Source organism: Musca vetustissima, unplaced genomic scaffold, assembly GCF_032173495.1.
Source record: "Musca vetustissima isolate MV318-11 ecotype Yass unplaced genomic scaffold, APGP_CSIRO_Mvet_v1 utg35934, whole genome shotgun sequence".
NCBI classification, from domain to species: Eukaryota; Metazoa; Arthropoda; class Insecta; order Diptera; family Muscidae; genus Musca; species Musca vetustissima.
This window is the reverse complement of record NW_026875938.1, coordinates 63,669-121,422: the sequence shown is the minus strand read 5'-3', so window position 1 is coordinate 121,422 and position 57,754 is coordinate 63,669. Positions and strand designations below refer to the sequence as shown.

The 57,754-nt window shown below is 35.2% G+C and overlaps 7 protein-coding genes and 1 long non-coding RNA gene across 8 annotated transcripts; 6 read left to right on the top strand and 2 right to left on the bottom strand.

Moving 5' to 3' along the window:
* Positions 1–1,022: 1,022 nt before the first annotated feature.
* On the bottom strand, positions 1,023–5,380 carry LOC133338466 (ATP-dependent RNA helicase p62-like). The gene is made up of 3 exons (XM_061546638.1): positions 5,101–5,380; positions 4,259–5,037; positions 1,023–1,859 (listed from the first exon to the last, which is right to left on the bottom strand). Exons 1-3 carry the CDS (start codon positions 5,378–5,380, stop codon positions 1,023–1,025), a joined length of 1,896 nt encoding a protein of 631 aa, XP_061402622.1.
* A 1,307-nt stretch (positions 5,381–6,687) lies between these two features.
* Positions 6,688–7,365, top strand: LOC133338469 (EEF1A lysine methyltransferase 2). Its single transcript, XM_061546641.1, has one exon. The coding sequence runs from the start codon at positions 6,691–6,693 to the stop codon at positions 7,342–7,344; it is 654 nt and encodes a 217-aa protein (XP_061402625.1). The 5' UTR covers positions 6,688–6,690; the 3' UTR covers positions 7,345–7,365.
* Positions 7,366–11,935: 4,570 nt separating this feature from the next.
* LOC133338471 (uncharacterized) lies at positions 11,936–12,169 on the top strand. The gene is made up of 2 exons (XR_009754631.1): positions 11,936–12,026; positions 12,088–12,169. It is a non-coding gene; the product is annotated as an uncharacterized LOC133338471 (long non-coding RNA).
* Positions 12,170–12,266: 97 nt separating this feature from the next.
* On the top strand, positions 12,267–21,965 carry LOC133338468 (staphylococcal nuclease domain-containing protein 1). The gene is made up of 4 exons (XM_061546640.1): positions 12,267–12,401; positions 17,983–18,832; positions 19,526–20,955; positions 21,414–21,965. The coding sequence occupies exons 1-4, from the start codon at positions 12,321–12,323 to the stop codon at positions 21,825–21,827; spliced, it is 2,775 nt and encodes a 924-aa protein (XP_061402624.1). The 5' UTR covers positions 12,267–12,320; the 3' UTR covers positions 21,828–21,965.
* A 2,122-nt stretch (positions 21,966–24,087) lies between these two features.
* LOC133338465 (augmin complex subunit wac) lies at positions 24,088–25,131 on the bottom strand. Its single transcript, XM_061546636.1, has 5 exons — positions 25,128–25,131; positions 25,019–25,063; positions 24,413–24,680; positions 24,245–24,344; positions 24,088–24,177 (listed from the first exon to the last, which is right to left on the bottom strand). Exons 1-5 carry the CDS (start codon positions 25,129–25,131, stop codon positions 24,088–24,090), a joined length of 507 nt encoding a protein of 168 aa, XP_061402620.1.
* Positions 25,132–27,342: 2,211 nt separating this feature from the next.
* LOC133338470 (iron-sulfur cluster co-chaperone protein HscB) lies at positions 27,343–27,914 on the top strand. Its single transcript, XM_061546642.1, has 2 exons — positions 27,343–27,462; positions 27,524–27,914. The coding sequence occupies exons 1-2, from the start codon at positions 27,365–27,367 to the stop codon at positions 27,909–27,911; spliced, it is 486 nt and encodes a 161-aa protein (XP_061402626.1). The 5' UTR covers positions 27,343–27,364; the 3' UTR covers positions 27,912–27,914.
* Positions 27,915–35,236: 7,322 nt separating this feature from the next.
* LOC133338464 (gamma-glutamyl hydrolase) lies at positions 35,237–40,710 on the top strand. Its single transcript, XM_061546635.1, has 6 exons — positions 35,237–35,541; positions 38,374–38,424; positions 39,449–39,678; positions 39,741–39,847; positions 40,112–40,209; positions 40,350–40,710. Exons 1-6 carry the CDS (start codon positions 35,237–35,239, stop codon positions 40,708–40,710), a joined length of 1,152 nt encoding a protein of 383 aa, XP_061402619.1.
* A 4,704-nt stretch (positions 40,711–45,414) lies between these two features.
* On the top strand, positions 45,415–51,881 carry LOC133338472 (gamma-glutamyl hydrolase B-like). The gene is made up of 5 exons (XM_061546643.1): positions 45,415–45,584; positions 48,437–48,487; positions 48,549–48,793; positions 51,311–51,515; positions 51,581–51,881. The coding sequence occupies exons 1-5, from the start codon at positions 45,415–45,417 to the stop codon at positions 51,879–51,881; spliced, it is 972 nt and encodes a 323-aa protein (XP_061402627.1).
* Positions 51,882–57,754: the final 5,873 nt, after the last annotated feature.

Genomic DNA, 57,754 nt, shown 5'->3' with positions numbered 1-57,754 from the left:
GTACGTTGATAACTTGTATTTATTCCGCCCTGATGCGAAACTTGCATATGCGAATTAAATTCAAATTTGCCAAAGTTCGAGATTTGTCTTCATTCTAGGAACAGTCCTTTTCAAAGAAAAAAAAGCATATTTCAGAGCTCTTTCTTGAAAAAACTACACTCCTATTGTTTCACATTTCCATGATAAAACCAGTGAGCGGAGCAGTATAGTGGATGGGGCCGACCATATGAAACCCCACACAACATACACGAACATCTAACTTTCTGCGGTGTAGTTCTGAGCTTGGGCAATATTTCGCGATATTTGCACCCTCTTGACCGACTAGAGGTCAACAAATATTCCTAATGTCGAGGCAGCTCTTCTCATTACTTGTCCAGATTCCCTTCACCGTGGGTTGTGTTGTGATTTTCGGCTTTCAAAGGTGGCCTATAGATCGACTCGCAAAACACAACAAATTAAGTTTTCGCTCCACTTCATACCAATATTATTATCTGATCATCATTGAAAATTATAGGCGTTGTCCTTGACCATACCTGGATCCTTATGGAAAATTTCAAAGCGATCAGCGTTATATTTCCGCTAGTGTGGTAATGGGTTACTAATTCATATGTGAATACGTAAGCACCTGCAAATATTCACATGTAACTCCCACATCTGAGTATATACGACCATATTTTTAGTTTTATTTCCAAACTGATTTTTTAACCACACCACATTTTCTCTTTAAACAAAAAACGCAAACATGTATTTATATACCTGCAATATGTTTGGATTTTTTATTTATTTTTGTTGTTTTTTTATTTAGGAAAAGAAATAACAAAAGGATTTAAAATTAATGGAATTAGGTATATTTTCATTTTTTTGGATTTCAAAAATACCGAAAATAAATAAAGAAATAATAATTATAAACATTCATCATTGTGTATGAAGTGGAATCAATCTTGTTTTCTTTTTGATAATTGGTTACGATAATAACTACAAAACTATGAGATAATTTTTTCTGTTTGTTTTTTTAAATAATTTTAATGTCTATTATTGGAAAAATTTCCACGAGATCCAACACGATTGGCACCACCACCGCCTCGGTTATTGCCAAAATTATTTTTATTGTTATTATTGTTGTTGTGGTTAAAATTTTGGCCAGGTCGTCCAGCACCACCGCGATTGCCACCGCCACCACCACGATTTCCCATACCTCCGCCACGACCACCTCTGCCACCACCCATGCCTCCTCCATGACCACAACCTCCTTGTTTATGACCACCACCACCAAATCCGCCTGTTTTTCTCATCAGCTTATCCTTATTGATAATATCATCGGCATTATTTGCCATATACTGCAGATCAGGATTTATATTTTGATTGGCTTCACGTAGAATATCCACCAATGCCTTGGCACAGCGGGCATTTTTGCGTGTGAAAAATGCATACGAAGTACCAGTGGAATGTTTGCGACCAGTACGACCAATACGATGTATATAATCTTCCGATGATTGTGGGAAATCGAAATTAATAACATATTTAATACCATCAACGTCCAGACCACGAGCAGCCACATCAGTGGCCACCAAAATATTTGTTCGGCCCACACGAAAATCAGTTAAAACATTATCACGATCTGTTTGCGACTTATCACCGTGTATCGAACCGACTCGTACACCAAATCCATTGATGAAACGTGACAATTCGTCGACTTTCTTCTTTGTTGCCACAAAAATGATAATTTTGCCAGGTTGTGGTTGGTCGTAGATCTGTGAGAGTAATCCTTTCAAGCGAGTACCCTTTTCCGTTTCATTGCAAACATCGACATATTGGCGAATATTATGATTCGCAGCCAATTCCAATGATCCTATATTAATCTGCATAAATAATGCAAAAAAATACGAAGGATTATAGTGGTTGCGATGGTTTATAGTTCTTGTATACAGTACATTACATATCCTACCAAATTCTATGCTAAAACCAGAAGATCCAAATCAAATAGTCCTTTGACTATTAATGGAAACATTTATATAAGAGCTATAACAAGACTAATCTTAAATAATCCACGCCTTAGATAGTCCTTGAAAAATATTCTTAAATAATAAAATCCTCAGCTAGTTATAAAAAAACAGTAAGAAAAGTAGTAAAGTCGGACGGGGCCGACTATATGATGCCATTTACCACTTTGGCTATATTCAAGAGATGCCTCCTAACAGACCTGGCATTTTTGAAGGACCATTGATATGAAAGTCGACTACTTTAAAAATATGATCTGTATCTATATGTGAACCGACTTAACCGATCGATTAATAACCGGGTACATTTGTAAATTTATATTATGTTTTTTTGTTGTTTATAATTCATCGAAATAATCACTTCCAACCCTATAAAATACATCTTTTGATCAGCGTAAAATTCTATGACCTTTAAACCATGTTAGTCTGTATGTTGTCTAGCCTCTAAACGACAACATAGAGTTGTCTTTTGTCTGAAGATAGGCCAAGTTCAAAGATGAGCTATATCGGTCCACACATAGGCATATAAGGTTACCCCCAACTTTGCGTTCTTAAATTTGGTACAATAGGTTCTTATTGGGTATCGAAGGGGGTTATTGAGAGTGCTTTTCAAGCAAATTCGGTGAAAATTGGTACAAATCTTTGGTACATCAATCCACACACATGTTCTCGGGAAGCGATGCCAAAGTACATATAATTAGGGCAGATTTCGAATCGTTTAGAAAATTATGTAAATCGATTTAAATCAAAATATTCATGCTGCTACAACACAGATTGCTGTTGAAGATATAATCTCCAGTTCATCCACAATCATCAGTTCATTATTTAGTGCACCCTTTAATTCTTTGGAGCACAATTTGCTAAAAATCAGACGAACATATACATGGGACATATATCTAAAGCTGAACCGATTTCAAAAATTTGTGCAAAATGTTGTGCCAATCGAACTAAATTTGACTCTTTGGTGCACCATTTGCTAAAAACCGGATGAAAATATATATGGGAGATATATCTAAATCTAAACCGATTTTTCCCAATTTCAATAGGGTTCGTCCCTAGGCCAAATAAATGAACTGTAGCACAGTGTGGCGAGGCGAATATTTAAGCCATTAAATAAACATTTGGTCACTTTAGGTTTTGGTTGATTTGACCGTATGCAATATGTGATATAATAATGGGCTCTAAAGCGACTAGAAAATCTGACAAAAAAAAATAAAGTTTTCTGTTTATTGCATCCCTTAAATATTATTTCATCATCATTGAAAATTATAGGCGTCGTCCTTGACCATAAACGGAACTTCATGTAAAATTTCAAAGCGATCAGCGCGACAATTCCGCTCTCTAGTAGGGTTATAGTTATACTAAATAATATCATAACACATAGACTCAATTAAATATTTACCTATAACTCCAACATCCGAGTACATACAACAATATAACTGGTATAAATTTAAAGATTTACCACTCCTCTTGGATATACTATCAACTTCTCGGGTCTATGTCCTTCAGGAGTCAGGGTCCATTTGACCCGCTAAATATTGACCGAAGGCATGCTTATTCTTTGAACCTATCCCCTTCTCCATGTTCGGGCCATAATTGCGGCCTCCTGAGCGACCACAAAACCCGACAACAATTAAGTATTTGGTCCATTTCATCCCTTAAATATTAATCGATCTTTACCAAAAACAATAGGGGTCTTTATTGGCCAGAGCACATCCTGCCTGCAAAATTTCGTGAACTTCCATAACTGTGGCCTGTATCGTGTTTACGAACTATAATGTACAGCCGGACGGACACGCATGTCTATATCGCCTCAACTAGACCGTATATTGGTATACTTAAAGGTGGATCTAGAACCAATATTTCGCGGCGTTACAAACTCTTTGAGCTGCACAAAACTATAATACCCTGACAAAATATTTGTGTAGGGTATACAAATATAATCTTTAAACAATCGTTGAAATCATCATATCAAAATACACAGCTATTTCAGTGTTCATCTACAACAACAATCCTAGAACAACAATACAACAACAGTCCTAGAAAATACACAGCTATTTCAGTGTTCATCTACAACAACAATCCTAAAACCCCACGAATAATTACTGCGCTAATCCTTAAAAAGTCTAAAAAGTCTAATTCTGGCATTTCTTTTGAAAAATCTTCAAAATTAGCAAAATTAGCCTATTTCCAGTTTTAGCACAGAATTATGTAGGATATATAAAATATCCTTCCCCCTCGTTCTCATCCCCGCCACCTACTTGTATATAATTATTTCCTAAGAAATCTTCTGCTAACTGTCGCACTTCCTTGGGCCATGTTGCACTCCACATAAGTATCTGACGATCGGGCCGAATTTGTCCCATTATTTTACGTATTTGTGGTTCGAAACCCATATCCAACATACGATCCGCCTCATCCAATACCAAATATGTGCAACGTCTCATGTTTGTGGTACCGGTCGATAAGAAATCCAACAGCCGTCCCGGTGTGGCAATAACCATTTCGACACCATTTTGCAAATCTTGCATTTGTCTCGTTTTCGATGATCCACCATAAACACAGGTATTGCGGACATGAACGCTTGAGCCGAAATCATTTGCCACCGTTTGTATTTGTTGAGCCAGCTCTCGTGTGGGGGCCAATACCAATGCTATGGGACCATCACCACGCTGTATCGGGGGCTGATGATTTATATGGACAATGGCGGGCAATATAAATGCCAATGTTTTGCCAGAACCAGTCATGGCAATGCCCACAAGATTTTTGCCGCTCATTGCAATGGGCCATGATTGTGCCTGTATGGGAGTTGGTTGGGTATAACGCTGCCGGCGAATTTCATTCATGCAATAATCTGGAAAACAAGCTTCATCGAAATATATGATGGGGTTCGGAGCCGGTCCACGCACTGTAATTTCATTTTCCGCCCTATAACGTTGAACTTCCTGCTGGGAGCGTCCTCTAGTTATGGGATGTTCCTTATAGAAATCCTTTTGAAAAGGAGGCAAATTAAATTGACCCCAATTGATGTCGGTTAGACCTATTTAGGGAAATTGCATTAGGCAAATCATTTGCAGAGTTGGTTGAAGACGTGTCAACTTACTGGCAAAATCCCCTTCGTATTTACCACTACCACCAACGCCGCCACCACCATTGCCAAATCGTCCGCCTCGACCTCCTCCTTGTGGTCCGCCACCACCAGGTCCATTGCGTCCTCTACGCTCAACTCTTCCGGTACGTATATTTCTGCCAGCTCCACCAGCATTTCCTTGTTGTCCACGTCCAAATCTATTGCCACCTCCACCGCCACTGCCACCACCCCGATTACCACCGCTTCCACCACCCGCTGGACCCCTTGAATTGTGGTTTCTTGGTGGTGTCATTTTTTAGTTTAAATGCAATTCCCTTTAATTGCCGACAATCTATGTTTGTTGTTTTTTATCTTCAATGCTTTTGCGGAATTGTGTAAATCGGTTGAAGGAATATATTTTGTTGTTAATTTTTTGTTTGTTAAAAATGGCAGCTTAAGAACACAAACAAATTAAAAGTATCCACAATAAAATATTTGCAAAATATATAGCCAAAAAACGAAGCAGTTGAAAATAGGGAGAAGTAAATCGATTTTCGACTAATCGATTAATCGACTTTTTGTATTGATGAGTATAAAAGTCGAATTCGGCTTTTGATCTTTGAAGAAATCAAAAAGTCAACTTTTCAAGTCCAGCTTTCGTTTTTCTTCATAAATACTTGGTTAATTATTTGCCTGTTCCCGTACTGGAAGAATCTAGTGTGAATGTTTTTCAGAGACTTTATCAACGACTAAAGAAAAGATGGAAAAATGTTCCACCTGCTAACGGATGGAACGAGAAGACGAAATGGCCGATAAAGAAGAAAATTTACGTATGAGGTGGGATGGAGACTAAATGTGAACAGAATTGTTTACGTATTATGTGGGAGTGAAATGATAAATTTTAGTCACATGTAGATGGCACTCGTGTGAAAAAAAAATTAAATTTATTGAAAATATGTAGCCTATTTTTAGGGATTAAATACTCTGAAAAGGAAAAATCGAAATTGACCTTCACCAAAACTTTGTATACTAAAATTTCACTAGACGGAGGATAAATGAATTTTGCCACTTTGTTTTTGATATCTCGAAATGTCCTTCCTATCATTTTATTGGTTATGCCAACATATGCATTCTGGTGTATGCACCATTTTGGATGCGCCACAAATCCCAACTCTCATATTGTCCCCCTTCCTAGCATACATACATTAAAAATTATCATCGAAGAAATTTGTTACAAGATCAAGATCACGGAATGCAGCAAGTATTCCAATCAGAAATATATGACTTTTACGGCAAATTTTTCAACCTTATTGAGAACATATTCACTTTTCATTATCCCTGTCCACACTAAAGTAATTTTATGAAATAATTTACATGATCATTTTAAAACAATCTTCAACTGAGGTACTCGATTTAAGAACTCAAAATTTCCTGTAATTTTTTCATGAAATCACTTTAGTGTTGCCTTCGTCATATTGGCATTTAAACTGTTTTTCCTAAATGTATAGAAGACAATTTATTCAAAAGCTAATCTCTGTGAAAACCTAAAGCACATTGGCGTCTTACGTTCAATCCTAAGGAACACTTGTAAACAACAAACAGCTGTGTAGTCAGAAAGACAACATGTCTGTGGAAGAGCTGAATGGCAGTGAATTGGGAACCAAGGATTATTGGGAAAAGGCGTACGAACGTGAAATAAGCAATTATAAAAATCATGGCGATGTTGGAGAAATTTGGTTCGATGAAGACTCCCAATTACGTGTCATCAATTGGATTATGAAACAGGATGATATTCCGGATAATGTTCGTGTCATTGATTTGGGATGCGGCAATGGAATGCTGCTGATCGAATTGGCACGTGAAGGATATACAAATCTGATGGGAGTTGACTACTCACCAAAGGCGGTGGAGTTGGCCGAAAATATAGCCAGAGATCAAGAATTGGCAATCGAGTATAAAGTTGCCGATTTAATGAATGTGGAATCGTGTAAAACGCTGGGAATATTTGGTATTGTCCATGACAAGGGAACATATGATGCCATTAGTTTGTGTCCCGACAATCCCAAAGAGAAACGAGAACTATATATGCAGTCCGTACAGAATATGATGGATGAAAATAGTTTATTTATAATTACCTCGTGTAATTGGACAGAGGAGGAGTTGATTGCAAGCTTTAGTGGAAAATTTCTGAAGAAATGTACAATACCAACACCGTCTTTTAAATTTGGCGGTAAAGTGGGGAGTGTTGTTACTTCGGTGGTGTTTAAGAAAGTTTGAGCATTTATAGCATTTTTGTAATTTTTTTTAATAATAAAAATTTGTAAAAAAATATGGTTGTTTCATATATTGTTTAGTAACGGGGAGCAATATTAAAAAGCAGAAACAATTATTATGAAATTCCACTGGTCTTTATAAAGACCAATTGACTAGTGTAGATTCTACAGGTTCTTTATAAAGAGCAGTTGGTCTGTATAGAAACCACAGAGTCTTTGTATAGACCAATCGGCCTGTATAGAATAATATGTCTTTATTGGGATATGTATAGACTGCATGTCTTTATTGAAACCAATTGGTCTATAGTCCACATATTCTACAGGTCTTTATTAAGACCAATTGGTCGGTATGGATACTATATGTCTTTAACAACCCTATATGTTCTGCATAGATACCATATGCTGTTATAAAGACCAATTGGTCTGTATACACGGTGTTTTTATAAATATCAATTGGTCTGAATATAGTGACAACAGATCTTTGTACCTGTCACATGTCATTACGATACTATATACCACCCAAAATTCAAGTTGTTTTTAACTTACCATATATTTTTTTATAGTAATCAAGGTGTAGTAATATTGGTTGCCATGTCAGAATGTATTTTCTTCGAAAAACACAAGATATATTTTTTTATTTTCCAATTTTTCACTTAGATGCTTGAATTTTGCGCGGTTGAAAATATTGCCACATCTGCCGGAAGGGGGTCAATAATAAAATCCTGCATTCACTAATAGGCACTGCAATTATTTTTTTATTTATTTCAATTACAAATTTTCACCGTTTTTTTAATATTTTCTAGAGGATTGTATAAAAGAAAAGCGGGTTAGAAATTCACAAGACACGAGCGGAGAAAAAACACAAATCGACATGAATGTTAACCCGAAGGAATAATTACGAACTAATTTCACACAGACACAAACTTCGTAATAAAATTATTAAAATTTCGTTTTATAAGGTTTTAGGACCCGAGGATTCGCGAAACATTTTCAACGTCAACTTGTTATACTCGCTATTCGCAACGACTTCGTACCGAAATTAATTAACAGACTCGAGCAAAATATATGAAATTGTTCGACAATTATATATGACACTTTTTTGAAACACACAGATATATAATAAAATTATATTTTAAACAAATTTTTACTTAAAATGAACACGATCTCAAATTTATTAAATATAACTTGTTGCACTTTCTCGCCGCAAGAAATGGCTTCCTCTTGTTAGAAACCGTTACTCGAAACATAGTTGTGAAAAAAGGCACTAAATGCTATGAAAATGTTGCTATCGTGAGCAACTCTGCAATACAGGGATTATATTTCCTTTAAGGTCACCTCTCAGAAAAATCTGAAATTTTCACCATTCACTTAGTATCCTGATCACTATAACATATTTCTTTTTTTGGGGAAATGTATACTTCCCAGAATATGGGGCTCCAAAATTGGAAAATCAACCTATTTTGGGCTTAACTCTAATTTAGTACAAACGATAAGATTTTTTTACAGAGGTAGGTATTTTTACCCTTATTATAGTGATATATGTTTTCTTGTGGAAGTTCGGGTACGGTCACCCGGTTATATCCGGAACCGATTAATACAAAATGGGTATCATTTTAAAGCTTATGAAAATGTCTTTCCATTGAGTGGTGATATGATATATTAAACCGTTTGGGAGATACAGTACAAAAAATGGGGTTTGGTCCCCGATTTTTTTTTTTGGAAAATCTTACCAATCCCGACTCAACTTTATATACTACATTTTGCACTTTCCAAAATGGTGCGATATGTTGCTTTATCTGTTATGAATAAAAATATATGGGTCTTAGAACCCTACAAAAACAAGGAAATTCTTTGACGTAGCCAAGTTGGTATCTGTCCATATGAGGAAGTCTTAAATCCCCGGCCAAAAAAACTGCTACCAAAAAAACTCTTCTATTTAAAGGGAGATTCTGCCGCGTAGTCGATGTTGGTATCTGTGCATAGGAGAAATACTTAAATCCGCGGCCGAAGTCGGCCACCTTAAAAACTATTATATTTAAAAGGAGATTCTGTCGCGTAGCGTATCTGAAAGTCATAAATCCCCGCCCAAATGCCGTCTACCCGTTAACAATGTGAAATAAAAAGGTACTCAACACGTAAAAGCTGATCAAAAAATGCAACATTTTTAATAAAAAATTTTTAAAACTTTGGAACCTCATATCTCGGGAAGTAAACATTTCCCCCAAAAAAAATTATGTTGTTGTAATCTGGAAATAAAAGGCTATCTAATAGTACGTTTACATTTAACTGGATTTCGTTAACCCAGTGGGTATCAATAGTCAATTCCTTTGTATATATGCCAAATAAATCCTCATAAAGTAGGTTAACCCGGTAAAAAGTTCTAATGTATATGCCGTTATATGCATAGGAGAAATACTTAAATCCGCGGCCGAAGTCGGCCACCTTAAAAACTATTCTATTTTAAAGGAGATTCTGTCGCGTAGCGTATCTGAAAGTCATAAATCCCCGCCCAAATGCCGTCTACCCGTTAACAATGTGAGATAAAAAGATACTCAACACGTAAAAGCTGATCACAAAATTCAACATTTTTAATAAAAGATAGTCAAAATTGAGCCATTTTTAAAACTTTGGAACCTCATATCTCGGGAAATAAACATTTCCCCCGAAAAAAATTATGTTGTTGTAATCTGGAAACAAAAGGCTATCTAATAGTACGTTTACATTTAGCCGGATTTCGTTAAGCCAGTGGGTATCAATTGTCAATTCCTTTGTATATATAGGTTCGTTCGTTTACTTTCCCAGTAATATTTACTCAGTAAGAATTTGCAGAGAGTAAATACGAATTATTCCTTTTCAAGAGAGAAAACTGCAAAAAGTAAACGAACAACATCCAGTAAAAAGATTGTTTCGACACAGCTGATTAAAACAACAAACAAATTGGTTCAAACTAAAAAACAGCATTTTTATTAGAAAAATGGATAACAAGCGGAAAATTGATGTTGTTTGTTCCCCACAACCATTTAAAAGTTTGTGACCTGCTATTCCTGTATCTGCAATTGATATTGGGGTGGACATAACCGATGGTGTTCCAGACATGTTAGGGATGCACACTTTTTTTGGATTTGGAACCTAAAAAATCGTTCGCCAATTACTCTTGTATTACCTTATTTTTAAATACTTGCGTTTTCTTCATCCATTTTGGTATTTAATGATACAAAATCAAAATAAAATTCACAAAACAATCAATTTTCTTGAGAACAATTTTTTGTTTGTTTACAAAACATAACAAAACAGCTGATTAAATATCAGCTGATGGTACAAGAAAATTCTTACTGAGTAAATTTTCCTTGTAAGAATTTGCAAATACTCAGTAACACAACTGTCAAATCTGCTCTCTCAATTCACTCTCTTTTACTGGACTTTTGGGTAAACGAACAACATTTTGTAATAATTTGTACAAATTCGTACAAATTATTGAGTAAACGAACGAACCTTATGCCAAATAAATCCTCATAAAGTAGGTTAACCCGGTAAAAAGTTCTAATGTATATGCCGTTAAGGTAAAATTTCACATTTTCCTGAGATGTGAAATATGTTCCAGAAATATAAATTTCGGCTATCCGGTACATGATAATTTCTTTTTATATCCTAACAAGATACCCACGATCAATCGTATATTCCATCATTCGATATAGCCCATATGACACCTCAATTTTATATATTTTGCTGACTGTATGCAAAATACAAAAGCAATTTGCAATAACACGACCACTCCTGTGATGCAATTGTGGTCCCAAAATCCTCATATATTCGAATACAATCATTTCTTCGTACTCGTTTAATGTAAAACTTGTAAAATGAGTAGATGCCTGAAAGTTCTGGAGCAAGTATAAAATCGTGTTAGGATTTACGAAATCCAATCGATCTTAAACGTCAAATATAATCCACTGGCTTTGTGACCTTGATTAAGGTGAAGTATACACCAAGGTAGATATACAAGGTAGCCGCATCGGCGAATTTCTACAACATACATCGGTTGTTGTATTTTGATATGTCAAAAATATTTTGCCAAAACAAACATATTGACAAGATTTTTTTACACAAATTCTTGTAGAAAATGTTAATAAAAGTATTGCCAAAAAAGCTCTTCGAAATTCGGAGATTTTCATTTTAATTTTTTGGTTCAACATTACAACAACATTTTTGACATTAATTTGCACCAACAGCTGGGCCGATGCGGCTATTTGAGATCGAGTGGATTTAGTAGTCTAAGTCTAAATAGCTATAATTTAGCGCTTCAGTTTACAAATCGAGTTGATTTAAAAGACATTGTTAAACGCGATACAACATGCATGAACCTTGCTTTAGAAAAAATAAACTACGATTTTGTTGGGCAAATAAATATCTATTAATTTACTTCTAAAAAAGTTTTTAATTATTTTTTTTTTAAAATATTTATACAATTGTCCCATTGTATCATCCCAAAACAAAAAACTACATATCATCTCTGTTTTATGCTGCTCTATGCAATACTGTCGTCTCACTCTCTTTTTATGTTGAACGTCATAGCCATCAGCTTTTGCATATGACAACACAAACGTCACATACGTTTTCCACGAATGTCGATGTCGTGTTTGCGTCAAACCGAAATTAAACTTCTTGTCGGGCGGAACACAAGTTTGACTGGTAGGATAGTTAAAGAAATTTTTCATTTCTTTTATAAAAACGGGTTTCTTTTTTTAATTAGTTTTTTTGAAAGAAAGACACAACGAGGTCTAGTGTTTATTTGTTTGCTCAAAGCAATAAATAACACAAAACAAATTCCATATCGACGCAAGGCATTAAAACCGTGTTTCTGTCACAAGAAAAGTAGTGAAGTGCACCCCGCCTCTTGTCATCGTTTGATTCACCAGCAGCAGAAGCAGAATATATTCATTGTCACCTACTAACTAACTGAAAAAGACAAAAAAAGAAACGAAAATGAGTACAACAAATACAGCAGCTGCTCCAGCCACAGTAACCACTGCTCCTGCCCTGAAACTGAAGGGTATTGTTAAACAGGTAAGTTGTTCTTGCGAAAACATGGGGAAAATGATGCAGTCATACATATGAACGGGCGACTACGTGTTAGGAAATTAAGCCTACAAAATTTGCAAATTGACAGAAAGCTAAACGAAAGAAAGAAAAAAACTTAAATTCCAACACACCAGTCTGTCAAATTTAGTCAGTCACAAAAAAAGTACAAGAAGGCTGGCAGACAATGAAAGGCCGGACGACGAGACATGCACACGCACACACATACGTCAGCAGAGATATGGCCAGGAGAAGTCGGCTGCTGCGCAAAGAAAAGAATAAGCACTATACTGGGGCATGGGCGAGTAACACGCTAGACCATATATCAATTGAATGAAAGTTCGTTTCATACAGTGCCAACCTGGCAGATTTTGTTGAGAAAAACGAATGTTGACTTTGCAGTCGCCGCCGCCAGCGATTCGAATAGTGTCGTTTGCCGGGCTGCCTGCGTATTGTAGTTATTAACCTCACTTTTTGTCTTGTTCGTTTTATGCTTATTAATGTGTTTATGTGTGTGTGCAAGTGTTTGTTTTATTTCTCCCAAGAGGCAATCTCTTGGTTGCTCTCTCCAAAGAAAAAAATTAAATTGTCATTCTTTTTGAGGCAAAAACAAAAAAAATCTGTGGAGAAGAAGAAAATGAACTGTTTTTGCGGCATTATGAAATTAATATTTTTTTCTTGGTGGAATTTCAAAGGACATTAAAATTATGGAGGAGGATATTTTCTATGATTTCTATGGTATATATTTTGAAATTCCATCATAAACTTTCACTTTTTCATGTCAATGATTTATTGTTTATGTGCCCGCCCGTCCAGTGAGAGAAAAAGCAAAGCGCAACCAATTTCCATCCACATATATATGTCGATACGTGTGTTTGTAGGCAGTTTTGTTGGATCATGCTATCTTTTTTATCAGTTACGACTGCTTGCCTTTGCTTATTGTTTTAATAACATAACTCGTGGCACTTTGTGTATTTCCAATCATCCAACAACTAAGTAAGCAAAAAAATATATTAATGTTATTTAATATCCGCAGATATGACAACTTGCAAGTGGCCATAACATATGTTTCTAATACCTTTGGATTTGCCATCTAATTATTATGCACTCAATAAGATGAATTATATAGACAAGCTAGGTCATTTCTAAATGGTGTACTTCGAACTTGCCGGAATTTCATCACAAATTTTTAGTGCCAAAAACAACTAGTTATCTTCAAAAATAAAAAAAAAAAAAAAAAAAATCATCTGCAGACATAAAGGGTTTTTAGAATTACTTGTGTGTTTCACCATGTTAATACCCTCCTCCAAAAGGTGTATATTAAATACATTCGAAATTGTTTATAACGATGATCAAGGCACCGGCGATATTGGCCGCTATAAGCGATATGTCGTTATAAACGATAAAAATAAAGGACAGAACTGTTCTCGGACCTTTTGGGAACATTCTTTTTAAGCGATATGTTGTTATAAACAGAGGCGTTACAAACAATTTCGGCTGTAGGTCATAGGCAAAACCTTCAGATATTTGACAGAGACAACACCATTTATATATATTTGGTGTAGCACTCATATAATTTACTCTATAATTTTCGATATTTTAAGTACTTTGTCAAACAAATTGGCTTGGTTCGGTTCAATGCCTATATAATGTCGGCCAGTAAGCGAATTATGTATAGGTTTCAAAATATGATTTGACAGCAAACTTAATACTCTGCTTTCCTTACTGCCCGACCTTAAATAGGCCTTCGTTTGGTTTTTGTTTTCAATTTCTTTCTATTATTTTGAATATGTATTATCGGCTTCGTATTCTCCCTTTATACATTTTAAGGATGCTTTTGCTATTTTACATTGGATATTCTGTACATTATCAGTCTATCCACCAGACTTTAGGTCATAGATACTACCTCATCCAATAAATTTATATATAAAATGTATAACAGGTTGATTAGTGTTGAAATTAGCCCTTTGCTTAAAAGTAAAACCATTTTTTTCGCGATAGTCCGTCCCTGTATTGTTCTTTGCCAAACTCTGAAATAATTGTTTTCAGAAGTTTATTACCTTTGTAGCTTAGGGCCGGATCTACCTAAGGTATAACATTTTAAATTCCCGCAAAATCTAACTTCTCACAAATGACATTTGTAGCTTAGGGCCGGATCTACCTATGTTATAACATTTTAAATTCCCGCAAAATCTAACTTCTCACAAATGTATATTTTATTTATTTATTTCGTTTTGCTACTGATTTTTGGATGGGGTTTCAAAAATGAAACTGAAATGTACTAATTTCGTAGTGCATAGGAACTTTTGTCGAATAGACAAATTTCCACGAAAGGTGCTTAAAAATTGAATCAAATCAGTATCCTAAATTCTTCTATGCCGACCAAAGAAAATCGTTTAAAAAATATTGTATTTTATATAGTGTTTTTGACTATTAAAAGCGAACAAAAAATCGAACTCTGAATAAAACCGCATCCTTCATTTTGAACTTATTTGTCTAGAATCATAATCTGTGTTCTTAAAATAAATCCATATGCATAAAATATCTGGTTGCATTTTAAGAATTTTGTGTGTGTTCGAATTCTTAAGTGGAATAGCAGGCTCTAAGACCGACTTTTTTCATACGCTTATATATTGCCTTTCGAAGTGATTAATACTTTAACCTTACATTTTTAGAATCCCAATTTCTATTTGATGATAGAACGGATTTTTTATACATATTTTTTTTTTAAATAAGATACTGTGCCCCGACTCTTCCCTACATGCTGGCCTACAAAAAATTTCCATTTTAAAATTAGCCCTTATATTCTCTACATGCCGACAACGAAACTCACATAAATTAAAACAATTCTTTATAAATTGTTAATATTTTTCAATAGCCGATAATACCAAATTGCCAGATCATCAATTTTGTTTCACTATGCACCATGCAATCAAAAACAACAATTCAACAAAAAAGATGGACGTATACACTTTTTTGTTTGTTTAATTTTATTTCTTCTCCCTTTCCAAATCATATTGACTGACTGGTGCTGCTGATAGCTCTTATCATGCATGCACATGTACAATACAATTCAGCCACCTATCTACTATCTTAGCTACCTAGCTGGGCTATGCCAACATGTCGTATTTTCTTTGGTGAGTTGGTGGTAGGTATAAGGTACTAAAGACCGAACGACCGCACCATCACAGCATGATAGAAAAGTTGTTTGACTGGTTATTTTAACATTTACTTTGATTTTCTTTAGGTTTGTTGGTATTTTTACAGGTTTACTGACTGTATTCATTGATTCATTCCATCCACTTGTTGATTGTAACAAACTACCTAACAACCGGTAACAAGTGATAACAACAACAACAAATGCAGGGCATATTTTTATAAACAGATTTCCAATTTTATTTAAACCGAAATGTGTGTTAATTTTTATTTATTTTTTTATCTTTAACTCACACACACATACATTGTTTATCTTTTATAAAATGCATGCATGTACATGTGTTTTTTATTAAACGATTCTACAAATGTCAATGACTTGTGGTCGGCCACTCTACGTGATGTCTCATAATGGTTGGCCTAGACAAATTTAATACTCTGTGTTGTTTTCTCTATATACAGTTATAAAAGTACGTCATCGTGTTTTCAATATATCCATAGGAAGTATTTAATTTTCGTATTTAAATGCATTTGCCACTTCCTACTACTTCTTTTATTATCAGAATAAAAAGGTTTGTGTTTTATAAAAGCTAATACAAGACCATTACCTAGTTTTTGTATTTTTAAAGAATTAACCAGTTCTCCTTATCTGACCAAATAATTTCATGGCAACATACATAACAAACCATTTGATAATTTCTTTCTTTATTCCCTTTGGCTTAAAGACTCTGTAGGCCACATTTTTTATTTGGTATCGCAACCCACAACCACTTGTTTTGAATGAATATTGAAATAAGGCCTGTTAAGTTTGTTTGCTGATTGTATAATACGACAAGAGGGTAACCTACTTTTGTGGCTTTAGAAAAGCAACAATAATGAAATGATGAAGTAAAAGTTCGGTTGGTGGCGAAATGATTACACCCTTAACATTTTAAGTAGATGTAAGAAGTGTAGCTACACACAATACAAAGTAACAAATTATTTTAGACCCAAAGACCCAATTTGGTGTAAAAGGTACCTACTAGGGATAAGTAAATCGTCTTTCGACTAATTGATTAATCAACTTTTTGTATTGAAAAGTCTAAAAGTCGACGTCGAAATCGCAAAGACGACTTTTCAAGATCGACTTTCGATTTTCTTCATAAACACTAGATTCACAGGATCTCAAGAGTTCTTGAGATGTTCACTTGAAATTTAAAAAAAAAAAAAATTGAAATTTTAAAAAATAAAAATTTGACACCGAGAATGGGGGGTGGAAAGCAAAAACAGTCAGAATTAGCATCAAATTTATGAATAAGTTTAGATTTCTTCGAATTGGTCACCTTTGGCCTTCAAAAGGCCAATGAAACCGTCACACTCTTCCCGAATGTTGCTCTGCAGTATTTTGTCCCATTACCGGCGAAGCGCTTGCTTGAGGTGATCGACACTTTGGTATTTTTTTAGTGCCAACCTTGCTTTTCAAAATACTCCAGACACAATAGTCCAACGGATTGGTATCCGGAGATGTTTGGTGGCCATTGTGGGATCGAAATGAAGCGAGGAACCTCATATTGTAACCATTATTGGGTGGCACGTGATGAGTGCTCTGCGGCCAAAATGTTTGCGTGCCCAAGGCTTTAATACACCCTCCAGAATATTTTCGTGATAATATTCGGCATTTATTCTGATCCAACGGTCGACTAATGCGACTGTTATGGCGGCCCACACCATCACCATGGCCGACGCTTGAATATCAAAATTATTATTCATGGATGGAATGGAATTTTTCATAGTTATTGTCTATTCCCAAAGAAGTCTTGTGTAAATTCTATAAGCCCTTGTAACTTATTATATGGCCTTTAGGTCGTTTTTAAGAAAGATCTCCGATAATAAAACGTTCCAAAAAAAATATTTTGGTCTTCTTGATATTCTATATGTATATTTTTTTTTTTTAATTTATAAAAAATAATTTTTAATCTTTTTTCATAACAATAATTTTAGTCTTCTATGAAAATACCAATTGTCATTCTACGGGGAGTACTTTTGGTCTTCCATAAGAATGCCTATTTGCCATGCTTTTTTTCATAATACAAATCAAATTTCAAACATTTAACGTCTTTCGTCTCGTCAGCTGTTCTCTACAAGAGAGCAGATACTACAATACAAAATCAACTCTGTGTGTAATTGATTTCCCCTTTCGAGAAATGCAACCAACTTCATTCTAATCTATTTTAAAAGGCAACCCTGTAACATATGGCACACAATTAGGTTCTTTTTCCGATAAACCATTGTACCGTGAACACGTGTTTCTCTCCTCCGTTCGTTCTACTCAATTAATCATATAACTGATGTAGGTTTAATTTTCTTCACTTTCATTTTATAATTGACAAAAATTGTTTAAATTATTAATTAAATTTATTTATTCGTTTACTTACAGGTTCTTTCCGGCGATACAGTTGTCATTCGTGCCCTTAAAGGCACACCACCACCAGAGAAACAAATCACCTTCTCTTATGTTCTTGCTCCCAAGCTAGCCCGCCGTCCCGGTGCCGGTGGTGATGAAACCAAGGATGAACCTTGGGCATGGGATTCCCGCGAATTTTTGCGCCAAAAATTGATTGGCAAGGAGGTAACCTTCTCCTTTGAAAAGCCACCAAATTCCAATCGCGAATATGGTTTCGTGTGGTTGGGTGATGAGAGCGGCGAAAATGTTGTCCAAACTATGGTTAAGGAAGGTCTAGTGACCGTGCGCCGTGACAGCCGTCCACCAGAACCCCAAAAACAAGAAGATTTACAAAAACTGATTGAATTGGAAGATCAAGCCAAACATGCTGGTCGTGGTAAATGGGCACCAAATGCCAACCCCAATGATCATGTCCGTCAAATCAAGTGGACCCAAGACAATCCATCGCAAATCGTTGAACTGTTCGGTGGAAAGCCCGTGAAAGCCATTATTGAGCATGTACGTGATGGTTCGACAGTACGTGCCTTCTTGTTGCCTGATTTCTATTATGTTACCTTGATGATTTCGGGTATCCGTTGTCCCGGTGTCAAATTGGACGCCGATGGTAAACCCGATTTGAAGGTTAAGGTTGCTTTTGCCGATCAGGCACGTTTCTTTGTGGAAACCCGACTTTTGCAGCGTGAAGTGCAAATTGTGTTGGAGTCGGTGAACAATGCCAATTTCATTGGTACCATCCTGCATCCTAAGGGCAATATTGCTGAATCTTTGCTGCGTGAAGGTTTGGCCAAGTGTGTTGACTGGTCAATGGCCCTAATGAAGGGAGGTAAGTGATCTGAAAATATGAGTTAATAGAATTTACAATTTGGTACTGACCACCAGATCATTTGATAGTGTCAAATGTCTTACGTATGTGATAGGCGATCCTTAAGTAATTTAAAGTCCCCATTTCCATTTTTTTCTTTCTTACAATGGCGTCTTGATCTCGAGTATAAGATAGATCCCATTTTTATATTCGGAAACCATGATGCCAGATTAAATGTGTAGACAATATCAAGGTGTTTTTGCGGTACCTTTATCCATAGCTTAAACATTAGTCAATTTGTCTACATTTTAAATTAAATGGTTTATTGTTATACATATTGTTTGCATTATTTGTTGCTACATAGAGTATTTTGAGTCATATACTTATAAAAACTTTATATTAGCAGCAAATTATGCTAGATAAAACTTTGACGGACTCCAAGATTTTTAGATCTTATCACAATGATCTTTAAATCATTTCACCCCGGCTACAAATATACACTGTAAGTTGAATAAAGGCGCTACATTCAGATCTAAGTATGATTTCCGCATTTACGGAAATAATGAAGAACTCCCCCTATCTATCAAATTTCAGACGGATCTGAACCCAGTCCATGTATTCAACCTAATGCTGCTTTGTATATACATTTATATTGGGAATTTTTCTTTTACTTATTAAATTGAAATAATTTAATTGTTCTGTTTTTGTTCACAGGTGCCGATAAACTTCGTGCTGCCGAACGCATCGCCAAGGAAAAACGTCTGTGCCTGTGGCAAGACTACAAATCCAATGCCCCAACATTCAATACCAAGGAAAAAGATTTCACCGGTGTTGTTGTTGAGGTATTCAACGGTGATGCCATCAATGTCAAACTGCCCAATGGCCAAATTAAGAAGGTGTTCTTCTCTTCGATTCGTCCACCACGTGATACCCGCGCCGTGGTCAATGCTGAGGGTGAAGAAATTAAGGCTCCACCACGTCCCAAGAATTTCAGACCACTGTACGAAATTCCCTTCATGTTCGATGCCCGTGAATTTTTGCGTAAGAAGTTGATCAACAAGAAGGTTCAGTGTGTTTTGGACTACATTTCACCTGCCCGTGATAATTTCCCCGAAAAATACTGCTACACTGTGTTGATCAGTGGCCAAAACGTTGCCGAAGCCATGGTTGCCAAGGGTTTGGCTTCCGTTGTCCGTTATCGCCAGGATGATGACCAACGCTCTTCGTGCTACGATCAATTGTTCGCTGCCGAAAATCAAGCCATCAAGGGCCAGAAGGGTATGCACGGCAAGAAGGACGCTGCCACAATGCGTGTTAACGATTTGACTGTTGACCATTCCCGCATCAAGATTCAATATTTGCCATCATGGCAACGTGCCCTTAGAACAGAGGGTATTGTTGAATTCGTCGCCAGCGGTTCCCGCATCCGTTTGTACATCCCCAAGGACAGTTGTTTGGTTACATTCTTGTTGGCTGGTATCTCCTGCCCACGTTCTTCACGCCCCGCTTTGAATGGTGTTCCCGCCCAAGAAGGTGAACCCTTCGGTGATGAAGCTTTGGCATTTACCCGCGACCGCATTTTGCAACGTGACGTTTCTGTGCACATCGATACCACCGACAAGAACGGCACCTCCGTCATTGGTTGGCTTTGGACCGACAATAACACCAACTTGTCTGTGGCTTTGGTGGAAGAAGGTTTGGCTGAAGTTCACTTCAGCGCTGAGAAATCCGAATACTACCGCCAATTGAAGAGCGCCGAGGATCGTGCCAAGGCTGCCAAGAAGAACATCTGGGCCAACTATGTTGAACAAGTTGTGGAAGAGACTCCCGTCGTTGAAGAGAAGGAAGAAAAGGGACCCGTCGAACGCAAGGTCAACTTGGAAGATGTCATTGTAACTGAAATCACCGAAACTCTGACCTTCTACGCTCAATCGTGTGCCAGTGGTTCCAAATTGGATGCCCTGATGGCCAAGTTGCATGCTGATTTCCAATCGAATCCTCCAATTGCTGGTGCCTATACACCCAAACGTGGCGATTTGTGTGCCGCTCAATTCTCTGCCGACAATCAATGGTATCGTGCCAAGGTCGAGCGTGTCCAAGACAACAAGGCCCATGTTTTGTACATTGATTATGGTAACAAGGAGGTAAGTTTCATAATGAGTCTCCTTATATACAAATTAATATATGGCACGCTCCTTAGATCCGTTTCCGTCTCAAAGAGAAACGCATGAGTCATAAGCTTGCTAGATCAAGTTATGGCAAAATATCCTAGTGTAAACACGACGCATCCTGATGCTTGACTAAAATTTGTAATGAATTTAAACTTGATTGTCGCCATAGTTGCTAGTAGGGGCATTATAAATGTCTCACCATGTGGTTGGTGGAAGATTAAACTCTAATATTTTTTTAGAGTTACACAATTGGAAACTGCTGCTATGTTTGACATTTCGCCTTAAACGCAATTGGCAATCAGGGGTCATCGTAGTCACGATGCAAAGGATATTTTGTCACAATACCAACTCTCACCTCACAAGGAATTGTTGTGTGCTTCTTAAATGTTGTGACTTCCTGAAATCTAATACATTTCTTCTTTTCTCCTCAGGTTGTTCCCTTCACCCGCTTGGCTTCACTGCCATCTGGTTTCACCAGCGAAAAACCATTTGCTACTGAATACGCCTTAGCTTTGGTTCAACTGCCTCAGGACAACGAAGACAAAGAGGAAGCATTGCGTGCCTTCGCCGAAGATGTACTCAATCGTAAAGTACAGATCAATGTTGAATTGAAACCATCTTCCGGTCCTGCCCTTGCTACCATCCACGATCCCACTACCAACATTGACATTGGTAAACAATTGGTATCCGACGGCTTGGTCATGGTGGAGAAACGTGGCGAACGCAAGTTGCGCGAATTGATTGACCAATACAAAGCTGCCCAACAAGCTGCCTTGAATGCTCATTTGGCCATCTGGAAATACGGCGACATTACCCAGGATGATGCGCCCGAATTCAGCCGCTAAACATGCAACCGCCAGTCCGCAGCTCTAGTGCTACTGCTGGTGAGCATTTAGCAAAAGTTGAATGTTTGTCTGCCACATACCCGCCCTTTAAAACAACAACAACAACAGTACACGAAAATAAACAATATAAAACTTCAGTTATATATTCATATTCAAAAACAACATCCCGTTCAAACTCAGACGAAGCAAAATATTTGAAAAATAAATAAAAGATATATGGTAGAGGTCTATACAAAAAAACAACAAAAACAATATTATTATAACGGCAAGCTAATATATTTAATCGTGTTTAAATAAAATAAATAACAAGCTTCCAATACAATAAGAAAATCTAACAAAAACAACAACAACAAACATGAACACCAACAAGAATGTAAACTCAGCAATCAATCAACAACAACAACAAGAAAAACAACATTTAAACGATAAATTCCTTTTTTATACATAAAAAATATTAAACAAAAAAACATATTCTAATAATGGTAGATCTATTACAAGGAACTAAACATTTTTTCAATTTAATAAAAACAAAACAAAATATATTAATAATATATACCGCTTTCTCAAGTTAACTATTATTAAAATATAATGAAAAAATAACAACAACAACAAAAATGAAAATGAAAAACAGAACGACTTATTTTTCAGCTTCAAATTTTACTTTTGAGCCTCTTTTTGTGAAATACTTGTTATGTATTTTTCATTCACCACGCACTTCCCCCTCAAAAAACAAAAAAAAACTGTTTTTTTAGAAATCGCCTTGCGTTTTTTAATTTTTTTTTCTATTTTTAGAGGATTATGATGATGTTTGATAAACATTTTTTTATTAAGAAGAATTATAAATATTTCATATTATATATTTTGTCATTTTTTAAAAAAACAAATTATTTCAAGGAAAAAATACACGATGTAATTAAAATAATGAAAAGAAAAAATTGTGTCTCGGATTTTTATTTCTATGTGTGGTGTAGGGAAGAATTAATGTAGGTAATTGTGAGTCAATATGGAGTCGATTTACAAATGTCCGTCTGCTGCGCACTCTCTCGAGGGGAGTAACCGATTTCATCCTTTGCACATCGTAATATTTCTTCCAAACTCAAATCAAGTTCGAATGCGGGGAACTATCGGTCCACTACTTCTGGTACCTGCCACACAAAAAGGGTAAAGATATTGCTGAAAATTAATTTTGTTATATCATGCGAACAGAATATCTGATTCGAATCAAACGTTGCGCAACCTAATATTTTTTCCTAGCCTGTATATTATTGGAGGTTGGGACTTATCGGTGCATTCCTTCTAGTACCTCCCTCCCCTCAGCATTTTCAATTTTTATAATCCAAAATTAAGCGTATGGAGTGTCCAATTTGATACAAACATTGTAATATTTTTACCCATCAGGTCCTCAGATGGGACTCATAGGGGAAGCTTTCCCAGGTGGTATCAAAATTTTTATAAATTTAATATTAAGCGACTGGATTTGACCCAAACTCTGGACATCATCGTATTTTTATCAACACTAAATCAAGTTCGTTCCAATTCATCTGGCACACCTCTCAGGAAGCGTCAGAATTGCTAAAATCTGTTTATCCAATAACAATCGCATGGAACGTTCAATTTAATATAAAATACGCGCATCGTAAAATTCCTTTGACACTGAAATCAAGTTCGAAGATGGGAACCATTGGTCCACTCCTGGAACCTTCTACCTAAAATGGTCATTGCTAAAAATTAATGTTATATCATGCGAAAAGTCTATCCGATTTGAATCAAACAAACCCTGCACAACCTAATACTTCAACCATGCCTTGTAATGTTGTAAGATGGGAATTATCGGTCTACTCTCTCTAGTACATACACTCGGTCCACTCTCTCTAGTACATCCCACCCCCCCAAATCAAGCCATCAAGGGCCAGAAGGGTGTGCACGGCAAGAAGGATGCTGCCACAATGCGTGTTAACGATTTGACTGTTGACCATTCCCGCATCAAGATTCAATATTTGCCATCATGACAACGTGCCCTTAGAACAGAGGTTATATGTTTACATTACTTAGATCAAATTCAAAGGTTGGACTTTTCTGTCCCCTATTTCTTGTACCCCTATTTATTTACTCTCCATGTACCTTTAAAATACCTAAAAAATTTATGGTTATGACAAAGTACACGTATATATTAAAAATTTTAAAACAATAATTATACATTAATTTATTTTATATAGATCTGACAATTGATTTTGTGAATGTGCGTATTTTTTCTTCATTTTCATTTTTCCTTAGTCTTATCCTTTCGCAACAAATTAACTTTTTTGATTAATTCATCAATATTGAAATCTTCTGGTATGGCCAATGCATCCTGAAATGTCAAAACAACAATTAGAAACGCAATCTTATTTCTTCGTGCGTCTTTAAAAAACACTTACCAAACGATCTTGAAGACTTTGCATATTTGCCTCAATATCCATTTTAGCTGTTTGCATTTGTGCCTCTGACACCAAGCGTTTATTAATCGAGGTGGTAAATCTAAGGAAATTTTTTTCAAAAATTAATTTCCTCAACTTTACACAATATTCTAATAGGGACTACTGTACTTTTCCAAAAGATTACATTCCGCCTGTTCCTTTTCCAGTTCTTCTTGCTGTTTTCGGATTTCGTTTTTCAATTTTGCAATTATTACATCGTTTTCAATGTGTTCCTTTTTCTTTTTATAGTAAAAGGACTTCAGATTCAATAGCGTCAAATCTTGTATATTGGTAACGCGTTGCAACTCCACACAATCATCCAGCAATAAATGTAGGTTATCGTCGAGGTCACACATTTCCAGACCCGCTAATTTCAATTGATATTCATAGTGTTCACCTGTGCGAGGGATTTTTTTAGTAGCGGTAAAAAAAAATTACGGCTTTAGTCTAGTATAGAGCCCCCGCGGATCGTTTTGACATTTTTACCACATGTAATCCTTGGAGTGCTGATTATAGCGGTATATATTTCTTTTTATTGTGGAAATCAGTATATCCGGATACGTCCTTTTTAGGCTCCATTGGGACCATTGTATTTTCTTATGATTTTTAAAATTTACCACGGCAATATGGACAATATGGGTTTAAATTTAAATCTTTACCGAATTACACAAACACTATTCTAATTAAAAGGATCTGCGAGGGGGCCAGAATTGGGCTTGTTCCAAAATTACTTACGCAACTTCTTCAATTGATTAATTTCTTCCGAAAGTAGTAACGAATCTTAAATGAAAACAAAATTAGGGTAATTTAAAAGATAATAATCTACAAATTATATAAATATTACCCATTTTATTACAAAATTATTGAAATTATTGTTTGTTTAAATTTCGTTTATTTGCATTTCATAAAAGGCGGGTCTAAATTAGGGATTTGTAAGTCGATTTTGGATTGCCATCACAGCTGTCAAATCGGATGCTTACAATTAGTAAAGATCTACAGTAGTCTCGTAAACAAGAATATATTTGGTCTGTTCCAGTACTTTTTTAATAGTAAAGCTAGTATAAGGGAAACATTTCAATAACGCTCTCAGAGTACAGAACAATTTGAAAAGTTCAGGAACGGAAATCTAGTAAATATGTCAAAATTAGATGGTAATACTTCCAAATCAACATAACAGTCAATCAGAGGAAGGCATTCCTGTTTACCATTTTTACTCGGCCAAATTTCTCGAGTAAAAAGTTTACAAAGAGAACGTCATTTTGTTTTGTGCTCTCTTAAATTTGATTCAATGTTTTACCAGTTTTGTGGGTTAAGGAACGGTTTTCGAGTAAAAAGTGGCAAAATTTTTAAAATATGTAGATTCTTTTAGGTTCTGGAACGGAACTATTATGGATGTGAACGAAAAAAAAAAAACAAATAAGCCCTACCTAAATTTCGACTAGCTCTTCCGATAGGAATGTTACCTAAATACGTCGACGTACGAATTTTCAAAGTTGAGAAAATTTAACTATGACAGAAAATTGCTACTCTTTTTTGAAAATAGGAACAAAACATAGAAAAAATACAAATTTTTAAATAAACACGTGAAATATTTGAACACATTTTATAACATTCTATTTTGTTTAGTTCACTAAAGGGGGAAAAGCATGTTAAGTTGACTTATTTTATTGTAAAAGAATAAAGGATAACGGCGTCCGATGGAAAGATCAAGTAGAAGACAACATCTCGAAATATGGTCTTTGAAATTGGATGGGAGATATTTTTTAAGCCAGCTAATGGTGTTTCTACACGATATGTATTTTACATATGTGCTGTCACTTTTTTACATATGGAAATTGAACTCGTCATGTGAAACATACGGAAATTTCAATGTGTCAAAACGATATGCAATTACATATGTATTTTTTTCCGAATAGGACGCGCTCTATTTTCGTATGTGAAACATAAGGAAATCAGCTGTTCGAATGAAACACATTGTTGGAAGAAAATATTTCAATTGAAATTCAAAAAAAAGGATGAAAAGGCAACAATTACAAATTATTATTTCGTTAGTAGGTGTTTAATATGTTGAGTTAATAAAAAATAAAAGTGTTTTTTGTTTATAGGTTATGTCATATGTAAAATACATATGCCGATTTGAACACAAAAATAAATGTTTTGTGTACACTGCTAATTTTGACACACATAAGGAATTACATATGGATGAAATAAGTGACAGCACATATGTAAAATACATATCGTGTAAAAACACCATAAGTAAGAAAGTTCCGGCGTCGACAAAATACACAAATACATGTATGTGCACGCTTTTCCTGTCATAATAGTGACATTACACCATGGATTGCGTATTTTGAAGACTTGCCGGGATAGAAAAAACCCAAGTTGACGGGATAGAAAACACCCAAGTCATAATTATTTTGATGTATGCGCTATGGAACTGGCACCTTGTTTGGTTTCAGACTTTTTCTATCAAAAATAACACAATTATAATAGGTCACACTTATAAATTAGATTGTTCTTCTTCTTCACTTTAATCAGTGTCATCACTTCACTTGAACTTAAAATCAGCTGTTCATGTTTTTATTATTATCTTTGTTGTTGTTGGTTTCATTAGATAACAAAGCCAATCGCATCCACGATAACAAACAGAATTTTAAGAATTTCTTCCTACTACCAACCAAGTGATAACAATAAAAATTTTGCACAAAGATGAGAAGAGTAGCAAGGATTTGTTTTACACAAGTGAAAAAGTCGAATGATGTCGGCTTTACATCATGTCGTGGATTTGTTACTACGGCCGCCCTAAGAGCAACATTACCAAAACATCAATTGGAATGGGAGACAAGTACAGTCTATCTATCAAATCAGCAAAAACGTGGATATGTGCCAGATACTTTGCCATCGGCTGGTAAATGTTGGAACTGCCTAAAAGAGTCCTCCGACAAAATGTTGTGTAAACATTGTAATCATTTGCAGGATGTCAATGCAGAAGTGGTAATAAAGATAATATATTCAATGTTAATACAGAATTTATTTTATGAAATTAATTGTTTTTGCGTTTTTTAGAATTATTTTGAATTAATGGATTTCCCACAAACATTTGCCCTGGAAGCTTCAATGTTGACCAAACGTTTCCGCCAACTTCAATCATTGGTTCATCCCGATAAGTTTACCAACAAGTGAGATAATGTTATTTTAAATTGTAAAAATACCTAATCAAATTTATATTTTTGTCTATAGAACATCACGTGAACAATCGAATTCAGCGGATTGGAGTTCCTTGATAAATAAGGCCTATAAAACTCTACTAGTTCCCATTGAACGTGGCCAATATCTGTTAAAATTGAATGGTCGTGAAATACCTCAAGATAATAGCGCTTTAAATAAAGAATTCCTTATGGAAATGATGGAACGTAACGAAGAAGTTGATGAGGCAACAACAAAACAAGAACTGGAAGCCATTCATGAAAGTTTAACACAAGAACTGGACGAGAAAGTCAAATTCCTGAGTAAACATTTTGCGGATAATAATTTGGATGAAGCAACCGGTGTAATGGTAGAAATGAAATATCTACTGAGCATACAAAAAACAATTAAAAATAAATTGCAATCGTTAATGGGCAGTTGAGTTTTGAAAAAGTATTCAATTTTACTAAAATGATCTTATTGTACAATATCTAATTTAATATGTAAAATGAACAAAATCCTATATATTAAAAATATAAAATTGTATAAAAATACTTTATACATAAAAAGAAACGTTGTACTCTTTGTTGCCTAGTAGAAAGTGTCTTGCAAACAACATTAACGAATCGTGTAAGACAATGGCAATTCCTTGAAGGCACTTTGCAGACAATAATGTGAAATCGTTGACGAAATTTTCACACAAGTGTCGCAGTATTCATGCACGACAACTTGGGCGACAGGGTAAGCGATATTGTCGTTGACGACAGCTTCGGCGACTAAACCCCCTACTTTTCGTTAACGGAGAATCACTTACCCTGTCGTTTGTACAGACTGTATACCTATTGTCATCAATCCTACCCCATTATATACATATTTTTCGTTTATATTTTTTATACCATGAAATTTATTATATTACAAAAACATACCTTATATTTACATAATATCATATAATATAAATAAGGACACTGCCTGATAAGTTGGCGTAATGATTATCTGCATTTTAATATCATTTGTAAAGAAACAACAAAATTAAAATACATTGAAATATGAAACATATTTCAGATATTACTTACAATATTTCATCAATTACCATTTATTTGCCGAATCCTAAGAGTAAAACAATAAATTTACATAATTATATATTCAGTTAAACTTACCTATTTTAAACAAGAAAACAAGTTTCGTTTATCCTAAATTTCTTATAAATATTTTCAGAAAGAAATTTATATTTGTTTCTGTCAATATTTCATTGTACACTCGATTTAGACTATTTTTGTTTTCATATTTCGAGAAGAAGGACATTTTCGACGACATATCATGTGTTTAGTCATGAATGACAATTCCATAAATTTCGTCAACGAAATTGTCACGCAAGATAGTATTTTCTACTGGGGTATTGAGGCATTTGATTCGTATTTGAAAAAATTAAGAGTGTAAGTTTGTAATTACATTTGTAATACCTTAAGTTAATTTTTGTTCAGAGAAAAATTCCTTTGGATGTTTACATAACATGTTGGTACTGAAATTAGGACATATCGCTGTAGGTTTTGGTACAGCGTCTATATAATGGCTTACGACATCCTCCCATTTGTTCCATGTTTTGACATGTCCCCATTTCAGGTATTTTGAAGGTCCTAGGTGCATTTTCCAACCTGAGTTTCAGTAATTTGTTTTCCCGATTAAAAAATAAAATTATCCTAGCAGAACATGTTTTAATACAGTGCCCAGCCCATATTCTGTATTTCGAAAGCTTTAACATTTCAGGTTTTAAGAAAAAATAGGAAACGCTTAGCGACAATTTTTAATACAGGGCAATGTTTTGCTATCCCTCCATATAAAATACTCATTCCATTTTAGGTATATGCATATGTGATATGCATTTATCAATTACAGGCTTTCAATGAGCTGACTCCATAAATCTAACTTGCTCGGAATAAGAAATGACTGGAGCTTTTTTCCCGTTTCTAAGTATTAATATCATATCTCCGAACGATGATCATAACAATATAAAAACACAATAATCCATACATTCCAAATCCTAATACTCTTACCAAACCTGGATTAAGTTCGAAGATAGGAATCATCGGTGCACTCCGTTCTTATGGTACTGAGGTAGGATCAACATTTGAAAAACTTGTTTAATTAACTTGAAGGTAATAGAATGTCAACACTTCTTGAGATATGGGGCTCTAAAATTCCAAAAATACCCCCATATTTTATTAAATATCTTTAAGAACACCACACCGAAACATTAGAATTTGTTACTGCAGATAGTGCTTTTAATACTGATAACAACCACATATTTTTTCAAAATTTTCGAAGAGGAGTCCATAAAGTACCTTTTGGTCAACCTAAACATCTCAAATTATACAATTTAAATCTTTAAAATGTTTTTATTTATCAACATATGTTTGTGTTAGGCCACCAACAACCAACTGCATGACTTGCCTTGCTGATAAGAGAGAAATCAGCTGTTCTGTAGTATGTCAAAGGCAAATTGAATCGTTTGCTCTCTTACTCTTTTTTCCCGCTATAATTTGTTGTTGTTTGTATTTGTATGTCAAATATTTGCATTGTACTTGTTTTCGGCTGCAAAGTATCTGTTTGATTTTGTTGCGATTTTAATCGGGCAGTGTGTTTTCTATCTATATCAGGAAAAAGAAACAACGAAACTATTTTCACGTGTATAAAAATTTGTTCTATTCAAAAATAACACCCCGTTTGCCAGGAATTTTTTTAGGATAAACAATTCCGTTACAATAACAATTGTATGATTATTTGTTTGCCAAGTTGATAGGTAAGTACGTCTGTTGTTGCTTTTGCCATTGCACTCTGTTTGTATGTGTGACGTTTGATAACAAAAACAAATTGGAGGAGGGAGTTTTATGAAGGTGTATGTGAGAAGTGTAATCAAATTAAATGCTTTGTTACAATAACAAAAAGGGATTCCCATATATAGTCGGTGACATTAATAAATATTAAAAATTAGAAAAAAATCTTTATGCAAATGTAAAACCGTTACGAATTTGAGTGGAATGGGAATTCAAATTCAGTGTTTGGATTTACTTTGGGGACAAGTGTTTATTCGAAAATTTGTAATCCAATTTTGTACCAATAGATGGACGAAATAGATCCCATAATCATTCATAGCTTTCCAAAATATAACCTGGCTATGTTCTTATCTTTTCTTAAATCTTGGTAAAAATACTTTTGAAATTTTTGGTATTTTTATAAAATGCAAATTAATATTTATTATTTTTTTCTTCGACATTTTTCTGTTTTTATAAAACATAATCTCTTTTATATATCGAGTTTAGTTAATAATTCTAAATAGTAATATAATAATATGTGTATTAGGTCTTCGATTTCTTTAGTAAAAAAAATTGTTAATACTGTCACAACGAAAAATAACGGGGTAGAATCATTGCATTAAAATCAAATAAGCCATCTTAGGCATGAGGAGATTTTAGACGTTGTGTTATATAGGTGAAACTTTTCGATAGCGGTATGCCGATAGCATCACTGCCATGATCTCCCAGACGAATGGCTTCTAATTGTGGCAGAGTAGTTAATAAAGATGGTGGTGGTATGACAACGGTGTAGTGGGTATCTGGTGTATCAACGGTATAATAGGTTGTATCAATATTTGCCGTATTGGGTAGTGTCAATGGTTCATCTAAGGTCAGAGAGTGTAGAATGCCATTATCTAGAGCATTGTTTAGACCAATATTACCATTTAGAATTGAATGTCCATTAGTGTTAATGTTCAAGCCGGAGGCGTGGCCATTGCCATTTGATTTGCCGTTTCCATTACCATTGGCGTTGAGATTTCCATTGCCATTGGCGTTGCCATTTAGTTTTCCATTTAAGGTATTGCCATTGGATTTACCATTTCCATTGCCATTTAATTTGCCATTACCATTAGTTTGTCCATTGCCGTTGACTTTTCCATTGCCATTATTGTGACCATTTCCATTGCTGTGACCATTTCCATTGCTACTAACACGACCATTTCCATTGCTACTACCACGACCATTTCCCTTGCCATTTTCTTTTCCATTACCATTACGACCAATTCCATTTCCATCATTACCACTCAAATCACCAGCATTTCTCAATTCACCACTAGCAGCTCCCGATCCCAGGGCATGAGCCTCAGCTTTGGCAGTTAGAATATATGTTGTTATCAGTTGTTGCTGTTGTTGATGGCCAATTTCCTGTCCAACTCTTTCCAATTCAGAAGAGGAGGAAGATCTTCTGGGTGCCGACAATTGTTTTCTTGATTTCTGTTTGTTAATCAACAATTCCCGGGTATTCTGTTGCAACTCATCCAATGGTAGCGAATTTGATAGTTCATTTTCCGATGAACCATTTCCATTGGTCTCATCAGTATCCGGTGCCAAGGCAGCCATCAGGGCTGCTTCACGATATGCCTCAAAATGTGCCTGTCTGGCCTGTTCAACTTCGGGTGTATCGGTGACTGGTTCGGGTGCCCGATTCAAATCAATAACACTTTCCATGGTGCTGCTCTCCATTTGTTCTCCATTGTCATTGTTGCTGTTGTCCGCAAGCGATTGTTCTTGTTGTTGTTTCTGTAATCCATTTGCAATTTCATCGCCATTCAATTGTGGTTCCATTTCTGCGGACGCTGCTGTTGGTGTACTATCAGCAGCATTATGTATAATTGTATAAAATCCATTTAGATGCTGATCAAGTCCAAGTCCTGACTGAGGGATATCCGCATTCAAAGTAATCAAATGTGATGGGAAATGATTACGTGATGCTGTCACTATCGTAATGATGACACAAACAATTATGATTTTCATGATTTCCGTTTTTAGCTTATGATCCTTGGGTTCGGTTTTTGTGTTTCGTCAGATGCTGCTGTAGCTTTATCGAGAGTTGGATGGTTTATGATATGGCATAGATCTGCGACGTTGCAATTTATAGTCATACGCATTTGTTTTCAAATAAAACTAAATCATATTTTTTTTCTAATTTGCGAATGACCCAGTTGTGACTCTCAAGTATGGCCAGTGACCATTTTATCTTGTTGTTGTTTTCATAGCATATCGCCATAGCCAAAAAAGAGACTTCTTGCTTGACCTCGAGACTGGCGCCTGCCCTTCTGTATTACTGTCAAAATGTAATTGATATGCAAAGCCTAGCTGCCTACCAGTCAAGTCAGCCATCCAGCCAATAGTTGGATGGATGGTGTCAGTAATGTACTTCATGGTCTATGTGTCAGCGTAATGAAGGTGAGAAAATCTTCTATAGACGTACATCCACTAAATATTTGCTTACATCTTGTTGGCGATTTTAAAGTGTGTCAAAAAAAAAAAAAAAGTATTAATAATGAGACATTTGCGTCTTTGAGTAAACTACTGGTTATTCTAGATCATACATCTAATTTCTTGAATTATATTTTTAGAGAGACCCAGCTTCTTATCGAAAGACAAACCTATTTACGAAGAAATTAAAACATCAAATCAAATAAACGATGACCGGCAAAAAATGTCAAATGAAATTTCCTTGAATTATATTTTTGCTAGAAATTCTGTTATCCAATACGAAATTCTAACCAAGAAAAATTTAAGAGGATAAAAGTCATAACAAGTTGAGATCCTTGTTCAGAATTATTGCAAACATCCAATAAGTATTGACTGAAGAAATTTCCAAGCTCCTAATCGGGGTTAAAACACCTAACACCTTCGTTGTTGTTGTAGCAGCCCTACTGATTTTACACAATCTACTGAGGTGACAGACGTTGGCCGAGTGATAGTCGGGTTGTTTCAGATCGGAGACCCCTCTGACGTGGAAACAGGTATTCGGTTGTTTGTGCTGTAGCAGTTTTTTGCTTTTAAATCAATATTCACAAAACGAATCGATCTGTTCAAGATGAGACCATAATGAAGATGGAGTTCGCACCACCCAGAGACCATCATACGTAGCCGATTTTTTAAAGATAACGTAATACAAGTCATTGGTCCTAAAAAAACTGGACTTGGGAAGATAGAAGAAAAAGAAAAAATAGCAAACATTGCAAGTTTTCACACAGAGACTAACAAAGAATAGAAGATACCATTAAAGTCTCTTTAGAGGTTTTTAAGAAATTTCAGATCCTTTAATAGGTCCTTGATAGAGCCATATTTAAAGATATTTATACCCTTCACCGCACTGTGGTACAGGGTATTATGTCTTTGTGCATATGTTTGTAACTGGCAAAAGGAATCGAGATAGACCCATTAAAATTGGACTTGAATGAAATTTGGCACAAGTCACTTATTTGGCCCAAGGACGTCCGATTTTAAATAAATGGTGCACCAAAATCCCTGGAAATTATTCAATTTGCACTAATTTTGGCACAGCCTACAGAATTAACTCCAGAATGATGTGTGCTAAGATTCGTGAAAATCGGTTCAGATTTAGATATAGCTCCCATATATATTTTCGTCCGATTTTATGTAAATGGTGCACAAAAGTCCCTGGAAATTATTCAATTTGCACGAATTTTGGCACAGCGTACTGAATTAAGTCTAGAATGGTGTGTGCTAAGTTTCGTGAAAATCGGTTCAGTTTAGATATAGCTCCCATATATAGTTTCGTCCGATTTTATGTAAATTATGTACCAAAGTTCCTATATATCTTTCGATTTGAGCGAAATTTGGCATATCGTACTGAAAATCGGTTCGGATTTAGATATAGCTCCCATTTGTATTTTCGTTGGATTTTAGATAGGTTAGGTTAGGTCGACACGAAACGTATCAAATTGAGACTAGAATGACGTTATAGCTTTTTTTAAATTGGTGGAGATGCAGACACAGCTTCCATATATATTACAAACGGATATCTGATTGCGATTTAATTTATGTATGTATATAAAATCGATTTACATAAATTTGTCCAATTGTATGCAAACGACTCTAAACTTTTCAGAATGAAATGAAATTTAGCATAGGTTCCAGATCACATATTCAAATTTGTTAAATTTCATGTCAAAGTTCTGTCGAAAACGCGGAGTCTGTTAGGAGACATAGGACCCTGCTAGGCTCTTTTCGTTTCGTAGGGCACTATTTTGGGATAGTTGCAAATTTCTTTTCTGTGTGCCTGTAAGGAAGGAAGTCCGGAGTGCACAGCGTGTCTTTGCCCCTCTAGCTGCTAGCCGGAGGTATTCTTTTCTAGGTTTGACCATCTGTTTGTTGTATTTGGGGTGCGAGGAAAAGTGAAGGTGTTATACGCCTCATTATTTATTTAAAAATAAATAAATAAATTTGGAATTCATATGTATGATAATTTAGCTAATGTGCCTGGTACTTCACCAGACAAAAATGACAACAACAGCAAACAAGAGTGCAATGTGCTATTTAACAGACGCACAACGTTTAGTTAGTTAAAAAACAAGTATAAATGCAAAGCAATTTAAATATTACACACACACATTCACAGAGCCATTCATGCAAACATATTTTTACAACTTTAGTTTTGATTTTAATGAAAACAAACAATTCGATTTATAGAACAGAAGAGTGCTTTTGCTAGCAGTAATTTAAGAAATTTAAAAGCTCCTCATTGATTTGCCGACCCGGCTGGTTATTCGCATAATATTTTGTATCTGTTATCTGTTTTTTTTCGTTATTTCGATTTTTTGTTGTTGTTGTGTTTTTTTGTTAAGAGTACCTCTATTGGAGTGTTGTGTAAAATTTTGTCGTGTTTTAGTAGTTGTTTAGTTTGCCACCTGATCACACAATTTTCCGTTCACCGACAGCAATGGACACGCGCGGTAGCAAAACCCTTATGTCTACGTGCCGCTATTGGGGACTTTTCTTTGTCTGCATATCGCTGCTGCCGACCTTGATCACCGGCCGTTTAATTAAATACACAAATCGGGATATTAATGACAGTCCATTGGTAAATTTGGACAATGAGAATGCGACACCGATTGTGGGGATTTTGTCACAGGAAGTGTCACAATTTGTTTTACGCAATTATCCGAATAGTACATTTTCCAGTTATATTGCGGCGTCATATGTGAAATTTGTTGAAGGTGCTGGTGGCCGAGTGGTGCCTATATGGTAAGTATTAGAAAATTTCTTATCAAATATTGTAAATATGGATCCCTTGTTAGGTCCCATATAAAGGTCTAGTCCCTCTATGGGTATTTTGATATTTTAGCATTATGAAGTAGCTGTAATTTGACTCTCCGGGATATTTATACCCTACACAATTATGTTGTCAGGGTATTATAGCTTTGTGTAGCCCCAAAAGTTTGTAACGCCGCGAAATATTGGTCCTAGGCCCACCTTTAAGTATACCGATCGTCATATCTCGACTAGCTGAGTCGATCTAGACATGTGTGTCCGTCCGTCCATTATAATTTGTAAACACGATACAGGTCACAGTTATGGACCAATTTTCACGAAATTTTGCATGTAGGATGGGTCCTGGCCAATGAAGACCCCTATTGTTTTTGGGAAAGATCGGTTAATATATAGGGGATGACATAGACCAAATACTATTTTTTTTTCGTTTTTTCTGGTCGCTCCAAAGGCCGCAATATTGGCCCGAACATCGTGACAGTTTGCACGGAGAAGGAGATCGGGCTAAAGAATAAGCATGCCTGTTTTGATAACGATCGGTCAATATTTAGCGGGTCAAATTGACCCTGACTTTTGTGTGAAAAATTACAAAAATTGTATTCTATAGCATATATATTTACCACTGAAGGACACAGACCCGAGAAGTTGATATTATATCCAAGAGTAGTGGTTGACCTTTAAATTAAGACCAATTATATTGTTGTATGTGCTCGGATGTGGGAGTTACACCTAAATATTTACAGGTATCTCCGTATTCGTATATTATTTAGTAAACCATTATCACTCTAGAGAGGGGAACTATAGCGCTGATCGCTTTGAAATGTTCCAAGAGGTTCAAGGTATGGTCAAGGACAAAGCCTATACTTTTCGGTGATGATCAGATAATAATTTTGGAATGAAGTGGACCGAAAACTTAATTTTTTGTGTTATTTTCGAGTCGATCTATAGACCACAAATGAAAGCCGAACATCACAACACAACCCACGGTGAAGGGAATTTGGACAATAGCTGTACTGAATACTCGTAATATTCGGAAAATATGTCAGTGTGAGGAAGAGGTGCTGTTTACCTCTAATCAGGCACGAGGGTGCAAATATCACGAAATATTGCCCAGGCTCGGAATAAACATCCGCAGAAAATTTGAGTTCCCTGGTAGTTGTGTAGGGTATCATATGGTCGGCCCCGACTATACTGCTCCGCTCACTGGTTTTATTATAAAAAGTCTTTCATTTGATTTTTCATTTTTAAGTGAATTTGTATAAATGTATAGAAATTACAAAATTATTAAGCCCACTTCCTCAAGTCTTATGTTTATAAGAAACAGAATGACTTTCAGTTTACACGAAAATAACACTGTGCGACACGAACAATTTTTAGGGGTTCTAATGTACATATTCTGTTTGGTTGGAGTCCCTGGACCACGAAAATACCTTTTGTTTTTCTGGGTCACTTCGAAAATTAGTTTTATAACGGTAAATGTAGAGAAAACCGTGGTTTCATAGATTTTCACTTTGAAACGCGTATGTCTTTATTTCTTTCTGAGTTACAGTGGTCGAAAAGTGAAAAAATACCCATAAAATGACAAAATTTATTTTTCTTCGGACCGTACGAATAAATTATGATATCAAGCCGTATAAGTTTTATTATATTACGGGGAAGACAATTAAATAAACTTTCGAAAATGAGAAAAATCAAAAAAATTGGTTAAAAAATGGACGACTTATACCCATTTTTGCGATTTCCATCGCAAATATATAAATTGCCACTTATTACGTTTTGATAATGCATTCTAATTACGGAATAGATTTTGCTATTTTATTTTGTAACGGAATAAGTGTATTTTGTGAAACCAAAAATTCCATTACGTATAGAATATAATTGTGTTTGTATTATTTAATAATACCGTTAAAATGTTTGTTCAATTTTAAATCGAATGAAATTATAAAAATACAACACTATGCAACACAATTTTTTTCCTAGGATTTTTATCGGATTTCGAAATATTCGTATATGGGGGAATTATATATCTAGATGTCTGCATTGCAAACATTGCATAGTATATGCAGAGATATTTAAATATAATTAATTATTAATTTCTTTTTTTTAAATTGTATCCTAGTGTAATATAAAAAAAATCTGTAATTATAAAATTTGCGGTACAACTTTATTTAAAAAGATTAATTTGTTTTAATTTCCTGACGTTAAGTTATCTCAGTTAAAAATAGAAATATTTTCCCAGACAGGCCGAATACTTATCATCAATAACAGTTAGTACTGGCGGAGGTCGTTGTCGCTTGGCAAACATAAATTATTTAATAATCATTTTCAAAAATATACGTCATCACAATGTCACGTACATATGTTATGATTTGAGTTAAGAGTAGACTTGACAATATATTTTCGAAATGTCATAAATAAATATCATCGAAAATCCCGATTAATATAATGGAGATAATTGGCACAAAATACTTTTCATCAATAACTGTTCGTACTGGCGGAGATCGATGTCGCTTGGCAAACATAAATTATCTAATAATAAAATTTTTAAAAACATATGTTATCACAATATGATTTGTTATGATTTGAGTTAATAGTAGACATTCACACAACTTGACAATATATTATCAAAATGTCATAAAAAATATCATCGAAAATCCCGATTAATATAATGGAGATAGTTGACATTTGTGTGTTCTTTTAACGCGACTACTTAAGATAACTAAATACAATTTGTGATTTTTTAAATAACCCAGCAAACTTTTTTGTTAAAAAAAATAATTCATATTTTTCTTGTTTTCTTCATTCTAGGATTGGTAAACCGCGAGAATACTATGAAGATATTTTAACAAAAATTAATGGGTAAGTTTTGAGTATTAAAACATTATATATATATAATCAATATATATTTTATATAGACAGCTGACGGGAATATAGACGAGCTGAAGGGAGTCTTTATAGACGAGCTGAAGGGAGTCTTTATAGACGAGCTGAAGGGAGTCTTTATAGACCAGCTGAAGGGAGTCTTTATAGACGAGCTGAAGGGAGTCTTTATAGACGAGCTGAAGGGAGTCTTTATAGACGAGCTGAAGGGAGTCTTTATAGAAGCTGTAGTCTTTATAGACGAGCTGAAGGGAGTCTTTATAGACGAGCTGAAGGGAGTCTTTATAGACGAGCTGAAGGGAGTCTTTATAGACGAGCTGAAGGGAGTCTTTATAGACGAGCTGAATATATATATATATATATATATATAATATAGACGAGCTGAAGGGAGTCTTTATAGACGAGCTGAAGGGAGTCTTTATAGACGAGCTGAAGGGAGTCTTTATAGACGAGCTGAAGGGAGTCTTTATAGACGAGCTGAAGGGAGTCTTTATAGACGAGCTGAAGGGAGTCTTTATAGACGAGCTGAAGGGAGTCTTTATAGACGAGCTGAAGGGAGTCTTTATAGACGAGCTGAAGGGAGTCTTTATAGACGAGCTGAAGGGAGGCTTTATAGACGAGCTGAAGGGAGGCTTTATAGACGAGCTGAAGGGAGGCTTTATAGACGAGCTGAAGGGAGGCTTTATAGACGAGCTGAAGGGAGGCTTTATAGACGAGCTGAAGGGAGGCTTTATAGACAAAGTGAAGAAAGCATATATTGACGATATAAAAACTGAATGAAGTCTTTTTAGGAGGGAATAATGTCTGGGAGTATTTTAAGACGCTTACTAAATCTTAGTGAAGTAAGGATGTGAAGATCTGGGGATTTCTAGATGAAGCTCAGGGTGTATTTTAACATAAAGTATTAAATAATTTTTCTTTTTGGAAAGACCACATTGTTTAATTCTATATTATTTCGCATTTTTGTTTTTTTTTAATATAAAATTTCCTTTTTTTAATTCAGAGTCCTTCTACCTGGTGGCGCTACATATTTCAATCAATCTAATGGCTATGCCGATGCTGGTCGTCACATTTATGAAATTGCTATGGAAATCAATGATAATGGTACCTATTTTCCCGTATGGGGTACATGTTTGGGCTATGAGTTGTTGGTATATTTATCGGCAAATGGAACTGAGCCACGAACATATTGTTCATCGTCTGCCCAACCATTGCCATTGGAATTTAAAGAAGGTTTGTAAATTTACGATACGATATGTATTTTTTTATACATTTATGTTTGTTGTACTTTTCAGATTTCCAGCAATCAAGAATGTTTCGCAATGCAAGTCCTGAAGTTATAGATATTTTAAAGAATTATCCGGTCACGGCGAATTTCCATATGTATTGTTTTACAGAAGAGGTGAGTGCAAGATAAAAAAAATCAAATCACGAGAAATCACAACATTGCCTTAGGCAACATCTTTGGGTTATTTATTTATAAAATCCATTAGACTGGTGTGTTACCAAAATACTTATGCATGTGTTTTCTCGCTTTCTTTATGCATTCCATGCCATACCATTACACACCTAATACATTTTTAATATAAATTACATTATTTCTCCATTAATAATCAATTCACTGGTTGCTGTGCTTGTTTTTTTCGTTTCTTGGTTTTCTTTTCAGACTTTTGCCACTATGAAATTGGATACACTGTGGAGGGTGATGAGCCTCAATCACGATTGGGATGGCAGTGAATTTATATCCAGCATTGAACATAAAAAGTAAGTTCGCCTAAAAGTATGCTAATAAATTATTAACGCAATTACATGGTGCTTCGTTTCTTGCATACATAACATTTTTTTTTTTGCTTTTGGTAATCACCATGTTTTCTCTCATGACTTGTTTTTCTCTTCTCCAACAGGTATCCTTTTTATGGTGTACAATTTCATCCAGAAAAAAATCTCTACGAGTTTGTACAGAATCGCAATATAACCCACACCACCCTTGCCATTAAGGCTTCACAATATTTTGCCGATTTCTTTGTGGGTGAAACACGCCGCAATCGTCAATTTTTCAAAAATCAAACCGAAGAAACGGAAGCGTTAATTTATAATTATGCCCCCAAATATACTGGCGCTATTGGCTCTTCATTTATGCAGCAATATTTATTCGATGAGCAGCCCATAGATCGCGTTGGCGGCGGTAATGGTGCCGAAAAGTTCGGTGCATCTATTCTGCTGACATTGTTTAGCGTGTTTGTAATACATCGCATTTGGTTATGATTTAAAAGAAATGTGTTTAACATTAACCGATAATCAGGGCTATAGATGCGAGATAAATCGATTTAGCTGATTGATATCTAATTATTGAGATTATTTGCATTTTATTGTTATTTTTTTTATATACATAAGTAACTGAACAAAATAAACGTAATGACAATGTGTATGTATATATACATAAAGATATTATGGATACTCTTATGAATCAATATAAAGATACATACTCTGTGAGAAAAATCAATTCGAAATGGTCGTCTGAAGGAAGTCTTTATAGATGAGCTGAAGATTGTTTTTATACGGGAACCAATGGGAATTTTATAGGAGCCTTGGAGGTGTATTCCAAATGGAATCCTAATAAGCTTTGGAAATATTTATGCTCTGGAAGTACTTATAGACAAGCTAAAGTGATTTTTTGTTGGCGAGCTATAGGGCGAGAAGAAAATAATCTTTATAGGAGAGTTGAAAGGAGTGTTGAAGGATGACTTTTTGGCGACCATAAGGGAGTCTTATTGACGAGCTGAAAGTAATCTTTATAAACGAGCTGAAGGGAGATATTATATGTGAGCTGAATGAAGTCTTTATAGGCTAGCTGAAGAAAGTCTTTATAGGCAAGCTGAAGGGCGTCTTTATAGACGATTTGAAGGGAGTCTTTATAGGCGAGCTGTATGGAATCTTTATGGACGAGCTATATGAAGTATTTATGGACGAGCTGAAGAGTGGTTTTATAGACGAGCTGAATGCATTCTTTATAGGTGAGCTCAAGGAATTCTTTATAAGCTAGCTGAAGGAATTCTTTATAGGCGAGCTTAAGGGAGACTTTATAGGCGAGTTTAATGCTGTATTTATATATGAATGGGAAGTATGCAGTTTTTATACCTTTCACCACACTGTGGTACAAGGTATTATGTCTTTGTACATATATTTTTAACAAGCAAAAATAATCGAGATAAGACCCATGGTTCCTTTTGAGAATATGCATAGAATTTCTGAGTCATTTATGCGTGTCCGTCCGTCTGTCCATGTTAAATTGTAAACAAAGTACAGGTCACATTTATGATCCGAATTGGATGAAATTTGGCACAGTTCATTTGTTTGGCCCAAGGACGAACCCTATTGAAATTGGGACAAATCGGTTCAGATTTAGATATAGCTCCCATATATATTTTCGTCCGATTTAAGGTAAATGGTGCACCAAAGTCCCTATATATCTTTCGATTTGCATGAAATTTGGCACAGCGTAATGAATAAAGTCTAGAATGATGTCTGCCAAGTTCCGTGAAAATCGTTTCAGATTTAGATATAACTCTCATATATATCATTGTCCGATTTAAGGTAAATTGTGTACCAAAGTCCCTATATATATTTCGATGTGCACGAAATTTGGCACAGCGTATTAAATTAAGTCTAGAATGATGTGTGCAACGTTTCGTGAAAATCGGTTCAGATTTAGATATAGCTCGCATATATAGCTTCGCCCGATTTTAGGTAAATATACCACTAAAGTCCCTGGAAATCTTTTGACTTGCACGAAATTTGGCACAGCGTAATGAATAAGGTCTAGAATGATGTCTGCCAAGTTTCGTGAAAATCGGTTCAGATTTAGATATAGCTCGCATATATAGCTTCGCCCGATTTTAGGTAAAAAGTCCCTGGAAATCTTTTGATTTGCACGAATTTTACCATAGCGTACTGACTTAAGTCTAGAATGATGTGTGCAAAGTTTCGTGAAAATTGGTTCAGATTTAGATATAGCTCCCATATATATCTTCGTCCGATTTAAGGTAAATTGTGTACCAAAGTCCCTATATATCTTTCGATTTGCACGAATTAAGTCTAGAATGATGTTGCTAAGCTTCGTGAAAAGATCCATAGCTAGGCCGATTGACACAACATACTAATATAATATAAATTAGTCTTTGGCACGTTTCCCCGAAATCGGTTCAGTTATATATATAAAACAAAAACGCGTCGTCTGTTAGGATACATATGTAGAATATACCCAAAGTGGTGAAGGGAATAATATAGTCGGCCCAGTCCGACTTTATTACTTTCCTTACTGGTTTTATTTTATGCTTTGCTGATGGTCCAGCCGAACTTCGTAATGTTTTTAGTTCTTAATTTCAATTATCCATCTCTGGTTCGAAATTTTATTTTTGAATTCATAAACAAAGCATAATTTTAGGATGGTGGACCATCAAATTAAAATATTTAGCAATTTGCATTATCAGTTTATGAAAAATTCAAATTTATTTACTAATTTCTTGAACTCGTCTTTGTTTCAAAAATGTAAATTGTAGATAATAGTTTATGATCTATCTTATCATCCATTGGACACCGATGTATTTTCTGGAAGTGTATTCTACAAAGCAACTAAGGAAACTGCTAACTTTATCAGACCTAGGATTTTGTTGTTGCTGCTTCTATAGTGTGCATGCTTGTGTATGTTTTTCAATAATGCCATAAAATTGATTTTAATTTCCAGTGTGAGTGAAAAACAAGAGGTTCATCTAGTATACCAATGATTGTGGGTAAATTCCCGATATTTGTTTTTGATTTCTTTTTCTAAACTGAAAAAGGTCTTTGAATGATAAATTTGGGTAACAAAGAAATGTTGAATATTGTAGAAATGTGAGATTATACAACTGCGTACTTTTTTAGAGACTAGCAATAAACGTGTCTATTCCGCCATGTTCGTCTGTATGTGGATATCACGATAGAGCTCGCAATATTAAAGATAGTTAATGTCAATATTCGGTATTTCGATGATTTTTTCAACCCACTTGTCCACAAATTTTATATATTTTGGATTCTCATTGTTTAGAAAATCGAGTAGCACGAAAAATTTTATTTCATCAGCATATTTGCATGTAGCTGGTGGTCCCACTGTTCACTATCCTGCCATGGATCGATCTATGGTGTGAACGCTATTACTACGAAAGGTAGGTCACCCTTTCGGTCGGTTGGGGCAGGTGTGAGTGGCGTGGGAACGAGCTACAATTGTCGGTATTTTGGGGTTCTTGAGCTCGATTTTCAACCGAATAAGCTGAAATTTGGTACATTGATTTCTTATTGGGTAATTAATGTCCCCACAAAAAATTATAAATATAGATCCACTTTTCCTGGTAGCCCCATATATCGGCACCTCCTAATTTTTAGTATTTTGGGGGTTTTGATCGTATTTTTCCACCAAATTGGCTGTAATTTAGTATTTCGAGTTCCTAATAGGTACCAAATCTCTCCACAAAAAATTATAAATATAGGTGAATTTTTTCGGATAGCCCCCATATAAGGGTACCCCCAATTTTCGGTATTTTGGGGTTCTTGAGCGCGTTTTTCAACCGAATTCTCTGAAATTTGGAACATTGGGTTCTTATTTGGTCCCAATTATCTAAACTAAAAATTATAAATATCGGGCCACTTTCTCTGGTAGCCCCCATATAACCGTACCCCCCAAATTTCCGTATTTTGGGGGTTTTGATCGCATTTTTCTCATAGAATTGGCTGTTATTTAGTACTTTGAGTTCTTATTGGGTAGCAAATTTCTCCACTAAAAATTATAAATATAGGTCCATTTTTTCGGATAGCCCCCATATAAGGGTACCCCCAATTTTCGGTATTTTGGGGTTCTTGAGCGCGTTTTTCTACCAAATTCGCTGCAATTTGGTAGTTTGTAGTCGTATGTGGTACGAAATCTCCCCACCAAAAATTATTAATATTCGCCCCCTTTTTGGGGTAATCCCCATATAACCCCCTTTTTTATATTAAAATAGTTATCTGATTTGTTCCGCGTTTTGGGTTTGGTTCTAACGCTCTTTTGTAATCATTTCACCTGCGGAGGATATCGAGATAAAAATAGAACGTAAGGTTCGATAATGAACTATATATGAACTGTAACCCGCATTTAGGCCTAGCTCCTGTGTGGGAGGTACCAGAAGAAGTGGACCGATATTCCCTATCTTCGAACTTGAACTAAGTTTGGAAGAAATAATATTTTCTGAAACAAATTTGGTCCAAAGAAACATGGGGTGTAGAACCATTTAACTGTGTCAAAGTGTATACAGCCTCCTTAGCCAAAAAGCTGAGGGTATATTAACAATTAAAATTTTCTGAAATTTGTGTATGTTGTGTATAACCATATGCGATTTTTTATGAACGTATTTTTTTACGACCCCCAATAAGCGTGAACTTAAAATACTTTTTTAGGGTATATGGATTTTTTTAATATTAACCAATAAATAGTTACAATATTTTCTTTCAATTTGAGTTATTTCTAGTGTTTGCTAAATAAATACGTTCTTATAAATATTTAAAAAATAAAAATCAGTCATCATACAGACTAACAAAGAGAATTTCTAGCGTTCATTCATAAAACACCATGGCCGTGAATAACTTAGAAATGCATACACATACACACACACTCGTATATACACATACACCTCATCGTCATTTTTTTCCTTTCTTTCGTTATTGTAGAATGCTTATTTGCTGTTATTGTTGTTGTTGTTTCTCTTTTATCCAAACAATGCAATTTCTATTCAGTGTGCATCAAGTTGTCGGCCACTAAACATCTGAGTGCCACAATTAAAACGAATTAGCGTGCGTATTTTTCTTCTTCTCACAAACCGAACAAAAAATAATTATAAGTTTGTTATTGAATTTGCCCTATCAGCCTGCAGTGTGAGTGAGGGTCAAGAAAAAAATTTCAAGATGATGGGAAATTTGCATTGCAATGAAACCGTTACACCTGTCATTGGTATCCTGTGCATGGATATTGCCACGACGTTGCAGAACAGGTATGGCAGGGAATACCAGAGCTACTTGGCTGCATCGTATGTGAGATTTTTGGAAGCAGCCGGTGCTAAAGTCATACCCATATGGTAAGTGAGTGTGAGTTCGCCTACCTCTTCCCCCATATTTGAAAAAAAAGAAAATATTTTTGAATTCTGAAATATAAAAAAGAAAAGAAAAACAACATTGTTTTGTAAACAAATCACACGAATACCTGCAAAAGATTGCATAAACAAACAGTTGACTGTTTGGGAGATTGATATGAAAATCCAAAAGAGATGAGAGCATTTTGAGAAAGAGAAAGTGTTCTGCAGAAGAGAAAGGCAGTTTGCTTTTGTGGGAAAAATCAATAACCTTAATATTAAATACATATTGCTTACGTAGTGTTGCCAATGGTCGAAAAAAATTTAGATAACGGTCATGTTTTTAAAATAATAAAAATATGCATTAATTAAAGTCTTCAATAGGCGGGGATTTAAATTAAAACAAGTGAAAAAGCGTTAAGTTCGGCCCTCCACCATAGTTATACTGACAGATACATGCAATGAAAATATAGGGAACTTACCCAAAAAGTGGGCATATACCGATAATTCTACAAACCGATTTATGTAAACCATTATGTACACCAAATACAAACTTCAGCAATTTTAATGGGCATTTTTTCTAAAATCTGTACCTCCTTCAGGATGTATCACCATATTGAGGAGATGCCTAAATGTCTGACAATATATTTCATTATAGTCATGTTTGAGTTTTTATCACAATATTTTTCGAAGGCGGAATGCTTACAACAGATGGCTAAATTGACTATTCCCCGTAACGACTACCCAACCGCAACACACGGAAAAAATCAGACAACTATTTTAATATAAAAGGGGGTTCTATGGGGACTACCTCTAAAAAGGGGTGAATATTAATAATTTTTAGTTGAGGAGATTTGTTACCATATACGACTACAAAATACCAAATTTCAGCGAATTCATTTGAAAAACGCCCTCAAGAACCTCAAAATGTCGAAAATTGGTGGTACCCTTATATTAGGGCTACCCGAAAAAATTGACCTATATTTATAATTTTTTGTGGAGAGATTTGCTACCCAATAAGAACTTAAAGTACCCAATTTCAGCGAATTCGGTCGAAAAATGCGATCAAACCCCCCAAAACACCACAAACTTAGGGGTACCCTTATATGGGCGCTATCCGAAAATATGGACCCATATTTATAATTTTTGACCAAAATTTATAATTTTTTGTGGAGAGATTTGCTATCCAATAAGAACTTAAATTTCAAAATTACAGCCAATTCGGTGAAAAATCCCGGTCAAAACCCCCAAAAAGTGGAAATTGGGAGGTACCCTTATATGGGGACTGCCAGAAAAAGTGGACCTATATTTATAATTTTTAGTGGGGAAATTTGGTACCCTATAAGAACCCCCTGTACCAAATTTCAGCGAAATCGGTAGAAAACCACGCTTAAGAACCCTAAAATACCGAAAATTGGGCGTACCCTTATATGGGGGCTACCCGAAAAAATTGATCCATATTTATAATTTGTAGTGTAGAGATTTGCTACCCAATAAGAACTCAAAGTACCCAATTTCAGCGAATTCGGTCGAAAAATGCGATCAAACACCCCAAAACAACGCAAAATTAAGGGTACCCCTATATGGGGGTATCCGAAAATATACACACATATTTATAATTTTTAGTGGAGAGATTTGGTACCCAATAAAAACTCAATGTACCAAATTTCAGCGAATTCACTTGAAAAACACGCTCAAGAACCTCAAAATACCGAAAATTGGGGCTACCCTTATATGGGAGCTATGCCTAAACGTGGACCGATAAAGCCTATCTTCGAACTTGACCTGACTGCAAAATTTTGGCGATCTATCTCAATTCCTTTAGACGCTAGAGTGATTACAACAGACAGACAGACGGACAGTCGGAATTTTACGCTGATCAAGAATATATATACTTTATAGGGTCGGAAATGATTATTTTGGGTCGGAAATGATTATACATACAAGGAGCGCTAATATATACAATATCTTGTAGATAGATACATATGCTCTTTAGAGAACCTTTGAAATGAATCAGGCGAAATTAAGGGGACCCCCATTCTCGGTTTCAAACCGGACTGGGCCGACTATATGATACCCTTCACCACTTTGGGTATATTCTACATATGTATCCTAACAGACGTCGCATGCTTGTTATATATCTATATCTGAACCGATTTCAGGGAAACTTGCCAGAGACTACTTTATATTACTTCAGTGCGTTGTGTCAATCGGCCTAGCTGTAGATCTTTTCACGAATCTTAGTAACATCAATCTGGACTTAATTCAGTACCCTATATACCCTACATTCAATTCAGTACGCTATGCCAAATTTCGGGCAAATCGAAGGACAAGTAGGGACTTTCGTACACTATTTACATAAAATCGGACGAAAATATATATCGGAGCTATATCTAAATCTGAACCGATTTTCACGAAACTTAACATACATCATTCTATACTCAATTCTGTACGCTATACCAAATTTCGTGCACATCGAAGGAAATGTACGGACTTTCGTACACTATTTACATAAAATAGGGTGAAAATATATATGGGAGCTATATGTAAATCTGAACTGATTTTTCCCAATTTAAATAGGGTTCGTTCTTGAACCAAATATAATTTTTAAAACTACCAGGCCCATTGTTAATGCATATAAAATGTTTCATTGGTAGTCTCTAGCAAATATTTTTACAAAATCCACGCTCTTTAGTAGTCTTTAAAAAAGTTTTTCTTTAAATCCACGCCCTTTGGTTTGGTTCAAATCTTATTCAAAATCTTTTTTACAAATATTGGGAACTGGACGTTATAAAATTCCATAGAAAAATAATTTTTAAAATTAATAATTTATCATTTTTTATCTTGTTTCATTTTAGGAACAATCGACCTCGCATCTATTATGAATCGATAATGAATAAAATTAATGGGTAAATTAAATCGTCAAATATCACAAATTAAAAAACAAAAATAAAAAATATCCCTTTACAGAATTTTAATGCCTGGTGGGGCTATTTTCTTCAATCCGAAATTCTGTACCAAAGATATGACCAGCCATGCTTATACCAGTTCCAAAATAATTTTCGATATTGCCCGGCAATTAAAGCATTTTCCATTGTGGGGTACCTGTCTGGGTTATCAGCTGTTACTAACGCATTCAGCCGGTGTCGAAGATGTGCGACAGGATTGTAAATCTATGAATGTTTCATTGCCAGTTCAATTTGAGGATGACAAAGGTAAGAGGGTTTAGAGTCAGATTTTTTTTATCTATATATATAAAAGAGTTGCGTTATAAGTGACTGACTGATCATCAACGCCCAGACGAAACGGCTAAAGCTAGAAACTTGAAATTCGACATGTAGGTTGGGTTTGGTGGGGAAGCGTGTGATAAGGCGCGGTTTTTGGATATTCGTACTAAAAGGTACTAAAAAGTACTAAAAACTGTATTACGCGGGAACGGTTAGATGTAGAATTCTGAAATTTGGTATGCAGCTTTTCCTACGATAAGCAAAGTGGTATATGTGAAAAAATTTTGGAATTTAGTACTAAGAGGTACTAAAAAGTACTAAACATTATATTTGAATAGAATCTATAGAGATGTATATCTGAAACTTGGTATGAGGCTTAAGCTATTACGAATAGAATGAGGTAGAAAAATATTTCTTGGAAATTAGTACTAAAATGGTACTAAAAAGTACTAAAACTCTATAACTCACGAACGGTTGGAAGTACAACTCTGAAATTTGGTATACAGCTTTGTTAATAATAGGGGAAGCGGTATGTGTGGATTTTTTTAATTTAGTACTAAAGGTACTAAATAGTTCTAAATAATGTATTAGAATGAAGCCGATAGAGATACATATCTCAAACTTGGTATGTAGTTTAAGATATTACAAATATAATGATATGCAAAATATTTTTTTGAAAATTAGTACTAAAATGTACTAAAACAGTACTACACCGCAACGGTTGGAAGTAGAACTCTAAAATAAGAATGTGTGAACAAATTTTGGAAATTAGTACTAAAAGTACTAACAAGTACTAAATATTTTACTACGATGGAACAGGTAAGGATAAATATCTGAAATAGCTATTACAAATAGAATAATGGGAAAATGTATTTTTTTGGAAATTAGTACTGAAATGTACTAAAAAATTGTAGATAGTATATTGCAATATAACCGACAGAGATAGAAATGTGAAACTGTCCATATAGCTTTAACATTTACAAATAGAATACTATACATAACATTTTTTTGGAAATTAGTACTAAAGTGGTAATAAAAAGTACTAACTAATAAAATACAATAGAACTGGTAGAAATATAAATCTGAATCTCAGTATGTAGCTTACTCTATTACAAATAGAATGTATGCATATATATTTTTTAAATTAGTACTTAATACTGTAGTATAATGGAACCGGAAGAAATACAAATCTGAAACACTATTACAAATAGAGTAACATATTTTTGATATTAGTACTAAAATGGTACAAAATATTAAATTATAATGGAAAAGCTAGAGATTAAAATATGTAGCTTAACTATTACAAATAGTGCGATATTTTTCGAAAATTGTATTAAATATTCTACCACAGTGTATGGCAAATAAATATAAATGTAAATTTAGAGTACAGTTTATTGGTTTATTGGAAATTAGTACTAAACGGCAACAAAAACACAAAATATTGCACGATGTGCAATTCGGTATGTAGCTTTGTATATTTTAAAAAGTGGAATATGCCAAAAAGTTTGTAACCTAACGGTACTAACAAGTACTAAATATTGTGTACGGTAGAATGGATTAATATAGGAACCTGTTATTAAATACTTATCTGGAACTATGCAAATAAACCTTTAAGCGTAAATATTTTCCAGAAATAAGTTCTAAAATTTACAACATATTGTACGGCGGTTCGGGTGCATATAGAATTTGGATTTTTCTATAAAAACAATGCTTTTCACAATTTTGTTTGACATTTGTACATAAAGTACGAAATATTGTTATGCTTGAAAGTACTAAATAGGATAGGTTAAAGACAGATATCCGAATTTTAGTATTTATCTTTGACTATGACAAGTAATATGTTTTATGGAAATATTCTTCGAAAATTTTTACTAAAAATTACTGATCGATCTATACTACAGCGAATAGTTATGTGAATTTTGGTTTAAACTTCCGATGTAGTGAGCAAACAAACCCCTGGACACAACAAGTACTAAATTATTGGCACTTTTAAATGCAAATGTTTCTACAATATCTACCACCATAACAGAACTGATATTTATTTCCAATAATGTTTCCAACCACACTGGAAATAATGGGCGGAATTTGTATGTCAAGGATATACAAAAAATACCGACAATTTTTTCCAATGAGGATTTTGTAACACGTATCGCACCGGAATAAATTTCTGCAATTTTTATATTACAAATTCGTACCATAAGAGTACAAAAGTATCATTAGTAATAAATTGCTGACAGGAACAAAGAAGTTTAAAAAACTTATTATGGTACTATTTGCATTGGTCCATCGGGAGGGTCGAGAAAATAGTACGCTTTCAGGAAATAATACAAGTTCATAAAAATTAAGATATAGGGCCTATTATTATTCGAAATGTTTCAAATTTATACTTAATCCTAAATTAATGTTTAATTAATATTTATTTATTTATTTGAATTATAAAAAGATCCGCTAACGACGTAGCGGGCCTATGCTAGTATTTTATAAAATTGTCTTCTTCTCTTTTAGTTTTACAAAAATCCAAATTATTTGCCGACCTAGACGAATCAGTGAAAGCACGAATGTCATCACAACCATTCGGTTACCATTACCACAAATATTGTATTACAAAAGAGGATTTGAGAATGTTTAAAATCGAGGACCAATGGCAGGTATTGGCCTGTAATAAGGATGATAATGGTTTGGAATTTATAAACATTGTAGAGCACAAAGAGTAAGTAAAAGAGCGAATTTTTTAAATAAATATATCTCACACATATATACATATATTTTCTCCAGATTTCCCTTCTATGGTTCCCAAATTCATCCAGAAAGGGTATTCAATGAAAATTTAGGCGATCAAGATCCATGCCATCACTGTCCCAGCTGTTATGAATTAAATCAATATTTTGCCAAATTTTTTGCTCAACAATGTCGTTTAAATGAGAATCGTTTCGCGGACGAAGGCCTTATAAGGTGTAATATTAATAATTATCCCCTCACCTTCACGGCCCAGGAGAAATTACATTGGCAATTGTGTTATCTTTTCAAAGCCGATACGGATTATCCAAATGAAGTTACACAAAGAATAGAACAATGAAAATGACAGCAGCCAATTAAAAATAAAATGTGATAAGAAATTGTAAGATAAGAGCGTCGACAAGGTTGATGTTTGATAGAAGTCACAAATCTGTGTTGATATTTTTAAATTTTAGTTAGATCAATTTTTTTGTGCTGTGTATTTAGAAAACAAATCAAAAAAATAATTATTATAATATATAAATATTTCTATATTAGTTTTATAAATGTATAATTAAAAAATATTCTTAAACTGGTTATTCTCAGAAAATATAAAAAACATGTTTTTCAAAAACTCCAATATTTAAGGTGACTCTTAAAATATTTTTCAAAAAATCTAAATCGGGTACTCTCATTCTTTATTCTTTAAAAAATCCAAGGCTTATGAAGACCATCTAAAATTCCAAGCTTTATGGGGGCACACAAAAAATACTTTTTAAACCAGTAAGGAAAGTAGTAAAGTCGGACTGGGCCGACTATATGATACCCTTCACCATTTTGGGTATATTATACATATGTATCGTAACAGACGTTGGGTTTTTGTTATATATCTATATCTGAACCGATTTCAGGGAAACTTGCCAGAGACTTATGTATATTACTTCAGTACGTTGTGTCAATTAGCCTAGCTATGACCTTTTCACGAAGTTTAGCAACATCATTCTAGACTTAATTCAGTACGCTATGCCAAATTTCGTGCAAATCGAAAGATATATAGGGACTTTGGTACACAATTTACCTTAAATCGGGCGAAAAAATATATGGGAGCTATATCTAAATCTGAATCGATTTTTCCCAATCTCAATAGGGTTCGTCCTTGGGCCGAATAAGTTACCTGTGCCAAATTTCATCCAATTCGGATTATAAATGCGACCTGTACTTTGTTTACAATTTAACATGGACAGACAGACGGACGGACGGACATGCATAAATCAACTCAGAAAGTGATTCTAAGGAACCATGGGTCTATCTCGATTATTTTTGCCTGTTACAAACATATGCACAAAGACATAATACCCTGTACCACAGTGTGGTGAAGGGTATAAAAACCCTTTAAAACATTTTCCAATAAATCATTTGAAAATTTTTTAAAACATCCACGTCTTATTGCTTACTTATTTACCTGGCTTGTGGCAGAACTCTCGTTCCATAAGCCGAGCTTAGAAAAGATTTCCAGGCGCGTCGGTCTTTTGCGCAGTTTTTCCCCATTTGAAAGACCATATTCGACAATGTTGTCTTCGACTTGATCTCTGATCTATCTATCGTATTCGTGGCCTTCCCCTTCTGCGGGAACCATCAGCTGGTTCGATTTTATATGCCTTCTGGGCTGGGGCATCTTCATCCATTCTCACAACATGACCTAGTCAACGTAGTCGCTGTAGCTCAATACGTCTAACAACGTCGATGTCCTAGAATAGCAGGTACAACTCATGGTTCAGTCGACGGCGATATTCACCGTTAGCGCAGATCGGCCCATTGATATTTCGGATAATTTTTCTCTCAAACACTCCAAGAGCTGCCTCATCTGCTTGCGCAAGTACCCATGATTCATATCCATATAACAGCACGGGTAGTATCAGCGTCTTGTAGAGTGTGAGTTTTGTCTGGCGGGAGGTGGCCTTGCTTTTGATTTGTTTGCTCAGACCACAATAGCATCGGTTGGTCATCACTATCCTTCTCCGAATTGCAAAACTGATGTCATTCGTTTTGTTTATCGCGGTACCAAGGTATATACAATTTTTGACTACCTCGAAGCTGTAGTTCTCAAGTTCCACAGTTGGTTCAAGTATACTGGACGTCTGCGCGTTGATACCATCAGATTGGTCTTCTCACCGTTTACTGTCACACGCACTTTGGCAGACTCCTTCTCAATTTGTTCAAAGGTGGCTGTTACCGCTCTTAGTGTTCGACCTATTATGTCGATGTCATCGGCGTAGGCGAGTAATATGTATTGTTTGGTGTACAGAGTACCATTTCTGTTCACTTTGCCTCTCGTATGACCTTTTCTAGCAGGATGTTAAAAAGGTCACACGACAAACTGTCACCTTGTCTGAATCCTCGTTCGGTATTAAAGGGCTCTGACAGGTCCAACTTTAACTGTTGATCTTATGCCAGTTAAAGTTATCCTGCATAGCCGAATTAATTTTGCAGGAATGCCAAACGCAGACGGATAGGGCTGTCGAATGCGGCTTTATAGTTGACGAATAGGTGGAATGTGTCGATGTGTTTTTCGTGAGTTTTTTCGAGGATTTGGCGCAGTGTGAAAATCTGGTCAATGGTGGATTTGCCAGGTTTGACGCCGCATTGGTATGGTCCAATAATGGTCCACGTCTTACTGAAGACCCTATAAAATATTAAACCAGTGAACGGAGCAGTATAGTTGGACAGGGCCGACCATATGATACCCTGTAGATCTTGTGCCAGTTAAAGTTATCCTGCATAGCCGAATTAATTTTGCAGGAATGGCAAACGCAGACGGATAGGGCTGTCGAATGCGGCTTTATAGTTGACGAATAGGTGGAATGTGTCGATGTGTTTTTCGTGAGTTTTGTCTTGTGGATTTGACGCAGAGTGAAAATCTGGTCAATGGTGGATTTGCCACGTTTGAAGCCACATTGATATGGTCCAATAATGGTCCACGTCTTATGCAAGACCCTATAAAATATTAAACCAGTGAGTGGAGCAGTATAGTCGGACGGGGCCGATCATATGATACCCTACACAACTACCACGAAAATCAAACTTTCTGCGGTTCTATATTCTGAGCCTGGACAATATTTCGAGATATTTGCATGCTTTTTACCGGTTATAGATCAACAACTTCACTTTCGAACCCTGGCATATTTTCCATTTTTTTTTCTTGAAATTAATTTTTACGCCGTAAAATAAAGAAAATTGTCACTTTAGGGTTTGGTTGATTTGACCCTCGAAAAATTGACCGATCATTATCTAAACAGCCGCCCTAAGTATTTGGTCAGATCACCTTCACCTTGTAAAATATGTGATGTTCTGCATATAATATTTGTCTGTAGAGCGACTAGAAAATCTGACAATATTGAAGTTTTCGGTTCATGGAAATCTCAACTTCACCGAAAACTGTAGGCGTCATCCTTAACCATAATCGGAACTCCATGTACAATTTCAAAGCGATCAGCGCGACATTTCCGCCCTCTAATGGAGTAATAGTAATACTATGCACATAGTCACCTTTACCTAATTACGTATAACACCCACATCAGAGTACATGCAGTCATATAATTGGTATCAATTTGAAGGTCAACAACTCTTCACGGATATACCATCAACTTCTAGGGTATATGTCCTTCAGGAGCCCCAGAAAAAAAATTTAATTTTTTTCGCACAAAAGTCAGTGACCATTTGACTCTAAATATTGATCTAAAGATAGGAGAAAATTACCTGTTGGCTTTACATAGGAAGAAGAATAGCTGACTTTCTTCCACCGGAAGAAAGATATCTGCTGACCTTTCATAGGAAGAAGGATACCTGCAGATCTTCCACAGGAAGAAGAATAGCTGCAGCACTTACACAGGAAGAAGAGTAAATGCAACTCTTCTACACGAAGCAAAAAACATACAGCTCTCCTATATGAAGGGAAATACCTCCAGCTTTCCTACAGAAAGAAAATTACATGCAGCTCTCCTACAGGAAGAAGAATACCTGCAACTCTTCTACAGGAAGATGAATAGCTGCAACTCTTCCACAGGAAGAAGAATACCTCTAGCTTTCCTATAGAAATAAGAATGACTTCAGATTTTTCAAAGAAGCAGAATATCTGCAACTCTTTCAAAGGAAAAATATACCTGCAGCTCTTCCACAGGAAGAAGAATACATGCAACTCTTCTGCACAAAGAAGAAAACATACAGCTATCCTATATGAAGGAAACTACATGCAGCTTTCCTATAGGAAGACAATTACCTGCTGACCTTCCATAGGAAGAAGAAAAGGTGCAGATCTTCCACAGGAAGAATACCTGCAGCTCTTTTAGAAAGAAGAAGAATATCTGCAGCGCTTTCAAAGGACGATTAATACAGGCATGCTTATTCTTTGGCCCAATCCCCTTACCCATTGGAAAATTCACGAAGTTATAATTGCACCCTCTGGAGCGACCAGAAAGTCAGACATAAATATAGTTTTAGTCCATTTCATCCCCTAATATAAACCGGTCTCCATTGGCCAGAACCCATCCTACATGCAAATTTTCTTGAAGATTGGTCCATAACTGTGGTCTGTATCGTGTTTACAAAATATAATGGACAGACGGACGGACGCACATGTCTAGATCGACTCAGCTAGTCGAGATATGATGAACGGTATACTTAAAAGTGGGTCTAGGACCAATATTTCGCAGCGTTACAAATTGTTGAGGCTGCACAAAGCCTGACAACATAGTTGTGTAGGGTATAAAACAATCCTTATTTTTTTATCCCTTGCCCAGATTTAATTGGCCTTGATTATTTATTATACCCCATATTCTAAACAAAATACATATCCACCGCTTTCCTTTATCCCATAATGGTGATATCAAATACATAATGGTTCCCCTGGGCGTATAATCAATTATCAACTATCATACGCACACACGTACATATATGTATACAAATGTGTTCTCCGTTGATTTCAAACCCCCTACCATATTTGCCTTTCCCAAAAAGGAACGAAGTAAAAATAACTTCACTGTTTCCGACTCTACCTAAGTTCGGAATGTGATATATAAATACTTTATAACAATAAATTGTTAACATCAATGTTATGTTAAGCAAACAGAAAATATTTCCATTGAAATGTAAATGGCTGGGGAATTGGGGACCCGTATCAATACTAAGTCTCTGGACATAATATCAAATATTTATTCAATGTTGTTCCGCAGAACCCTCCCCGCCCCAACAATTCCACCTGCAATGTAACAAAGCAGGGAACACACGTGCTGATGAAGCCATTGCTGATTTACTTCATTCCTCAGAAATATGCACACACACACACACACAGTCACACAAACACACCCACAAGCTGCTACAATAAAGGTTGTTACTAAAATTATTTTCCCCTTGCAAGTTTATCGATGCAGGTAGCAGGACCTTTTTGCTCGTTTCATTTGGACTTTATTGAAAATATTTAAAATGGAAACCCTTTCCACAACAAAACCAATGTTCCGTTATTTTCATGGAATATTTTTGAAGGATAATGAAAAGAATAAAAAAACGGAAAATAAAAGCAGCACAGGAATTCTTGAAATTACATATTTTGTGTGTGTGTGTGTTCTGTTATTTTGTCAACTGGATATTACGTTTTTGGTCTCTTAATATTGTACAAAATGTAAATATTGGGGAATATGTTGGTAATGTTTGAATATTGTATATTAATGGAATCGGTGGGTATATTTAAATACGATGGAACATCAAAAGAATCAGTGCGAAATGAAACTCGAACACATACAGCGATTGTTCGAAAAATTTTTTACCAGTAGAAAGTACCTTTACTTTAAACTACAGAAATGGGATCTGATAAATATGGATATTTTCAAAAATATTTAATTTTATATACACGCCTTATTTCTGGTTCTGAAAAATATTATTTTAATTCAAAACTTATTGATAACGTTGACATTTTTTTTTATAAATTCAAGATCCTTACAAATATTTAAAAAAAATACGCGGCATTTTGTTGGTCTTAAAAATATTTTTAAAACTAGGGTGCGGAGGATACACAATATAGTTGTACCCTCTTGCCGGATTAGAGGTTAACAGCACGTCTTCCTTACGCTGACAAATTTTCCGAATATTACTAATATTCTGTACAGCCCTTTGTCCAGATTCCCTTAACCATGGGTTGTGTTGTGATGTTCGGCTTTCGGTTATGACTCGAAAAACACAAAA

Excerpts from the sequence above, each read along its gene's own strand:
- LOC133338466 (XM_061546638.1), bottom strand. The coding sequence starts at position 5,380 with ATGACACCACCAAGAAACCACAATTCAAGGGGTCCAGCGGGTGGTGGA. Across the intron at positions 5,038-5,100 it reads ATACGAAGGGGATTTTGCCA|GTCTAACCGACATCAATTGG; the intron begins GTAAGTTGACAC and ends TTCCCTAAATAG. Across the intron at positions 1,860-4,258 it reads TAGGAAATAATTATATACAA|ATTAATATAGGATCATTGGA; the intron begins GTAGGTGGCGGG and ends TTATTTATGCAG.
- LOC133338469 (XM_061546641.1), top strand. The coding sequence starts at position 6,691 with ATGTCTGTGGAAGAGCTGAATGGCAGTGAATTGGGAACCAAGGATTAT.
- LOC133338468 (XM_061546640.1), top strand. The coding sequence starts at position 12,321 with ATGAGTACAACAAATACAGCAGCTGCTCCAGCCACAGTAACCACTGCT. Across the intron at positions 12,402-17,982 it reads TGAAGGGTATTGTTAAACAG|GTTCTTTCCGGCGATACAGT; the intron begins GTAAGTTGTTCT and ends GTTTACTTACAG. Across the intron at positions 18,833-19,525 it reads AATGGCCCTAATGAAGGGAG|GTGCCGATAAACTTCGTGCT; the intron begins GTAAGTGATCTG and ends TTTTGTTCACAG.
- LOC133338465 (XM_061546636.1), bottom strand. Across the intron at positions 24,681-25,018 it reads TAATCAATTGAAGAAGTTGC|GTGAACACTATGAATATCAA; the intron begins GTAAGTAATTTT and ends TCCCTCGCACAG. Across the intron at positions 24,178-24,244 it reads AAAGTCTTCAAGATCGTTTG|GATGCATTGGCCATACCAGA; the intron begins GTAAGTGTTTTT and ends TTGACATTTCAG.
- LOC133338470 (XM_061546642.1), top strand. The coding sequence starts at position 27,365 with ATGGATTTCCCACAAACATTTGCCCTGGAAGCTTCAATGTTGACCAAA. Across the intron at positions 27,463-27,523 it reads CCCGATAAGTTTACCAACAA|AACATCACGTGAACAATCGA; the intron begins GTGAGATAATGT and ends TTTTGTCTATAG.
- LOC133338464 (XM_061546635.1), top strand. The coding sequence starts at position 35,237 with ATGGACACGCGCGGTAGCAAAACCCTTATGTCTACGTGCCGCTATTGG. Across the intron at positions 38,425-39,448 it reads ATTTTAACAAAAATTAATGG|AGTCCTTCTACCTGGTGGCG; the intron begins GTAAGTTTTGAG and ends TTTTTAATTCAG. Across the intron at positions 39,679-39,740 it reads GCCATTGGAATTTAAAGAAG|ATTTCCAGCAATCAAGAATG; the intron begins GTTTGTAAATTT and ends TGTACTTTTCAG.
- LOC133338472 (XM_061546643.1), top strand. The coding sequence starts at position 45,415 with ATGATGGGAAATTTGCATTGCAATGAAACCGTTACACCTGTCATTGGT. Across the intron at positions 48,488-48,548 it reads ATAATGAATAAAATTAATGG|AATTTTAATGCCTGGTGGGG; the intron begins GTAAATTAAATC and ends ATCCCTTTACAG. Across the intron at positions 48,794-51,310 it reads TCAATTTGAGGATGACAAAG|TTTTACAAAAATCCAAATTA; the intron begins GTAAGAGGGTTT and ends CTTCTCTTTTAG.